Source organism: Aricia agestis, chromosome 2 (genome assembly GCF_905147365.1).
Source record: "Aricia agestis chromosome 2, ilAriAges1.1, whole genome shotgun sequence".
NCBI lineage: Eukaryota > Metazoa > Arthropoda > Insecta > Lepidoptera > Lycaenidae > Aricia > Aricia agestis.
Window position 1 is genome coordinate 17,922,504 of NC_056407.1, and position 68,799 is coordinate 17,991,302.

The 68,799-nt window shown below is 39.4% G+C and overlaps 2 protein-coding genes across 6 annotated transcripts; both read right to left on the reverse strand.

The window, feature by feature from the left end:
- Positions 1-4,601: 4,601 nt before the first annotated feature.
- Positions 4,602-5,342, reverse strand: LOC121739691 (histidine-rich glycoprotein-like). Its single transcript, XM_042132226.1, has one exon. The coding sequence runs from the start codon at positions 5,340-5,342 to the stop codon at positions 4,602-4,604; it is 741 nt and encodes a 246-aa protein (XP_041988160.1).
- Positions 5,343-9,748: 4,406 nt separating this feature from the next.
- LOC121740047 (E3 ubiquitin-protein ligase Ufd4) lies at positions 9,749-60,289 on the reverse strand. Of its 5 annotated transcripts, none has more exons than XM_042132757.1 (46): positions 60,064-60,289; positions 57,909-57,934; positions 57,583-57,722; positions 56,556-56,671; positions 55,499-55,617; positions 53,971-54,110; positions 53,310-53,485; positions 46,474-46,604; positions 45,850-45,983; positions 45,371-45,612; positions 44,656-44,820; positions 43,951-44,086; positions 43,145-43,328; positions 42,804-42,863; positions 41,861-42,026; positions 40,955-41,203; positions 40,660-40,792; positions 40,049-40,179; positions 39,765-39,874; positions 39,463-39,592; positions 39,160-39,300; positions 38,669-39,060; positions 37,089-37,388; positions 36,621-36,818; positions 36,142-36,362; positions 35,584-35,734; positions 28,177-28,312; positions 25,234-25,397; positions 24,506-24,661; positions 23,925-24,029; positions 23,380-23,498; positions 22,957-23,092; positions 22,301-22,423; positions 21,643-21,847; positions 21,164-21,377; positions 20,920-20,999; positions 20,609-20,798; positions 19,992-20,132; positions 19,580-19,703; positions 16,336-16,534; positions 15,651-15,775; positions 15,447-15,562; positions 14,950-15,136; positions 13,980-14,221; positions 13,461-13,605; positions 9,749-11,813 (listed from the first exon to the last, which is right to left on the reverse strand). In XM_042132757.1, the coding sequence occupies exons 3-46, from the start codon at positions 57,720-57,722 to the stop codon at positions 11,676-11,678; spliced, it is 7,110 nt and encodes a 2,369-aa protein (XP_041988691.1). In that variant the 5' UTR covers positions 57,909-57,934; positions 60,064-60,289; the 3' UTR covers positions 9,749-11,675. The 5 variants fall into 5 exon arrangements, with proteins under 5 accessions (XP_041988691.1, XP_041988690.1, XP_041988694.1 ...); XM_042132756.1 differs by having other exon boundaries at positions 22,298-22,423; XM_042132760.1 differs by lacking the exon at positions 42,804-42,863.
- Between the last annotated feature and the right edge of the window lie 8,510 nt (positions 60,290-68,799).

A 68,799-nucleotide genomic window follows, 5' to 3' on the forward strand; every position in this document is an offset into this window, starting at 1 on the left:
TTATATTCACAAAAGTAGTGAACTGATGAAGGGATCCATAAGTAATCGAAAGAACTCCTCAAAAATTATATGGAAACATGTGGTGACTTCGGGTTCTTGAGAAGTATTCTAAGCATATATTATGCTACCAACAAGTAAGATTTTGCACCGAGGTATACCATGGTTCGAAGGAAAGGTACTGAGAGAACTCCTGATTCTTAGATAAATTAGATTAGAAGATAATAGATTAGAAGATAGATTTATTCATGTTTGGGAGTTTCGGCGTTGTTTTAAGAACAGAAAGTATATGCTACTATGCAAATTACATTCATCATCATCATCATCACTACCATATCATTCCATGCGTCGTCCCATGATTATGAGCCTATTATGACCATAATATTATTGGTACATTTTATTTTTATAAACTAGATAATATGTTATTGGGCACCGGGTGAAGGGCAGGAGGTTTTGGTTTAAATTCTTATCTCATATAGCACGGAAAATCCCGAGATACTTCTCCAAACTAAAACGTAACACGTGGAAAGGATCAGAATAATATGGTCTCGACACACTTAATATTGTTTAATTACAACTTTGGTTTTAAAGTTAAAACACTAACGACCGTACTCAGAGAAATTTGAATACTGACTACGATTTAATGAAGATATTGACATAAACTCCATGCATTTTAAATTAAACACTTCATTAAATTACAGCTAAAGTAGTCATTAGATGTTGCATGCGGTCGGTAGACTTAAAATGTAAAAAAAAATAATATAAGTTATCAAGTGTAACGTTTCGTAGCGCCTACGACGTAGACCACAAAGGCGTAGACCCTTTAAGACGCTCTACGGCGCTCGACCGGATAGCACGGGCTCGCAGAGACTTGCAGTTCCCACACTATCTACACAACTATTCTGTACACCTTAGATAATAGTACACAGTAATCATAACTCGGTGACCCGGCATATATTGTTTTGCCATACACGTTCGGGTATGAAAATTGTATTTTGGCAAATTCTCGGAGGTACACGAAATTTTATCTTAACTAGTCCAGCTATTCGGAAAAGTTTGGCAACTTTTCGACACGAGAATTTTATACAAGGTGTAATAAAATACTAATCTATACTAATATTATAATTCTGCAGAGTTTGTTAGTTTGTTTGTTTGTTTGTTTGAACGCGCTAATCTCAGGAACTACTGGTCCGATTTGAAAAATTCTTTCATTGTTAGATAGCCCATTTATCGAGGAAGGTTATAGGCTATATTTTATCACGCTAAGACTAATAGAAACGAAGAAATAGAGGAAAATGTGGAAAAAACGGGGGGAAATTATTTGAAAGGGCTTATTTGAACGCGCTAATCTCAGGAACTACTGGTTCGATTTGAAAAATTCTTTCAGTGTTAGATAGCCCATTGATTGAGAAAGGCTATAGAATATATTTTATCACGCTAAGACTAATAAGAGCGAAGAAATAGAGGAAAGTGTGGAAAAAACGGCGGAAATTATTTGTAAGGGCTTATTTGAACGCACTAATCTCAGGAACTACTTGTCTGATTTGAAAAATTCTTTCAGTGTTAGATAACCTATTTATTGAGGAAGGCCGTAGGCTATATTTTATTATTCTACGACTAATAGGAGCGAAGAAATAGAGGAAAATGTGGAAAAAACGGGGGAAATTATATGAAATTGCTTATTATCTTAAGATTCTTAAGAACTACTGGAGCAATTTTTTATGTTATTTGGCAAACATGAAGAATAGACCACGCTAAGGGACATAGGCTATTTTTTTGCGGAAAAATGTACGGTCGCGATAAATTCCTAAATTACGCAAGCGAAGCCGCGCGGAACATCTATATATAATAAAATCGTAGGAAAGTCAATGCTGTACATTGAATATTTTTGTACAATAAATAATACTTGGGACGTGATCTACTATACTAACGCGGACGAAGTCGCGGGCAACAGCTAGTAATATTATAAAGCGGAAGAGTTTGTTTGTTTGAACGCGCTAATCTCAGGAACTACTGATCCGATATAAAAATTCTTTCAGTGTCAGATAGCCCATTTATCGAGGAAGGCTATAGGCTATATTCTATCACGCTAAGACTAATAGGAGCGAAGAAATAGAGGAAAATGTGGAAAAAACGAGGGAAATTATTTGAAAGGGCTTATCTCACGAACGACTGGAGCAATTTTTCTGTTATTTGGCACAGATAAGAAGTAGACCACGTGAAGGATCATAGGCTATTTTTGTGGACTTTGTCTGTGAAATATCTAATTTACGCGGGCGAAGCCGCGCGGAACGTTTAGTAATGTGATAATTCTTTAGAGTGTGTATGAGTCCCTGGTACAGACTTCACTGTGAAAGTAGCACCGCTTGTATGGGAAAACTCCTGACGCAGGGGCGCTTGTCAATATAAATCACAAAAGAAATTTGCTCTTTATACACTGCTACTTAACAGTGAACTCTATACAAGAGACACAAACATCCTAAATTCAAAGTAATTATCACTTAGTAGTTTTGTTACACCCTGTCACATAATATACGCTCCACTTAGGCTGCCTTCACATTAAGTCGAGAGTAGTGCGGCAGCCGCGCGACTAAACCCGGCCGCACATTGTCCGAATTCTGATCAGAAACAGTGGAATTTCGCCGGACATTCACCCCGCACACTATCCGAAATAGCCTTCCGGCGAGTTCGAGCTCACTCGGCTCAGTACAAAATGTAAGAGACAGCGCGGACGTTCAACTGTTTCTGATCAGAAATTTCGGACAATGTGCGGCCGGGCTTAATGACGTGAAGATTGAAGGCAGCCTTAGAGTGGGTGGCAACTTACACAGAGGCGTGGTTATAGTTAATATAATAATAATAATAATAATAATAATTAATTATGGTCAAATTTATGGTTATAGTTAAGGCTAACTTAACCTTAACTTTGACCATAAATTTTGACAGAATATGTCTGTTGCGTTTATTTTTTTATTAAAGCTCCCGTTAATGGGATTGAGAGTATAAAAAATTGAATTATCCGTAAAAATGGTCAGGAAAAAATATTTGTTATCACACTTTGAGCCATAGTAAATTTTCACGAAAAAAAATCGATATAAGTATTAGCGGTTATGCTTATCGTTAAATATGGCGTCCTTAACCGAAGATTTGACATTTTGCGCTGTAGTTATAGTTATAGTTAAAGTTACAGTTATACTTCAAGTAAGTTGGTGCAACCCATCCTTAGTCAATTCAACGGCAAGTGGCAACGCGACGCGTAGATGCATTTCTAAAGAATGGATTTGACAGACTTTATTTGCATGAGACATCTTGCAAGTCTGTGAATTCAATTCATAGAAATGCATCTACGCATCGCGTTGAGGTCTCAATTGACCCTTACATAACCAATTGATAGTAACTGTAAACCGTTTTCCAGGTGTAGCCTTATCTATAACAAAACCCGAACAGAAAGTACGGGCGCGGGTTTAGTTTGCCGGCTACAATCGTATCGCCAAAGCCCCGAGTTTTTATTCCAACGCCAGATCACTCTCGGCCAAACTAAACTAAAATATTTACATTCAAGTGCTATCTATAAAACACCTATCACAAACGAACAACAAAAATAAACAAAAACAAAAATAAAGGCACACTGTAACACTTTGTTGTGTCTGTATTGTATAATTTTTTTCTGACCTGTACAGTTTGAAAATTTGGTTTTAACGAGATTTAGCAAGTAGCAAGTATTTTTTTAAACGTCATAAATGGTAAACCATAATTAAACTTTCATTAAATCAACTGAAATTTAAAAATATATCAAAACCTTTTATTTTCATAAAAATAAACCTTATTGCTGTTGCTAACCCTTTAGGGCGAGTTCAACTCGCACTGAGCCGATTTTTTTCTACCATCAATTAACTAGTCAATTTTTGTTATGCGATCGGCAATCATCGTTATTCTTAACTTCTATCATTTTGATAAAGAAGGTATTATCACTCTTAACAAAACAAACTTAAATATAACAAACTAGATGAGAAAAGTATTGACTTTCTATCGGTCGTTATCAGCGGCCTTGACCGCCGGCGCTCCGCATCAGTGGGCATTGTTGACACCGCTTGAGTAACCTCACCACGGGCAGATCTGTTCTGTTGACCGCTTATTTCGTAGTCCAATTCGACGTACTTTCCCAACACCACCACACCGGTGGACCACAGCGGTGTTGCAGCTGTTGAAACTAGACGTGCTGAAATTCATTGCAACTCATTGCACTATTATTTTTTGTTTATTCGAGGTGTTGTTATTATCAGAACGTTACGTTTCTACTGAAATTAATAATCTTTTGAGCAAGAAACAATTTCTTTGAACTCTTTGTTTGAAGGATATCGTGTGGTAAAACTATCCAACAATACATTTTTGAGATAGACTATGCCCAGTTTGTTCATAACTGGTAAGTAGGTATTTAAGTTCTAACAAGTACAAAAAAGTTGATAGTAAGACAGAAAAACGGAAAATAGAAAACAACATTATAATTGAACAAACATCACAGCTCTGTAACAACAAATGTAACAACTAATAAACCTAGTCGAAACTTAACAGATCTATCTAAGTCGAAGCAGTCTTGCGGGAGATTATTTGTGTCCCTTCTTGTATCCCCAGTGCTTGTGGTCCTCGTGGCCGCCCTTTTTGCCGTGGTCGTGGTGGTGGTGGTGGTGCTCGTGGTGACCGCCCTCGTCGTGGTGGTCCTTGTGGTGGTGGTGGTGTCCTCCCTTCTCGTGGTGACCCTTCTTGCCGTGCTCGTGGTGGTGGTGGCCACCATGCTTGTGGCCCTTGTGGAACTCACCGCCCTTCTTGTGGCCGTGCTCCTCGTGGTGGCCGCCGTGGTGCTCGTGGTGGCCCTTGTCCCCGTGGTGGTCGTGGAAGTGCTTCTCCTTCTTGAACTCGTCGTGCTTGTGGACGCCGTGGTGACCCTTGGTCGAGTGGCCTTTGTGGTAGTGGCCCTCCTCGTGGTGGCCGTGGCCCTTGTGGCCCTTCTCGCCGTGGTGGTGCTCGTGGTGGTGGCCATCGTCGTGGTGGTGGTGCTTCTTGTGACCGCCGTGCTCGTCGTGGTGACCCTTGTGGCCCTCGTGGTGGTGGTGGCCCTTCTTGCCGTGCTCGTGGTGGTGGTGGCCCTTGTAGCCCTTGTGGCCCTTCTCGCCGTGGTCGTGGTGGTGGTGGGCGTGATGCTCGTGGCCGCCGCCCTTGTCCCACTTGCCGCCGTGGTGGGAGGCGGCGGCGGCGAGGTCGGCGTCGCGCCGCTCCCGGCCGAGCTCCCGGCCGCCGACGCAGGCGACCGCCGCTAGAGCCAGGCAACACAACACTAGGCCCCTCATGCTGCCGAGGGGGTGAGCGAACTGATGCCCTGGTCTGCGGCGGCGGACGTTTTATAGCGGTCCCGCTGGGGCTTGTGCAACCCGGGAGACCAAGGCTGCAGCGAGATGCATTGCGTAGCGGAAACTGTCAGCTGGAGATATCCATTGTAGTGGTTTACGACACAAATCAATAACGTAATATCCAGTCTCAGGTGAACAAAACACTCGAAGTATCGACAGCCGCTGTTGAGGTATGTTAACTTCACTTAAAACAATAACAATAATATAATTAATTAATCAGTTATTAATTATTATACAGTTTCTGAAACCTACTTGCATACCTACACATAACCTGCAGAAAAGTGTTCGATTCATCCTAAAGACGATACTAAGCAGGTTCATTCTCATTATAATATTCAACAATAAACATAGGTAACTACTCCCTCTGGATCGTATCCAACGAAAGGCCGCTCGAGTTGTTGACTGCCATAGTGTTTCAAACAGGCTGGACCCCTTGGAATTACGACGAATTACGACGAGATGTGGCTGAGCTCTGCCTCCTCTATCGGTTGTATCACGGGAAGTGTTATGAGGAATTGTTCGGAGTCATACCTCCTGCAACTTTTCGCCATCGCTCCACGCGAAAAATATACTTACCATCTTCATCACCTTGATGAGTGGCAGTCTTCCACCGTGCGTTTTTCGCGTAACTTTCTGCCGCGCACTGTAAAACTCTGGAGACTGGAACGAACTGTCTCCTGCCTGCCTAGCATACGCCAACGAGATATCTCACTCTACATGTTTTCTCGATGTTTGATGGTTTGTCTCTTCATCTCTATTGACCCTTGCATGACAAACATTTTTTCTCGCGCAGATCTATAATCGAAATAACACATTTTTATAGAGTTTTTAATTTGCTACATTTGGTGTCCACAATAAATTAGTTTCTGAGGGATTCGTTCCTATCCCACTCCAAAAGAACATGATATAAATCCTCATAACGATCACATACTACACAATTTGGGCTGGAATTTTTGCCAATCAAGAAAAGAAAATTATTGAGAGGAATGTGATTGGATCGAATTCTAAAACAAACTGAGAGATCTCTCTTATTAAGCTTGACATTAGAAAACCAGGGTTTTTTGGGAGGTTTACTAACTATGGTTCTATACCAAATGCCAGAAGTTAATGACTTTTGTTGAAAGTGCTGATTCCATTCATTATAACAATTATCTTTAATTAACTTAACATAATACTTAAAGTATGAGATGACATTGCACAAAGAACCCTCGGTACGTGGCAATGAGACAGTTGACGCTAAAGAGTCAACTGTCTCATTGCCACTAATTCCAACATGAGATGGTACCCACTGCAATCGGACATTAACCCCATTACGTATTAAACGATAAATACATTCAACAATGAGGAAAGCCTCTTTTCTGGCTAAGTTACCCCTACCGCAAGAGATCAGATGGTGAAGACCTCTTTGAGAGTCTGTTACGATGACAACGTTTTGATAGTCGGTTCCCTCAATATAAGTTAGTGCTTTTAATATTGCTATTAACTCAATGCTCATGATAGGAATATCCGGGTTATCAAAGGGGGCGACGGTGTTTATTTTATAAAAAAAAGGGCAACTTTAATTTTACTAAAATCCGATCAAGTGAGAGTCGAACTCTCGCACGGCTGGTTTTGTACACCGCTGACTTTAATAAATAATTATGTACCATCGAGGAAGTTGATTCCTATGCAATTGACAGACCAACGTTATTTGGTCGAATATGTCAATTCAATGTTAATTGTGACCTGTCAGCTGGGTTTGACGTAACGCAACCAAACTACTTAGGTCCCCGATTTGCATAGGAATCAACTTCTCTGATAGTAATATCATACTATATTTAATACTGTTTCAGACTTCAATATTGTTTTAGATTGTTTTATTATTTCAGTGACAGTAAAATGCAGCAAAAGTGTACTATTAGGACCATAAGTTAATATACCTAGCAGAAGATATATTCCGCTAGGTATACTTATTAACTTTATGATTAGGACTATGTACTCTGTCAAAATAGCAATTATTATTTAGTATGAGTAAAGCTGTAGGTACACTCAATGTATCCGGTTTAATAATATGTTTATTTTTCTCTATGGCTCAATGACTCATACGACACAAAGCACAGAATCTACAAAGAATTCTATCATCAGTTTAAATAGAAGTCTTTGAGAATTCATAGCACGTTTTTATATTATACTAGATGTCCCGCGCGGCTTCACCCGCGTAAATTAGGAATTTTACGGAAACCGTACATTTTCCCATAAAAATAGCTCTTATGTCCCTACTCCCTTCACTTGGTCTACTCTATATCTGTGCCAAATATTGCCATAAAAATTGCTCCAGTAGTTCGTAATTTCTAATATTTCCCACATATGGGAAATACATTTTCCTGAGTTTCTTCGGTCGCATTAGTCTTAACGTGATAATATAATATAGCCTATAGTCTTACTCGATAAATTAGCGCTCTATCTAACACTGAAATAAGTTTCTAAATCGGACCAGTAGTTCCTGAGATAAGTGCGTTCAAGCAAACATACTCTAAACTCTTCAGGTTTATAATATTAAGTATAGATTTTTTTTCAATTATCGCTTGACAAACTCGAGTCTTGATCTAAAAGACTATGAAAAGTACCAATGACAGGGTCCTTATAGGCTCATAAGTCATAACCATGGGACGATGTATGGTATAATAATATGGTAGTGATGATGATGATGATGATGATGAATGTAATTTGCACAGTAGCATATGCTTTCCGTTCTTAAAACAACGCCGAAACTCCCAAACTTGTATCTATAAAGAATCAGGAGTTCTCTCAGCACCTTCCGAACCACGGTATACCAGGTATACCTCGGTGCAAAATCTTACTTGTTGGTAGCATATGCTTAGAATACTTCTCACGAAACCGATGTCACCACATGTTTCCATATAAATTTTGAGGAGTTCCCTCGATTACTTATGGATCCTTCATCAGATCACCACTTTTGTGCAAATAATACCAAATTGGGATGATACCCTATATACCAAATGAAAAATTTTGAAAATCGGTTAACAAACGGCGGAGTAATCGTTGAACATAAGAAAACGAACATAACACCTCCCCCATTTTGAAAGTCGGTTAAAATTGTAGCCTGTGTGTTATTCTGATGTATAAGCTATATTATTGTAAAGTTTCATTAAAATCCGTTCAGTAGTTTTTGCGTGAAAGAGTAACAAACATCCATACATCCACACACCCATACATCCATACATCCAAACAAACTTTCGCCTTTATAATATTAGTAGGATTTTTCTCGCTCAGATTATTCTTTCAAGCTAAACCGAAACTTTTAAATTTTTCAACAGTAGTCAAGTTGACCAATATAATAATGCCTGAATATTATTAATAATACCAGAATATTTAAATATTATAAACTTTAAATAAATAAAGACCGGAGTAAAATAAAAGAAGTTCTATATTTTTTCTTAATTTATTTGATATAATCCTCAACAAATGAATTATATTACACTACTAGATTCAAATTATGAATATTATCTACTTAAATCCAACTAAACATTATAATATATACTTTACTTCCATATATCCGTATAATAAAATCACAATACCAACTTTGAGTTGAAAATATTATTTGACTAACGGCTGTTCCCAATATTAGATCTATCTCTGGTTTTGCCCTACTAGAGATAGAAATAGCTCACAATTGACATAAAATATATGTCTCTAATGTGAGCTATTCCTATCTCTAGTAGGGCAAAACCAGAGATAGATCAAATATTGGGAACGGCCGTAAAGGAACATACGCTAATATACCGGCCGATCGTGTTAGACACCGCGAGGGATCTCTGATAATAATCATTGATAAACCAATAATAATAATTTATAATTTGCCAATAAATCAAATGCATGAAGTCGGGAAGACAACACGAAGACAAGCGACATACTTTATAGGTTCAAAATTATGTGCACGCAAATTTTCCAAAGAAAACATATTATAATATACACATTGCGTGCTATATAATAATAATATAATATTATTATTATGTTTATATAAGGGAAACACTTGGTTGTATATTTGTATCGACAGGTAAGATTTCTTTGGAAATTTAGAACGTTTACATTGCGCGTACGTCGTTGCATCTCAACTGATTATATACATGCCGTTTTTGGTATACTTTTAATATTTTTCGTATCTTTATAAATTTTTACAACCAATTCTACCTTTGATACCCTGTAAAACAAGTTGAATATTTTTGTCTTCAGTCGGTAAGTAACAAAGATGCTAGTAATTCTTGTATTGCTTAGCTTGTATACAAAAACTACACAAAATTAATGAGAAATTTTACTTATATTCGAAACAGGATATTCTTTTTTTCCAAAATATTTAACTTTACTTTATTGGTTACTAGAAAACAAAGCTTTGTGTAGAAAGTATCGTTAATTCAAAAAAATATGTGATACTGTGCCATATTAGTAAAAATATGTCATAAACTGCAACTATTAGCAATGCTAAGATATTCAAAAATATCATCAAATCATTCTATCTCACAATTTAAAACCATAGACATCCTTTTAATTTAAATTTATCTCATCAATCAATGTATTTTGAATATGCACGTTTCCTAAAGCGTATACATCGCATTCTACAGCATTACTTTATGAGAAAAATTTGCGTCTAACGATTTTGAACATGCGGGCACTTCATTAGTAAAGTAAAAAGAGGCCTATGGTTTCACATTTCATAATAAAATTGATTACTCTTACATATATAGCATATTGTATCACGGGCTTCAAGCCAGAAGGGCGTAAAAAAAGTAGTTTATTTTAAGTAGAAAAGAGGTTTCTACAACTGAAAATTTGCGTGTGTCTATGAAAGTACTACGTACTATGATCTTTTGTATTTTAACTATTCCAAAACTCCCAATATTGCACTTACATCTATTATCTTGGTAAAAAAACGACTTTTTTATTATTATACGCCCTTCTGGCTTAAAGCCCGCCATATAATATATCAAACATTGTAAATAAAGTCTCCCCACCGAACCTCCGTTAGGTTAAAAGAAAAGTAAGCAACCACAATTCCTTAAGTTATATAATCCATAGAACATCACGAAAACTAAATATAGAAAACAAAAATTTTATGTTTAACTCACTTTTATTAAGTCTTAAACGACAAGCCTCGTTGATAGTAATACATTATTATTGCATATATCTACGAATATTCAGTTTCTATATCGTCAATCAAAGTGTAGACCGATACCTATTCAATAGTAGTAGTAACCAGTGAGAGTATACTAAGAGGTTAGGAGTTAGGACGTATTGAGAACAGACCAATATATTTTGCAAAGCGTTCGTATACCAATTTTTAGCAACAGTTGGATCTAGCGGACTCCTTTTAGAGCAAAACATCTTTCATAAAATTTATGTATACGGAAAATAGTTTAATATATCAACTAGCGCTCCACATTTTTATTATAATTATACTCGAAAAGATCAATATACTTATTCTTATTGCTTCATTATAGGCTACATTGCTTAAGTGTATAAAATGTAGCTATGTATTGAAAAATATTAGGTAATATATAGACAATTATATTAGCTATATAATATGTGATTAACTGTTCAGCCCGTAAGAGTTATTTCACCTGAAGTTTTATGTCAAGCACATAAGGCTAACTTTCGTTTATTCCAAGGGGACACAACTCTAAATAGGCTATAATCAAGCCGTATGCATATCGCTAGGCGACGCATGGAGTATGCTGTATGAATTGTCTAGTTGCGTGAAATATTAATATCAACTAAGCCTTACATACTTATCATAAGTCGACATAGCAATACTCTGTAGGCATGCTACTGATATTTATGTTTGGAATGAAGAGTAACTGCATTTTCAATGGTTTTAGTTTGATTTCATACATCAATGCCAGACTTCGACTTCTATTTATGTTATATAGAAAACTTACAGCCAAGTAATGTAATTTGATCAATAAGTTACATTCATCATTCCTATTGCTATATCGGACTTATAAACTGGTCTGCAATGGCCCTAGTTTCAAGAGTCTATCAAAACAGAAAGCGGTTAATAGTTTTACTTTCATTCTGTAATTCTAACGCGATAATAACAATTGATTGTAAGAGAGAATTTCTTCTCTCTATTTAAATGTTTTAGAATATCGGGCCGACTATGTTGTAGCTACCAATTAGATAGATCTAGAGCTTATATCTCTGCGATACGGCGCGCATGGGCATATGAACTAGCACTGTAGAAGGAAAGAGAGGTATCTCTCCATCTCTTTCTCTGGTTCAGTTGAGATGGAAGCCACGCTCGTGGGTGGCGGCTAGCAGGCGCTCGCGCAGCACCTCCTTACACGAGTACTCCGGCAGCTTGAGGTAGTGCACGCACGTGTTCACGGACGGGTACGAACCGTCGCCAGCGTCCACCTGATAAACGAGAAATTTGAATATCAAAGAAAAGCGGTTCGAGGCAAGTTATGGTGCAAGCCACATTATTACTCCAATAGGATATTGACAACGTGAGTGTCTAGCCTACAGTCCATGCACAACCGCCTGTGAAGGCGGACCGACGCGACTTAAGTTTTAGGGGCTGTTTCACCACTTCCTGATAAGTGCCGGATAGGCTATCCACTACTTAACTTGATAGCTGAGAAAGTATGGAGTATCTGTCAAATAAGTTGTGGATAGCGTATCCGGCAATTTATAAGGAAGCAGTGAAACAGGCCTTAGACCCAGTCCACGCAAATATTTTGACGCGATAGCCGGCCACACGGGCACTGCGCCATTGCAGCGTTATGACGACGCAGTCTCAACGTCGTCAATCGCAAAGCAAATTTATACGCAGAGCGTGGCTCCTTGTGACAATCGGGACTTCTTAAGGCGCCTATCCATTAGAGTAGCCGCAGGCCGAGCAGCCTCGACTTGAAGCCAGCCGAGGCAGCGGAGAGAGCAGCTTTATGGTAAGCTTTAGTCAAAAGTCAAAACTCGGTACAGGCCCGTATAAATAGTCTGCTTTTAAGACATAAGAGCAAAGAGAATATAAGCTACGTAACAAGTGGGACTTAGAAGACAAAAATACAATTCGATTTGATTAGATTCAAGATCGACTGTGATTGGCTCATTTTTAAGCAAGAGCGACTGTGATAGGCTAATTTTAAAGCAAGATCGACAGTGATTGGCTGTTAAAAACGGACGAATTAAAGTTTAATCTGTGGTTTTTAAATTAAACTTCAATAACCGACGTAATTTTATTTCTAAGTCCGACCTCTTTAAATTCTCTTTGCTCTTATGTGTCAAGAGCAGACTATATAGTTGGGGAGGGGAAGAGGGGATTTCGGGACAAGCTCGAGCGTGTCAGATTAAGCTTGTATAGGCTTCCGACATGTGTCTAGTTATCATGGTATAGAAATCAGATTTCTCACGTGGTGGGTTAATTTTTTTTTTTTTTAATATTGAAATGTCATCGGATTTGTCAAATTAAGATAGGGGATGTTTAGTATACCCCAAAGAAGCTTCCATATAAAGCACTGACGATTCAAAGGTTAGGTAAGCCTGTAGGGACATTTAAAATATAAAAAATAAAGCTTCATATTTTCCTAACTAAGCTTCGCAGATATTTTATTTTGCACTAAACTAAATGATTTAGTCCTTGTTGTCTAAAATATATTTATAATATACCTAAATAAGCAATTTTCTGAATATATTTTCCCTTTCAAAACTTTTAAAATGGCTGCAGTTTCTGAACCCACCGCTACCGCGGTTTTACCTAATGTAAAAAACCTACTAGGTCTCCATGACGCTCTAGTGACTACACAAATACCACCTTCCCCTCCCCTACTATTATACGGGCCTCTTCACAATTACACATAAATACGCACGCTCTCATTAGACACGAGTCACGAAAGACTAGTAAAGTCTGACTTTTGCAATGTAAAATATTTGTTTGCGTGTGTGCATCTTCATGAGCTTACATATTATAGCAATAGGCTAGAAAAGTGAGCGAGCATCCTGCATATCCAGCTCTGTGTTAATATCTTACTATGATTTACTCGATGATTTTGAACAAAACAGTACCTTGCGCACGACAGTGAGTCGGGGATGGAGGTTGGCGAGCCCGCCGGGCGGCAGGCTGCTGCAGCCGGTCGCGAACTGCAGGAACGCCTTGCGCTCGCGAGCGCTCATCTCCACTAGCACCTCCACTAGCCGCAGGAAACCGGGGCTGAGGGCAAAAGAGTCTTATTACATAGGCAGATTACAGAGTATCTTTTAATAATACTAATTATTATCATAATAAATAAATATGACAATAAAGAGCGGACTAAGGATTTCAACAATATTCGATATGTTGACAAATTTTGACCATGAAGTAGTGGATATTATTGTGACAAGCGGGGACTTTGATAGCTGGAAGCCCCATTCCAGAGTGGATTACTTCGATTGCCACAATGATTGCTTGCTATTTATAATATGCACAGTCGTCATCAATCATGGTCAATCATATACGAATATATCCCTCTGCACGTTCTTCATCATATTGGTCCATCATTAACCAACCGAGAGACCACAGATGCTTAAGGACCAACAAGGACTTGCCTCTCGCGCGTGTAACCCAGTTTGGGCTCAGTGTACTGCAGCAGATGGTCGCGCGTCCACTGCGGGCCGCGTTCGCCGCACAGCAGCAGGCGGAGCTCGTGCGGCGCGAACGCCCGCAGGCGGCGTGCGGGGAACACCGCGCCGAAGCCGCGCGCGAACGCCGCCGTCTGCCGCCGTATACCCGCACGCACCGCCCACGCCGCGCTCGCGGACGCGTACGCGCGCGCGTTGTGCGGGCCCACCTGGAAGTAAATAATGTTATTAAAAATATCACCAAAATTTTAAATTTTACTGCGCAATGCGAATAATCCTTGAGTTTAATACAGTCACAAAAAACAACTGCTAACATTACCGATAAATTACCATCAAAATAAACCTTTCGTTTTTTTAAATGATATCCTCCTTTGTTATGAAAAATATTTACAGAGCTTATATCTCTACAAGGTCTGCTTGCCAGTTTGCTACGTTGGAAAAGTCAAATGACAGACAAATACAAACTTCAATAGATATATATATATCTGTTATTAAATCTTTAATTCGTATTTAATTTTTAATTCAGTTTCATATTACAGAGTGAGTTTGTATTTGCGGTGGCATATTATTTAATATTACTTTCTACTTTATGACTAAATTAAAATTTTTAACATCTAATATTTTTGGTGTTGTTATAATAATTATAGAAATAGGTAGGTATATGGTATTATTGTAATTGCTGTTTCACATCTAGCTTCTTTAAATTACTATTCATAAGTGGAAACTTGTAATTGGCATTCGAAATTCTTATTTAAATAATTAATGTTATTGTTAGTATGCTGTAAGTTTTCCGAATAAAATAAAATAAAATAAATAAAATACACCACATAAATATCAGTTTAAGAGGGTAAAAGTTACGCGAACCAGTTGTAACTACTTATTACGCCTTCTTTACATCTTTTTGGTACACTTTATAGAATAAATCAGCAGCAGTCACCTCGATGTCCTCGCCGCCGGGACACAGCGCGTACGCGCCGTGCGTCATGGTGAGCGCGAGGTCGCTGAATGTCGCGCCGTCGACACGCAGGTCGCGCGCGCGCCGCCGCCGCTCGTCCGCCGCCAGCGCGCCGTCGTTCATTAACGTGTCGTACGTGTCCGCCGCGTTTAGCACGCTCTGTAGGAACCTGTGCACGGACAATATTTGTTGTTATACGCTATTGGTAAGGTTGGTTAGCCGTTAGTTTAGTTTTAAGTCCTTGTATAATATTAAGTACACGTAAAAGTAACACCAAGACAAAAAAACAAATTCAACATTGCTTTAAAATGTATACGTTAATCTAATGTCCTATCGTGGTGACATACATTCACATGAGCACAAAATAAGGCATAATTTTAACAATAGCCATTTCTAGAATACCATATAACATAAAGTATAATAATAGCAGTAAGACATGTATTTTTAAGCCTTGTGATGTTAATAAATTAAAAGCTTACCTATATCTAATTGGATCGACATCCTTCAAATGTTCATCACTCAATTCTTCACCACACATAATACGCAAGAAGGGCTCAGATAAGGGTAAATCGACTAGTCGCCCGTCTTGCAAAACCTGCAAAATACCAATACATTTATATTATAATCATACAATCTAGTGTGACCGGTTTTATCACTAGTATGTATAAAAATATAACATTTACCTTAGCTAAAAATACTCCTAGGAACCAGAAATATTTGCAAACTTTATCACAGATAGGAGAGTCTTGTGGCAGTGGCGCGGGGAAGAGGCCGCCGGCGCGCATCACGTAGTAGCCCGGGGGCTTCTCTGAAATTATGACATAACAGAGTATATATTACACAACACCACAATTTAGAACGTAACTCCGTGTTCCTCAACTATGGCCAAGAATGCTCAGCAGCCGTCGTTTTACCTGTTATATCGTTTGTTGTGTTGTAAAACCAATATTCGGCTGACGTGGGTGAGCCATGCTTCGGCACGAATGGGCCGGCTCGACTGGAGAAATACCACGGGCTCACAGGAAACCGGCGTGAAACAGCGCTTGCGCTGTGTTTCGCCAAGTGAGTGAGTTTACCGAAGGACCAATCCCCTACCCTTTTCCCTTCCCTACCCTCCACTATTACCCTATTCCCTCTTAAAAGGCCGGCAACGTACCTGCAGTTCTTCTGATGCTGCGAGTGTCCATGGGCGACGGAAGTTGCTTTCCATCAGGTGACTTGTTTGCTCGTTTGCCCCCTTATTTCATTAAAAAATCGTCTTACAACATAACTATCTATCGGCTGGGTTTAATGTAACGCGACGCGATACGTAGGTCCGACATCTGGCTGTGAATCAACTTGTCTGATAGTACAATCGCAAGTACTGACCGTCAGCGAGCGTGAGATGGTTGGGGGCGTCGTCGGTGTGCGCGGGGTCGGCGTCGTGCAGCCACATGGCGAGGTCGGCGCGCTGCAGCTCCGCCGCCACCAGCGCGTAGAACTCCAGCGTGGGCCCCAGCCCGGTGCCCTCTTCGCCCGCAAACTCCACTTCCAGGACCGACTTGCGAGACGCGTGTACGCGCATCACCTGTTCACATTTTTTGTATTAAAAATAAGTAGCCTTCATCTAGGGCTAAAATATGGCTAAAAACGGTGGGCATATTATGTATTAATCTCATTTTTAACCCCCGACAAATAAGAGGGGTGTTATAAGTTTGACGTGTCTGTCTGTCGGTCCGTCCGTCTGTCCGTCCATCTGTCTGTCTGTGGCATCATCCAAACGGGTGGACCGATTTTGATCTATAGTTTTTTTTTGTTTGAAAGCTGACTTAATCGAGAGTGTTCTTAGCTATAGTTCATCATCATCAGCCTGCTCCGAAAATCGCGGTTCATCTGGTTCGTGATAGGCCGATTAGCAACTTGCTAAGACTAAGACAAAGACATCACTTTACACTCAGGAATTATTTAAACTTAAAGTCAGTAAAATATAATATTACTAGCTGTTGCCCGCGACTTCGTCCGCGTAGACTTTAGTTTATAGTTGTTCCCGTACATCGATTGAGTCGTTTACGCGCAAATCAGAAAAGTATATTGTGTGGGAACCGCACATTTTTACGGGACAAAAAACATTCCTTGTCCCAGATTCAAATTAGTATCAGCCCTAATCTCCATGCCAAATTTCATCACAATAGATTAAATAGTTTAGGCGAGAATCATAAAAGTTTATTGTGCGGGAACCGTATATTTTCCGGGATAAAAAGTATTCCTTGTCCTTTCCCGAGACTGAAAGTATTGCCATACCAAATTTCATCAAAACAGATTGAATAGTTTGTGCGATAATCATAAAAGTTTATTGTGCGGGAACCGTACATTTTTTGGGACAAAAATTAGTATTCCTTGTCGTTTCCCGAGACTCAAAGTATCTCCATACCAAATTCCATCAATATAGATTGAATGGTTTACGCGCAAGTCATAAAAGTATATCGTGCAGTAACCGTACATTTTTCCGGAACAAAATGTATCCTATGTTCTTTTTCGGGACTCAAAGTATCTTTATACCAAATTTAAGCAAAATGGTTCCAGCCGTTTACGCGTGATGTCGTGACTCGTGACTCGTGACCACGCGGAATATAACGATCCGCGCAGCTTCGCCCGCGTAAAATAGAAATAGCTTATGATCCTTCACGTGGTCTATACAGAAAAATTGCTCCAGTAGTTTGTGAGATAAGCCCTTTCAAATAATTTCCCCCGTTTTTTCCACATTTTCCTCTATTTCTTCGCTTTTATTAGTCTTACCGTGATAAAATATAGCCTATAGCCTTTTTTGATAAATGAACTATCTAACACTGAAAGAATTTTTCAAATCGGACCAGTAGTTCCTGAGATTAGCGCGTTCAAATAAGCCCTTTCAAATATTTTCCCCCATTTTTTCCACATTTTCCTCTATTTCTTCGCTCTCATTAGTCTTAGCGTGATTAAACATAGCCTTCCTCAATCATTGGGCTATCTAACACTGAAAGAATTTTTCAAATCGGACCAGTAGTTCCTGAGATTAGCGCGTTTAAATAAGCCATTTCAAATAATTTCTCCCGTTTTTTCCACACTTTCCTCTATTTCTTAGCTCCTATTAGTCTTAGCGTAATAAAATATAGCCTATAGCCTTCCTCGATAAATGGGCTATCTAACACTGAAAGATTTTTTCAAATCTGACCAGTAGTTCCTGAGATTAGCGCGTTCAAACAAACAAACAAACAAACTCTTCCCAATTATAATATTAAGTATAGATACATGTTCCGCGCGGCTTTGCTTGCGTAATTTAGGATATTCACGCAACCGTACATTTTTCCGCAAAAAATAGCCTTTGTTCCTTCACGTGGTCTATTGTTTGCCAAATAACATAAAAATTGCTCCAGTAGTTCTATATAAGTACTTAATAATCAATTTCAAATAATTCCTCCGTTTTTTCCACATTTTCCGCTATTTCTTTGCTCCTATTAGTCTTAGCGTGATAAAATATAGCCTATAGCCTTTCTCGATAAATGGGCTATTTAACACTGAAAGAATTTTTCAAATCGGATTAGTCGTTCCTGAGATTAGCGCGTTCAAATAAGCCCTTTCATATAATTTCCCCGTTTTTTCCACATTTTCCTCTATTTCTTCGCTCCTATTAATCTTAGCGTGATAAAATATAGCCTATAGCCTTCCTCAATCAATGGGGTATCTAACACTGAAAGAATTTTTCAAATCGGACCAGTAGTTCCTGAGATTAGCGCGTTCAAATAAGTCCTTTCATATAATTTCCCCCGTTTTTTCCACATTTTCCTCTATTTCTCCGCTCCTATTAGTCTTAGCGTGATAAAATATAGCCTATAGCCTTCCTCGATAAATAGGCTATCTAACAGTAAAAGAATTATTCAAATCGGACCAGTATTCCTGAGATTAGCGCGTTCAAACAAACAAACAAACTCTGCAGAATTATAATATTAGTATAGATTTCATTACATTTTAAAGTTGTTTGGCGGGGTTTTTTTTTTTAAATTTCTTAATTTAATTTTATGTAGTATTATATTACCAACTTTATTAAAACACAATAAAGTTCTTGCGTAAATAATTTATAAACATACAGATGCATTTTGTTACAAACTTTCGCCTTTTAATTTATAGGATGATCTGATATTACGTAATACAAACTAAGGCAAAATAGATTTTGTACTTAACTTTATATGAATCGTAATAAAAGTCCAAAATATTTTTTTAGACGTGGGAGAGCCATGCTTCAGCACGAATGGGCCGGCTCGACCGGAGAAATACCACGTTCTCACAGAAAACCGGCGTGAAACAGCGCTTGCGCTGTGTTTCGCCGAGTGAGTGAGTTTACCGGAGGCCCAATCCCCTACCCTATTCCCTTCCCTACCCTCCCCTTTTCCGTTCCCTTCCCTACCCTCCCCTATTCCCTTTTAAAAGGCCGGCAACGCACCAGCTCTTCTGATGCTGCGAGTGTCCATGGGCGACGGAAGTTGCTTCCCATCAGGTGACCCGTTTCCTCGTTTGCCCCGTTATTTCATTAAAAAAAATTAAAACACTTTTTTTTACCTTACAATAAGGTACTATTTTGAGTGCACGAGACACGTACCTGCATAGCGGAGCGCAGCAGGTTGGGTTCGCGCGGTATCCGCACGCGCTCGTGTCGCAGCCGCCCGATGCGGAACTCTGTGGCCTCCAGGTCCGCGCGCCGCGGGGACACGGTGTTGCCCGTTCTACGAACAAACAACCAATTTCATTTTAGTCTTAATCACTTACGAATTTTGCAGCGAAGCACTTTTCTTATGCCGAAGTTTCGGCTACTTTTTAGAAGCCGTGGTATATTATGGTGGACTGAGGTGTCAGATGGCTTGAAGTTGTTAACTGAACTTCATTAATTATTTGGGATAAAAACTATGAATGGTACTCCCTTAAAGGTAAAAATACAAAAAACTCGACTACGAGTTCGATCTTCGTACGAAACTTTGATTATTTTTCTTAAGATATAACAAATGTTTGGCCACCTCTGTCTGTCCAGCACCCTATCCCGCTGCGCCTGCAGCCACACGATGGTGCGGGAAGTGCCGAACGCCGTACACGCGAAGAACATCTGCCGCGTCTCCAGCGGGAACAGGAACGGACACCAGTCGTTCAGCTGCTGGCACCTGGAATGGACATTGTTTTTTTAGGGTCTTATATTTCCTTTGAACAATGTGCAAAATGCAAGTGCATTGTTTGGGGCTTTCTTACGTTTCATAGATTTGGGTGTTTTCGTGATTACTACAATTAGCAAAGATATGCACGCGCATTATTAATTTGGGAGTACTGTACCAATAAAAAAAACATAGGCGAATAGCCTAATGCTTAGTTAAGAAGTGTTTTGTATATTTTTGTTTGTTCTTCATGCAATTATTAAGAAAGTGCTTAATTGTATGAAGCTTTGCTGTATTTAAAACATTCAACGTTGAGCATTATGTCCCATAATGAGCTCTAGTCCTACAATTGGGAAACACTTAACTTTCTTGCTCTAATTTATTTGAATCTATTCGCCAGCCAATTGATTTATGGGACTTGGGAGCGATTACAAATCGTGTGAAACCATTTATCCTACTTTACGCATCAACAAAAATATTATTCTTACCACTTAGGCGTGGCTGCGGCGGCAAGGGTGAGTGGCTCCTGCAACTGCTGGTGCAGCTTGTTGGTGAGCTTTGTGGACACGAACGCTGACGCTGGTAACTCCGGCGCCGCCGCTCGCAGCCGCCGTAGAGCGCGCACGCACGCACACACGTGCGCGCCGCCCGCACCCTCCGCGCCGCACACGCCACCCTCTAAAACGTAACACGAATATAATATAACGTAAATTAGTTTATATAAATACTGCCTACAATATTAAAATAATTAGTAGCTTTCATAATAAATAACAACACTGTTTATGGAAAAAATTGATACCTGGATCGCCTGGTTCATCGTCTTCACTATCACTCGACTGGGCAAAAGTATCCGCTCCATCTATTTCTTTGTATGTTAATCTGTAAAAAAAGTTAGCAACATTACCTTTATAAATGATGTAATCAGAACCCTAAATTTCAGTTGAGAAATATAAAAAGGAGTTGTATTATGCACTTTAAAAAAGTCACATAATACAGAAGCATATAGGTACTTATTACAAAGATGTAAGCTCGTTTTTACTCACGTGTACGTGGTGTCTACCGCTGGGGTACGGGAGGCCAGCGCTAGCACGGCGCGGTAGAGCGTCCAGCGCGGGCGGTCAAGCGGGAGAGACGCGCCGCCTGCGCTCAGCACTAGTCGCAGGGCCGGCAGCGCTGCATTGCTGTTGCTGGTATCCGCAGCGGTCGCGCCCGCCTCCTCCTCCGCGTCAGAGTCGTCATTCAATGGCACGTCCAGATCTGTTCATACATTAGTTTGGCATCAATTGCCTATTTTCTTTTAGCCATACCGACAAAGATAGTTTATTTGAGCCAAGTGGAACAGATAAATGTCAATGTAATAAGAAACTTTCATTAGCCGACATGATGAGATAGATAAGAAATAATCGTATAGACTAAAGACTATCGACAAACTTACTGCAGTGAAAACTATATAAGTAAATTAGAGATCGATCACACATTAATTATTTATTATCTATCGCGCTACACAGATACAGCAACTAACCGATAGTCTGGTTGAGGTTGGTGCGCCCGGGACGCGGATCAAATGCGGGTATGAGTGCGGAGAACTGGCGTTTGAGCACGAAGTCGTCGTCCCAGGGCTTGCGTGCGCGGCCGCCCGCACTGGCCCCGCCCCCGCCCGCCCCCGCCGCGCCGCACACCGCCTCCAGCGCCTCCTCCTCCATCAGTGACAGAAGGTTGCGCGATACCTGGATAGATTGATAGAACATTCCATATAGTGGCTAAAGACAGACAAGAAAACAAAGAACTAAGGCCAAACTGCATCAATACGTTTTAAAGTTTTCCAACGTCAACTATCGCGTCTTTTCTTTGACATACGAGGAACAACAAAACCATAAAATTAACGCAGGCTTAAATCCACACTAGAATGGCGCAAGAAGTCAATAATGTAATGAATGTCACCAAAAAAGTTTGCAAACCACTTACTATAGTCTCACTAGTAATGTATTCGATGTGGTACCATCAAGGAAATTAATTCCTAGGCAGTTGACAAACCTACATCATTTAGTCGGCTTATGTCAATTCAATGGTCGGGTGGGTTTGACGTAACGCGATCAAACTACGTAGGTCCCCCATGTGCCTAGGAATAAACTTCTGTGATAGTACAATGTCGTCAATGTAAAAGCGTGTGTACTTACTACCTCGTGGTAGGTGGGCTCGTTCTCCTTGTCGCTGTCGAGCGCGTCCTCGCCCTCTTCATCGTCTTCTAGCTCCGTCAGCAGCGTCGGCGCGCGGCACGACTCCAGGAAATCCTCTAGGGACACCTACATACAAACGTGATAATTCATACTGTTACGGACACAGTGTACGATTACAATATGCGCGAATTTTCTAGAAACATTCCACACTTGTTCGCGAATTGGGTACGATCTAGAATGGAACTTTCCAGAATTCGTCTCGGCCGTATAAATAGCCGCAGATAGACGAGCCAATCATTCAGTTCATTTCGAACGATCTTCAAGGCGACTTCGGAGTGAAAACAAGTGATCAATAGTGAGTGAACCAGTGAAACCAACGACTTGGCTACGACCTAGGACAGTGATAGTGCTTAGTGTTTGGACCTAGTGCTAAGTGTTGGACTTAGTGCTAGTGAATAAAGTCTTTATCCTTAAACGGACATGAAACATTTTTTTTAAAAGGAAGAAAATGATATTAGATATAAGGCAGATTTGAAAGTGGTACTTACATAATAGTTTATTTATTGCATATTATATTTTTTAATTACTACTAACTTGCTGTAAACATTGATTTTAAAAACAGGTAATTATCTTTTCGAAATAGAAGGCATATCACGCACCTGCTCGCTCTCACTGGACGTAGACGTGAGCGAGAGCGTAAGCGCGTTTTGTGCGTTGGGCGCCAGCGACGGATAACTCTGCGCCGCCGACAGCAGTCCGCCTGGGAAGTTGCTCGACAGCGCCAGTCGCACCAGACTATCAATAAAAATAAGTGTTTTACATTAAACAGATATCTGATGCTGTAGGCCTACTACCAAACCGTTTTGAATCAAACAATCGGACGAGAATGCCGCGTCCTGCTCTAACAACGTCATTTCACGTTTGTTAGAGTAGAACGCAACATTCTCGTACGATTGTTTGAGTCTCAAAACCGTTTCGTGGTACGGGCCCTGGGTCGGATTGAAACATGTTTACATTGTAGTATAGGGCTACAATAATATACTCGCTATAACCTTAGCAAATATATCAAAGTTTCGCCATACCTTGGGAAGAGCCCTGCCGAGTGGTTAGGCCGCGGGCGCTGTGCCCCTGCCAGCCCTGCCCCCCGCGCCGTGCCGCTGCCGCGACCCACGCCCAGCGTCTCCAACAGCCGTGCAGCACCCTAGGGTTTATACATAATGAATAGTTTGAATAGATTGATTGAACCAGAGTACAAGGGCTCGTATGTATATTTTTATGATCTTGATGCCCGAAATAAAGATGATTTGATTCGATTTTATAATAACGGTATGTAAGAAGTAAAGCCGGTAATAAACAAGGCGCTATTACTACTTTTTAGTATACTGTGGAACCAAACACTATTATTGACACAAGCTAGATAGTAACGACAACTAACCCGTCGATCGTGGGAAACGAGACACTAGATATTCTATTGTGTCTCGTTCACCGGTGAGCGTATGGGATTTGAGGAATTAATTTCGCAAATGTTATAACATGTTTAAATACAGAGAAAAGGGGAAAAAATCGCATAACATTTAGACGTCATAAAGATTTATTTGGTAGCTTTAGTCTATGTTTTCTTTTTTACCTGCTGCGTGAGATCGGGTTCGCTGGCACTCATAGTACCGGTACCACCCGCCTGTGCGTCCTTCTTATGCTCGAACTGACTGTCGCCTGCCTCGTTTTCTTCGCACTGAAAAAGTCAACAATAAAATGCGTAAGTTCTCAAAGTTCTATTGGAGTTGAAAATGGAGTAGTGTAAAATTGTGTAATTTAAATAAATGTTATAATGCCCAACTTGCTATACAATATTAAAAACATTTGTAGGAGTAAATATTTGAGAGAAAATGGGGCCTAAATAAAAGTTAAACGACTTACGAACGTATTTCATAACTTGTACGCATGGGTGTGAGTATACGCACACTGGTATACGTGCACAGCGTACGTGCATATGCATACAGGACCCTTTTCATGTCGAGGGTAATTTCGCCCGCGCTCGGATCTGGTCCGCATGCCGACAATACCACGCTCCTAGCCACGCTCGTGTTGTCCACATGATAGGAAACTCCTATGAAATGAGAGGATGATCACAACTCGCACGCGGACCAGATACGTTCGCAGGCGATAATACGCATGACAGGAGAAGGGCCCACAGTGTACGTGTTGTACCTGTATGTGCAGGCGGTTGGCGTTGTTGCGCAGCGTATGCAGCAGCTCGGCGGGTAAATGAAGCAGCTCGCTGGACAGCAGCGCGTTGGCGCTGTTGCGCGCCGCCTCGCCTGACCCCGCTCCACCCGCACCGCCCGCGCCGCCCGCGCCGCCCGCCTGACACACACGGGTGTGACACAGTTGAGTGTAGCTCCACACTCAACTGCTGACTGCTTACCTACTACTACACCTAGCCGTGTGCTCCCTCTACTTAATGGTCCGCAGTTTTCTAACCTTGAGGCCTACTACGAAACCGTTTTGAGACTACTGCTCTAACAGCGTCATTTCACGTTTGTTAGAGCAGGACGCGGCATTCTCGTTTTGTCTCGATTGTTGAGTCTCAAAACGGTTTCGTAGTAGGCCTCCTTACCCGTGTTCTCCTGCTGCTTAAACTTGGTGATTGGTTACAACTTGCAAGTAGGCAAGTTGAGATTTACCTTTGCTTTACATTGTAAAAACTCACACAAATAAATCGACTGCGTGCCGTGCGATTATTAGACTTGAGTCGACATGGGTTAAAAGCAAAATTATGTTTTTAAATGTACCCATATGGCATCCTTTTGGACACCTAAACGACTTCCAGTTGTTAATCGGTAATTTTAAATAGAAAATGTGCAAATAAGCTCACGCAAAACTAAAAAAAAAATAACATTAGCAAAACCTTTTAAAGCTAGAATAATTATGAATACCTCAAGTGTCGATTCCGGCAGCGGTTCCTTCGCAGGATACGGTTTGGTAATGTCGGTGATGCTCGTCGGCCCAAGCTCCATATTAGTGTAGGACGAGTTGCCCAAGTCCATACAGTTATTGGTTTCCGCTCCGAGGGTAAGAGATTCTACGATTGTAGCAAGGTCTGAAATAACAAAGGGCATGAAAACGATGCGCTAAGTGAGCGAACACACATAATATTATTAAAGGGACCCAAAAAAGTGAAAGGCGTACGTGTTATGACTTGTGATATAAGGGAGACGTCTCTACTTAAAAAGGAATAGTTACTTTTTTTATTTCTTATAGGCAAATTCATGACGTTTGGGCGTTTCTTATAGAAATAGAAATAGACTTCAAAAGCATGAAGATTGAGTACAGAAATAGTTGAGGTTTAGGCGAAGTCTGAAGAATAATAATTATTTGATTCTTTTTAGATTATTTTTAAGAATATTACTTTTGTTTTTACCTTGGAAGGCGGTTTTAATTTTTTGTTAAAAAATTATAATTTTACCCTTTTTAGTTACCTATGAGAACACAAGGCTATATTACTTATAGCTTGTTGTCTAAGAGTTGTACATATTATCACTAGCGGTCGCCCGCGGCTCCGCCCGCGTGGATGTCGGTTACGGATGCAAAAAGCCTACCCAGGAAAGACTCTGTTAGCAAAATGATTCCCAGGTCAATTCACAGACTCCAACACTGACATCGACGACGCGGACGCAGTCTTTATCCGAAGAGATGGATATAGTGCACACTACACATATTGTATTCCTCCCGCACGCGCATCCCCGCTTGGTGACGCCCACTATCGTTATAATATTTTAATTTCGCCATAATTTCAAAACTAAACGTCCAATTTTAATCATTCAAAGACCAAATGTTATCTACATAAATTGTGAGGCACAATAACCATTTTGTATTTAAAATCTTGAATTTTTTTGGACTACATTTAAACGCGTTTATTTTACTTATGCTATTAATCCTTATGAAAATAAATTATTCAATCACTAAGTCATAGATAAGTTTAGTGTGTCGCGGACTTTTTTGTAGATATTTATAAGATCATTTTATGGTTTTTAGAGAACATTTTATGGTTCTATCTTTTATAGTTTCGGCAGCGTACGCAAAATAAGTAACTTTTCTGGTTGATTTTACACCTGGCGTCCGAAAAACCCAAATATCTTACGAAACCAAATTTTTTCCAAAATAAAATTTTGCCTATGTTCAGCAGAAATAATGTAGAAGTCATTGGCTTTTGCTTGGAGTAGTTTAAATAAAGCCAAAATCCTCGAACTTGTATCTATAAGGATTCAAAAGTTCTGTTGGGTACCTTCGGAACCAGGGTACATCCTGGTGCAAAATCTTACTTTTTGGTAGTATATGCCTGAAATACTTCAGAAAAAATCGAAATCATTGTATGTTTCCATATAAATTTTGAGGAGTTCCCTTGATTATTCATGGATCCCATCATCAGGTCACCACTTTTATGAACATGGTACCAAATTCGAGTTAAACCCTATACAACACAAAAAGAATTTTGTAAATCGGACCACAAACGGCTGAGTAATCGTTGAACATACATTTAAAAAAAAGATACATACAGCCGAACGTATTACTTCCTCCTTTTTGGAAGTCGGTCAAAAAGGAACTCTTTCAGTGTTGCTACTTTAACAGTCAACTCTATAATAACGATAATATATACATTACACACACGGAGCTAATACAAAGAGAAGCTGGCCTAAGCAACTGTGCACTGTGATTTTCAACTAGGTCCTGACGTCATCATTGTGGGCGGGGCTTAAGTCAGTACACTTTCAGCGTTTGTCAGGTGCACATGTAACGAGACTCCCAATAAATTGGTGTTTTTTGCGTTTTTAACAAGGAAAGGATGAAGTATTGTGTTTTACAATGTCAAAAACACTCAGACAGACGTTCTGATAATATAAATAACATCACATTTCATTTGGAAATAATTTTAAATATAATTTAAATATAAAAGTTCTAGAACATTTCAGCTTTCAGCGTTAATTATACTACTTGACACTAGATGGCCAAACCTTTGAAAGATAATACAGACGTAAATGCGTATAATTTTGTATAAGTTTATTACAATAATTATTTATTAAAATACTTGAATACTGAAAACCGTTATACACTTAGTCTTAAACACATTTAAATAGCTAAAACCGTGATTATATAGCTTTTATTATGATATTACTTTTAAACCGCCATCTGTCGTCATCTATGATAACTATTTGAATCGTAACAAAATATCCAGGGCAGTAGTACGTCTCATAATAATTCGTGATAATGTGTAGTTGTTAGGTTTATATAATTTTTATGTATGTTAGTCATTAAGGTATATATTGTGTGGGCCTACGTAACCTGATTTAAATAAATAAATAAAATAAAATAATATTCAAGACAAAATTACATCTTGTGTAAGATAGTTGAACTACGTAGTAACATCAACATTGACCTTAGCTAGTAGTTTTGCTTTTAGCCGATAGATGAAATATCGAGAAGTGGGCGGAGCTTGACACCCCCTCACCCCGCAAATTGTCACGCGTCGTTTCATAAGGAAACTTGATTACAACACCTCCTCTTAGTATTAGCTCCGTGATTACACATCGTAAAGCAGTGTTTCTCAAACTTTTTCAGCTTACGGACCCCTAGGAAGTCAAGCAGTTTTCAAGGAGGGGGTCCTTGAAAACTGCTTAATAAAAAAAACAGCAAAATATCGTATAATGTATGGTCCAGACTCCAGAGATGACACATCGAATCCATGGGGGTCCGGTGGACCACAGGTTGGAAAACACTGCCCTAAAGTATTATCACTTTGTTTTGTAACAACTTGCTCCCATTTTCCGTGGCGTACTACTAATAAAAAATACTAGTGGCGTAATAGTATTATGCAAACTCACCGGTGTTAATGTGGTGGGTGGAGTTATTGATGGCGGAGAGGTCTGCGGGGTACGCGCGCGGCCGGCCCATGTTGCCGCCCACCTCCTCCGATATGTTGTCCGCCGATGACGCTTGTTCTGTCGATGCCACTGACACCTGCGTTAAAACACATTATAAGCATTATCCAATTGATATTCGCCGCATCTCCTGAAGCAGGGTAACTGCACCAATTACGGTCTTTTTAACTGTCAAGAGAGAGTAGACATTGAACATTTTTTTTAACGTAATTACTATCAAATAGTAGTTTCGTCGTGTATTTCTACAACAACACCTTTATTATTATCATTTATCGTCCTGACACGTTTCTATTTGTTTTAATAATACTAGAGATCGCCCAATGGTCGAATTTCGACCTTAGTTTCAACGACATTAGGAATACTACCTATATTTGGTAAAAAATATTGACTATCATTTTTTTTCAACTCTTGTCTCTGGGACTTAGCTGATCTCAGACTGGCCGTGTAAGCATTGTCTAATAGTATCTAAGATTCAATAAAAAAACTATAATCCATTTTCAATTTGTCAACTTGTTGTCAACAGACTTCAACCATAAATAAAAGAGTATAATTCGTATGTATAGGCTTGTCACTCAAAAATCTGTCATTCCTCATGTGTGTGTGTGTTGTAGTGTGTGTAATGTTTTATTTGTTAAAAAATGTATGATAAAAGCATAATTTCAAAATAATATTAGTTCGATGCACTCCTTCACCATATAAACTATAACAGCTGTGCAAAATTTCATGCACCTATGTTTTCCCATTTTTCGTAAAAAGGGTTACAAAGTTTTTCGTTCGCGTATTAATATTATGATTTTTATACTTTCAGAGTGATTTAAATGTTCTACTCTTTTTTTAACATCTAATATATAAAATTGTTTGTGCGCGAACTGCTCCAAAACAGCTCAACCGATTTTAATGAGTATGTATGTATTCGTTAGGCCTGAGAATAGGTTTTTATCTACTTTTTATATTGATACTAGAAATAATTTATGTGACAAAACGTTTGCCATGTCAGCTTGTAATATATAATATTGTTACGGTACATGGTATACGGACACGTGGTGCGCAAGTACATACTCGAACCTTCTAGAAAGGTCTAATGTTTGTTTACGTGTTTACCCTTTATTTGTTAGCGTGTTTGAATTTAGACCTTATGACTGAGTCCATAAGGTCTAAATTAAATTCAACTTACTGCACTTATCGCAAGGACGGCAGTTTTATTGTGGTACATTCCCGAGCCTCCTAGAAATTTCCCACGGTTGTTTACTTGTTTACGTGAATCGGGAAATTTCTGGAATTCGTCTCGCCATATAAAAAGAGCCGCAGGCAGGCCCGGCAAGTCAGTTCCTTTCGAGCTATCATCGAGGCGATTTCGGAGTGATCAATAGTGAGTGAACCAGTGAAACCTGCGACTTGGCTACGACCTAGGACAGTGATAGTGCTTAGTGATTGGACCTAGTGATTTGTGTTTGGACTTAGTGCTAAGTGTGTGACCTAGTGTTTAGTGCAGTGTTAATAAAGTCTTCAAGAGAGTCACCAGGTCTTTCTCTCCAAATCCTCGAACCCTAGCACGTAACAACTGGTGTCAGAAGTGCGATTTGGAGATGCCATTGACTCCGAGAGAGGACTTCAAGGGGAGTGTCAGGACAAGGGCGCAGCGAGCTGCTGCCATTGACTCCGAGAGAGGAGTTGCGGAGGCCACACCCACTGGGGACCAAGCTCCGCCCACTGAGGGACAGGCCCCACCCACTGGCCCCGCCCACATGGCTCCGCCCACTGGCCACGCCCACCAGGCTCCGCCCACTTTGGCTGAAGCCACGCCCACTGGCCACGCCCCTCAGGCTCCGCCCACTTTGGGCATGGCCACGCCCACTGGCTCCGCCCACCAGGCCACGCCCACTCAGGCCACGCCCACTAGCTCCGCCCACCGAGCTCCGTCTGCTCAACCTCTGCCTACTGGCTCCAGCCACCATGCATCGCCCGTAGCTTCTGCGGCCCCTCAAGTGGCTCCCCAATTACAAAGCCTAATTGAGTTAATTCAGGCTCTGCAAGAATCACAAGACCGCAAGTTCGGCGCTTTACAAGAGTCACAAGACCGCAAGCTCGGCGCTTTACAAGAGTCACAAGACCGCAAGCTCGGCGCTTTACAAGAGTCACAAGACCGCAAGCTCGGCGCTTTGCAAGAATTTCAGAAGGCTGAAATCAGAGCGATTCGAGAATCGCTAGAGCAGCAAAAAGACCTCCAAGAAAAAGCGCTTGGAGCTATAAAGGATGTTAGTGACACGGTGACTAAGCTTCGTAAAGATGTCGACGTAATGGACGAACGCGTTACTGGGTTGGGAGTGGATGTGGAAAATGTGAAAACCGGCCTCACTGAACTACAGAAAAAAGTAGTGCGCCTGGAAACCACAGGAGTCGCGACGTGTAGTGGAAATTCTGGAGTGGCACATGGGCCAAGAGTAAAAGTGCCACCATACGACGGCACTACTTCTTGGAATGCTTATCGTCAGCAATTCCAGACTGTTGCTTCTGCCAATGGATGGAATGATGAACAACGCCTGACCGCTCTCACTGTTGCGCTCAGAGGGCAAGCTTTGTCGGTCCTAGAAGCGCATACAGGAAATGGGTTTCAAGACCTAATGGAGGCACTTGAATCCAGATACGGGGAGCGACACCTGGAGCACGTGTTCCGTGCCCAACTGCGTGACAGAGTCCAACGCCCAGGAGAAGGACTACAACAATGGGCGTTGGAAATTGAAAAACTCGTCAAGAAGGCACACCCAGGAGCTGACGCCAAGATGGTCGACACGAATATTGTGCAAGCATTTGTCGACGGAATCAGGGACCTGGAGGTCAGAGCTGCAGTGAGGCTACGTCACCACACCTCGCTTAAGGAAGCATTGGCGCATGCTTTAGAGGTCGAGGCTGTTCGGCGTGACATACGGCAGACATATAAGATCCGCGAGGTCTCTGAGGAAGTCAAGGAGGTTAAGGCTCCTACGAAGAGAAGTTCTGGAGCCATGTGCTACAAGTGCGGCGAGAGGGGCCATCTTCAGCTTAACTGCCCGCAGAAAGAGACCCAAATGGCAAGGATGAAAATGCTCGAGGAACGTCTGGAACAAATGGAGGAGCTGCAAAAGCAAGGGGCCTCGTTCCCTGCCCGGGATCAGGGAAACGAATAAAAGCCAGGACTAAGGGGCGAGTGCTGGCTGACACGGAGGAAGCCCCGATAACTGTTATCTCCCAAGCATGCAGCGGGAACAGTCTTGTGATTCAGGGGACTATTAACAGGACGGATTGCAAAATGACTCTAGATACAGGAGCCTCTAGAACGATAGTGAACCCAAATCTGGTAAAAGCCGCAAGAAGACACAAGAGGAGAATTAACTGTCGGCTCCTTACTGCCTCCGGTCAGCCAATACCCGTCCTGGGAGAAATGTCAGTTACGATTAATGTAGGGGGATCCTCATACCCTCATGACGTTATCGTGGCTGAGATTATGGATGATTGCATCTTGGGTTTGGATTTCATGAAGAAGCACAACTGCAGAATTAATGTCGCCGACGGAGTGTTCAAGTGTGGCGAAGAAGAAATTTTCATCCTTGGAGGTGCTTGCGGGAAAGTTGAATGTGTAAAGAAAGTCATAATACCTGGACGAGCGGAAGCTAGAGTGCTGGTGAAACTACCGCCAGCTGGAAAGAAGAAGTTAAATAGATGCGTGTTGATCGAAGACTTACCTACTAAGACATCAGCGCAAAAACTGATGACGGCGAGAACCCTTGTTAGTGGTAGCAGTAACGCTGTGGTCAGGGTTTTGAACCTTGGTGATCGCGAGATCTGCTTGAACAAAGGTGACGTCATTGGAAAGTGCGAGGAAGTTGTCTGGATGAGACAGTGTAGTTCGATCACAGGCTCAGACTCAGCAAACACCAGCAACTATGGAATAGTGACTGAGCTACTCGATGACTGCAAGAGTAATCTGACTTATTCGCAGAGCATGAAAGCTAAGAAGTTTTTACAACGCCACGCGAATATCTTCTCCAGTCAGGAAGGCGACCTAGGAAGAACGTCGATGGTTCAGCACAGGATAGATACCGGAAACGAGAACCCAATTCGTCAACGAGCAAGACGGATACCTATAGCAAAAGAGAAAGAAGTTGAAGGCCTTTTGGAGGACATGAGAAGGCATAAGATTATTGAACCGTCTGCAAGTCCATGGTGCTCACCTGTTGTATTAGTAAAGAAGAAAGATGGCAGCACAAGATTTTGTGTGGACTACAGACGTCTCAATGATGTCACCAAGGACAGTTATCCATTACCTCGAATCGACGACACTCTGGATACCTTGAGTGGCATGAAATGGTTCTCGACCCTGGACCTGAAATCTGGATACTGGCAGGTGGAAATTCATCCAAAAGACAAAGAGAAGACAGCTTTTTCCACCGGTAAAGGTTTATGGCAGTTTAACGTCATGCCCTTTGGTTTGTGCAACGCACCTGCCACATTTGAGCGACTCATGGAGTGTGTACTGGCAGGCTTAGTTGGAGAGGCTTGCTTAGTCTACTTGGACGACGTCATCATTGTTGGCCGCGACTTCGAGGACCATTTGCGAAACTTAGAACGAGTTTTCGCCAAAATAGAGGGGGCCAAGTTAAAGTTGAATCCGAAAAAGTGTCGTTTATTCAGGAGTAAGGTGAACTATCTCGGCCATGTTATCTCCAGTGATGGAATTCAGACGGACCCGGAGAAACTAGAAGCAGTCCAAAATTGGCCAACCCCTAAGAACAAAACCGAAGTGCGGGCATTTCTCGGCCTATGCTCCTACTACAGGCGTTTTGTTAAGGGATTCTCAGAGATAGCCAAGCCATTACATCGGCTGACAGAAGATAAACGACAGTTTATTTGGGACGAGACTTCCGAAGATTCTTTTCAGAAACTAAAGAAACATCTGTGTGAAACACCAATCCTGGGGTATCCACAACCTGAAGGTCAGTTTATAGTCGACACGGACGCAAGCAACACGGCCATTGGAGGGGTGTTATCTCAAAAACAGGGTGAAAGAGAAGTTGTAATTGCATATTTCAGCAAATCTTTATCTAAGCCAGAGAGAAACTACTGTGTGACAAGAAGAGAACTCTTGGCTGTCGTAAAGACGCTACAACATTTCAGCAAGTACCTCATCGGCAGACACTTTTTACTGCGAACTGATCACGCAGCCTTGAAGTGGCTACTACAATTCAAGAACCCAGAAGGCCAAGTAGCTCGATGGATTGAACAACTCCAGGAGTATGACTTCAAGACGGAACACCGCAGCGGAAAGGCACATGGGAATGCCGACGCACTTTCGCGAAGGCCGTGTTCGGAAGACTGCAAACATTGTGTTAAGCAGGAATCTAATGAAGTAACATTAAAGTTAACGAAAACAAGTCCTTTGGGCCCATGGGAGAATGATGCTATGAGGGAGGCTCAAGAAACAGATGACGACCTTCGGCACATCCTCACATGGAAGAAACGGGGTGATGAAAAACCAATCTGGAGTGAGGTTGCACCCACTGGCGCTGTCACTAAGGCGTACTGGGCGCAATGGGACAGCCTGATACTTCAAAACGGAATACTCTACCGGAAATGGGAGAAGACCAACGGCAGAGAGTTCCATCTTCAGATAGTTGTCCCAAGAACGAGAGTACCGGATGTTCTCCGTGAAATGCATGATGGCGTATCAGGAGGTCATCTAGGAGTAAAGAGGACGTTAACAAAAGTGCGAGAACGATTCTACTGGTTGCATTGTCGAGACGATGTACAGGATTGGTGCCGCAAATGCACTACTTGCGCTGCAGTGAAGGGACCACAGACAAGGAGCCGTGGGGGCCTGCGCTTGTATAACGTTGGCGCACCGTGGGAACGAATCGCAGTTGACGTAGCTGGGCCATTTCCTGTAACGGAATCAGGAAACAAGTATTTTATGGTTGTCATGGATTACTTCACCAAATGGCCCGAAGTGTTCGCCATACCAAACCAGGAAGCTACAACAGTTGCTTCTAAATTAGTCGAAGAAGTGATATCTCGGTTTGGTGTGCCTCTGGAAATCCATTCTGATCAGGGCAGGAATTTCGAATCGCAGGTCTTCCAGGAAGTGTGCAGAATTTTGGGAATTCATAAAACGAGGACCACCACGTACCATCCACAGTCTGATGGAATGGTTGAGAGATTTAACCAGACCCTTGAGAGGCATTTGGCGAAATTGGTAGATGACAAACAAAAGGACTGGGACAAGTATATACCACTCTTCCTTCTGTCGTACCGTACCGCCGAGCATGAGAGCATAAAAGCTACCCCGGCGTATGTCAATTACGGTAGAGAACTACGAGTACCAGTAGACCTTTTGACAGGAGGATCACGGGAAGAACCAAAGACCGTACCAGATTATGTCTGCGATTTAAGTGAAAAGATGCGCTATATACACGCCATGGTTCGGGAAAGTGGGTTACAGTCAAGTGAGAACATGAAGACCAGATACGACCGGAAATCGAATACAAGCGGCTTCGAAGAAGGGTCACTGGTGTGGCTGCATAACCCAACTCGCCGAAAAGGCAAATCTCCAAAGTTGCAGACCAAGTGGGACGGCCCATACAAAGTGGTTACCCGATTGAATGATGTGACTTACAGGATTCAAAAGCAACCAAGAGGGACATTCAAAGTGGTACACATAGACCGTCTGGCGCGTTACCATGGCAGTAACAATGATGCTCGGGACGAGCATCTCTAAGAGGGGAGTAGTGTTACGGTACATGGTATACGGACACGTGGTGCGCAAGTACATACTCGAACCTTCTAGAAAGGTCTAATGTTTGTTTACGTGTTTACCCTTTATTTGTTAGCGTGTTTGAATTTAGACCTTATGACTGAGTCCATAAGGTCTAAATTAAATTCAACTTACTGCACTTATCGCAAGGACGGCAGTTTTATTGTGGTACATTCCCGAGCCTCCTAGAAATTTCCCACGGTTGTTTACTTGTTTACGTGAATCGGGAAATTTCTGGAATTCGTCTCGCCATATAAAAAGAGCCGCAGGCAGGCCCGGCAAGTCAGTTCCTTTCGAGCTATCATCGAGGCGATTTCGGAGTGATCAATAGTGAGTGAACCAGTGAAACCTGCGACTTGGCTACGACCTAGGACAGTGATAGTGCTTAGTGATTGGACCTAGTGATTTGTGTTTGGACTTAGTGCTAAGTGTGTGACCTAGTGTTTAGTGCAGTGTTAATAAAGTCTTCAAGAGAGTCACCAGGTCTTTCTCTCCAAATCCTCGAACCCTAGCACGTAACAATATGTAATACATTATAGACAAAAAAACGTCCATGATTATAATACCTGGTGTTCAGGGCCTGTGGCGTCTGGCAGACTGGGTGTGGAGTGGCTCTTGCGTCCGCCGCGCGCGCACTCCGTGCCGCCGCTCACCACCTTCAGGTCGAACTTGCCCTCTGCGCCCATGCGGTACGAATTTCGACCACCGTGATCCCACCTAAGGTATAATAAAGCTTATAAAGTTTAAGTAAAATTTAATTAATAACTTCCTGTACTGTCAACAGTTTGTCGACAGAACTGTACATCTTGTTTTGCACTATCAGCGTGTACGTCGCCACGCGTTATTATAATTAACACTATGTCAAGCTGCCAATCGGTTCTTTCTAAAAAATTTCACAATTTTTACCATTTTATGATTAGACATTTTAGCATCTAAGATATTCAATAAACCCATTGAACTTTAGTTTTCTTTTATCTACGATTGAAAATTTGTTGAAGCCTCGTGATGTAAACAACATGATATACATACATACTTTTACTACATTCCAGACAAAAAACATACAATATTTTCTAATTGGCAAGCTATTATAGTGACTACACAGTAAAAGCGTAGTGTGTATTTACCTGACATCGACCCATCCGTTATGCAAGTCCGACGTGACGGTGCCGGTGGCGGTGGCGCCGTCCTGGTCGCGCCACTTCCAGTCCGGGCCACGTGTGACGCGGGCGCCGGCGCACACGCCTCTAGCGCCGCGCGACCAGCGACGCGCGCGCGCACCGCCGCATGCCGCTCCCGCGCCGCCGCCGCCCACTTGCCGAGGGGGCGTTTCCACAACTCCCACTACCTACATTACCAAGCAGCAAACTTTAGCAACTTACTAATAACGATATTTAGGCAGGATAAATAACTATTTGAAGTCTGTCTGTTACTTGATGACGAAGACAAAGAAATACAGAGCTAGTAGAGCTATTTTTTATGTAAATACTTTCATTTGTAAGGGGACCATTATTTAACATTTTCTTGTCTACCTTTTACAATATAAAATCTATTTACTCATATGCAAGTGACAGCTACTTCTTTATTACAAAAAAAAAATAAAGACCTTGCCGTAAACCTCTAGACCGGAGAGCGACAGGTAGTGGCTCTGTCCGCTGGCGTTCTTGCCGTTCTGCTGTATGCGCAGGTAGCGGTACGGCGCATCGGCGCGCACGCGCCACGTGGCCGTGCTGCCCGGCTCCTGCAGCGCCTGCTCGTCGCTGTGCGCCAGCAGCGTCGTCCACGTCACGCCATCGGCGGACATCTGTAAGCACACAATACAATTATAAAAACATAGAGCCAATTATAAAGTTACTTAATAATCTCCATATTAATAATATTATGAGCAGTTCAAAATGGGAACTCGCGGAAATAAAATTATTTACTTTGTGGTAGAATTATATAACTATATTATAATATTATAACTTAGAATAACCGCCAGATTATCCGTATAACAAAATAGTATATAAGTCTTAGAAGGACTTAACTGTGTTATTTTGGACTATGATATATTTAAACGAAACAATATTTTAACCTGGAAGAGCCAGTTGCGCAGCGCGGAGCGGCCGTATCCGCGCGCGTGTCGCAGCGTGTAGGCGGAGGGAACTAGCTGCAGGCCGAGGTCGAGCGCGACGAACGCGCGTCTGTCATCATTCGTGTGCACGTTGAGCGGCTCGCGAGCACGGGACAGCACGTCCTCGGCGCGGCCGTACGGCAGAGCACGTCCGTCCGACGACCACACTGAGACTAATGCGTGCGCGCCCGGGTTCACCCACTCGCACGTTCCTCCGTTGCTGCCGATGAAGTACAGCACGCCGTTCTCGTCGAAGTCGTGCTGCAGAACAAACTCAATATCAATATCGATACAAGTTTTAGCAGTATCAGTTAGCTTCATTTCATTTGCTTTGCATTGTTCTTGGGAAATACTAATCTTGTCGATCCAGTAATAAAACACACACACACTGTACGATGGAAGCATCGCACATTCCTAGGTCAGCATAATAATTAGTTTATCAATTTAGTAAATATCTCAATATTTGAACGATTTCGTAATGTTTTCATTTTTGCTATACTCATCATTATCTTTGTGTATATAAAATGCGTCTGCTATAATCACGGAGCTAATACAAAGAGGAGCTGGAATAAGCAACTGTGCACTGTGATTTTCAACTAGGTCCTGACGTCATCATTGTGGGCGGGGCTTAAGTCAGTACACTTTCAGCGTTTGTCAGGTGCACACGTAACGAGACTCCCAATAAATTGGTGTTTTTTGCGTTTTTAACAAGGAAAGGATGAAGTATTGTGTTTTACAATGTCGAAAACACTCAGACAGACGTTCTGATAATATAAATACCATCACATTTTATTTGGAAATAATTTTAAATGTAATTTAAATATAAAAGTTCTACAACATTTCAGCTTTCAGCGTTAATTATACTACTTGACACTAGATGGATAAACCTTTGAAAGATAAAACAGACGTAAATGCGTATAATTTTGCATAAGTTTATTACAATAATCATCCTTGAATACTGAAAACCGTTATATACTTAGTCTTGAAACACATTTAAATAGCTAAAACCGTGATTATATAGCTTTTATTATGATATTACTTTTAAACCGCCATCTGTCGTCATATATGATAGCTATTTGAATCGTAACAAAATATCCAGGGCAGTAGTACGTCCCATATTCAAGACAAAATGACATCTTGTGTAAGATAGTTGAACTACGTAGTAACATCAACATCGACCTAAGCTAGTAGTTTTGCTTTTAGCCGATAGATGTAATATTGCGAAGTGGGCGGAGCTTGACACCCCCTCACCCCGCAAATTGTCACGCGTCGTTTCATAAGGAAACTTGATTACAACACCTCCTCTTAGTATGAGCTCCGTGGCTATAATATTACGCTATCACTTATTCTTATATAATTTCTCTAATATCAATTCTCTTATATCACTGTACCTTTGTTAATCTGTGTATCAACTATCAATAAACAGTTAACATTTTCAGGCTGTTTCTATAATCAATCATCATTATCAGCGTGTAAGGTGTACAGACCCGTACACACACTTTCTAACACTTATGTTACTTACATACTTATTTAGTACTTACATCGTATGTGAAGGTGAGCGGCGCCTCAGCTTTGATCCGCTGCACGAAATTGAAGGTGGCCCGGTCCATGTCGTACCACTGGCGGGCCACGGACTTAGCTAGGAAGCGTTCGAGTTGGCGCACGGTGGTGAGCGCTTCCACCTTGAGGTTGCGGCCGGCGTTGTTGTTGGCCTCGTCTGCTGCGTCGTCGTGGGCTCGCTCAACGCGCAGGCGCAGGCGGCGCGTGAGGTGGTGTAGCGCTTGCGGCGCGTGCGGCGCGTCCGCTGCGGGCGCGACCACAGGCAGACGCTCGGCGCTCTCCAGCACACCCACTAGTCGGGCCGCCAGCGCCGTGCCCACGCGTCCCTCGTCCGCGCTCAGCCATTCTCCGACTAATTGGCCCAAGGCACTCTCTATGCAAATTCAAGAAAAACCCATACAAGTTACAACCGTTAATATATTAATTCTTGTACATAATTATTTCAAAAGAGTTTATAAAAATAAATACTAACCGTAAGGTTGCGGGGCAAGGATTTGTAGTAGTGCCGGTGCCAAACCAGAGGATTGTAGTTCGTAAGCGGACAGAAGCTCTTCGCCGCAAATGAGTTCTGCGAGTTGGTCTAATGACTCTTTAAACTCTTTTTGCCAATTACCTAAAACAATAATAATTAATCTATAAAATATAAATTAAGTTCTTAAGGTATGTCGCTTATTTCATTTCATGTTGGGTTACGTGATTGGATATTGGCTCACTTTTAACAAATATTTAAAGATGGCCACAACAATCGTTTAGTAAATAAACATAATATACTAACCCTCCGGTTGTGTAGCTAACCGTTGTAGCGTCGCGAGCACTGCACGAAGGCGGGCAACGGGCACACGCGGCGCAAGCCCGGCCGCGCCCGCCAAATGCCGAGCGTACAGACCGCGCGCGCGCTCGCACACCTGCACGCAATATATGACGTCAATCTACATTAACTTGCAACGTTACCTCTGAAACTCGAGGGCGAATTTACACTATAAAATTATAATAAGTTACGAACAAAATAAAATCCACAAAATTACGTTTGTTGTAACATTGTGTGGGTGAAAGTTGATGTTACAAAGCAATACGGACCTGCGCCTTTTGTGCCTCCGTCTTGGCCGAGAGTCGTCCTCGGCTCTGAGGCGCAGCGCTATTAGAGACCTGCGGCCGGCGATCCGCCCAGCCACTGGCCAACTCTGGACCTGTATAATAAGTAATCATAATTATTTTTCTTAGAGTCAAAATTTACTATAGATACCTACACGAAAAAATTAAAAGTAAATCTTTAAAGCTGATAAAAAGTTACCTGCTTTTAACACATACAAAAATCATGTTATATTTAGAAAAAACTTGAGTAACTAGTGTTATATAATTACCTAAAAATGTTTCTGCCGTAAACGAGTGTTTGGTTCCCCTATTTGACTCGAAGATAAAACCTGGCAGGTCTTCTCTCAATATCGTAGTTTGCTGCTGGCCATCTGTGTTGTGAATATGCAGCTCTTTTTCTCTGAAATAGTAATTAAAATATCAAAAATGTGTCATGTGCATAACAAATTCGAAAAATATAAAGTTAAAAAAAAATCCACCTGCCTCTGTATAGAGACGATAAGCTGCCCAATGTTTTGTTTATATCTGTCATGTGTCTTTACTAAGGTATTAGACAAGGGAAAAACATTGTATAACAATAATGTCTATAAACACAGTGTAAGGGGGCCACCTATGAGGTAAACTTTCGTCGCCCATAGACACTCGCAGCATCAGAAGAGCTGCAGGTGCGTTGCCGACCTTTTAGGAGGGAATAGGGTAATAGGGGAGGGTAGGGAAGGGAAAAGGGTAGGGGATTGGGCCTCCGGTAAACTCACTCAGTCGGCGAAACACAGCGCAAGCGCTGTTTCACGCCGGTTTTCTGTGAGCCCGTGGTATTTCTCCGGTTGAGCCGGCCCATTCATGCCAAAACATGCTTTCCCACGTACGTATGAATACTTACTTTTTACAAGACAGCACCCAGTTCCCGAGTATGAGTCTCGTGTTACTAGGCTTCGACAATATAGGTTGGGGAACAGCATTTTTGACGGATGCCCTCGCTCTCTGTAGTTTATCTATAAATTCTCCACGATTCTCTGGAAATAAATAAAGTTACATAAAGTTATTGTAACTTCGAGCGGGTATGGGAGTCTAAAACTGTCTCACACTTAAAAAACTCGGTGTCTGACGTCATTTAAATTTAAAAATTTGTGTCTGTTCCTCGTTCTTTTGACAAGGTTAAAGATGACAAGATGTACCTGTGTTATCAGTCTGATGCTCGGGGCTGCCGCTACTATACATGGTGGCGAGCTTATGGTCTAGCAGAAAGCGGAACCAGCCGTTGGAGCCGGTGCTCAGCTCGATAGCGGCCGCGTCGCTCCACACGTAGAGCGCGTCGCGGCCGCGGCATAACGACCACTCCCCCCATACGTATGCCCCGCCCGCTACTAGCGCGGTTGCGTCGCCCGTTGTACCCACACCGCTTGCAAGAGCGCTCGGCGACCATCCTGCAATATACGAAATTCAGAAAGGACGTGTGCAAAAAAAGGAGTTTAGATTTATAGATGTCACGACATTTTTGGGCCCCAAAGGGACTTGCATCCCAGCTTGAACTACCTGTCCCCCTTGTAGTTGACATTATATACAAGGTGATGCTATTTTTATGCGACTGCGTGGACGTTAAATACAATTAAGGTAGGCGCACGTTTTCCCACGACAATAAGCAGCTTATATGACCTTCTTCGTGGTCTACTTCTATTTCGATTTTGTACGATCCATATCGTACATCAAGCAGTTTTAGGGTTTTTAAGGAGTCAGCGTTTAGGACGCGCTCGCGTAATTATTTAATTATTTTATTAAAATCAGTTCGCATCGATCAATCAAGGCGATCGCGCGTGCTCGCACACCCGGGTCATTTGATCATCAAGTATCAATCAATAAATCAAGTAACGGTATATCAAGTCTATCGTTTCATTTATCAAGTAAAAGGAGTAGTAGTTAATCAAGGACACTACAGATTTATTGTCATCAAAACCGATCCAGTGGTTTCGATGCCTATTCGATGCATGTAAAAACGCATGTTTGTTACTTATTATGGTATGGAAATAAGCAATCAATAACTTAATATGTTGGTATGAAATAAACTAAGTAATGATAGTCTGTACCTGACTGGCCGGCGGTGTCGTCCGCCGGGCTAGCCTGCGCGGCGGCCAGCGCCTCCACTTTGCTGAAGACGCCGAGACGCGCGAACTGCTCCAGATATATGTCCGAAGCCTTCACCATCAGCTCCTCCGCTATGCCCAGGACCGTCAGATGACCGTCATCGTCGTCCTGACAAAGGTCATTATGGTAAAACAATTTGCTAAATGGCCTCGACAATTTTCCTGTTTCTATAGAAATAGCATTGATCCTTTCTTTTTATTTCTATAAACGAAAATCAAAACTCAAACATATTTGTAGCACATAGCATAAATGTTAATCAAGATCTCGCTTTGTTTATTGAGAAAATGTACAGTTCGTGATAATGCAAGTACCACAAGTCTTCAATAAACAAAGCTTCTCTATAATGTTCTTTTCAGACAGTTTAAACTCGCAAAATCCCGGATCATTTACAAGGTACAAACAATAGGATAGTCTGATGCGGGTAATTTCGATGGTGTGATGTTTTCACAGTAACAGAATGCTTTAAAATATTACGATGATTTAAAAACTCACTTGAACATACAATTAGTTGTTAATGTGGTATGACAAAAACCATCTCATAGTTTATTAGTTCCGTCGTTGGGCGGTGAACTACATGAGTATATACAGATAATGTCACAAGTACTAGAGACGAGGTAAACTAATATAGCGACGTACGACCAGTCCATAGTGCGTAGTGCGGCTACTACAAAACCAAACGCTCTAAACACTGGATGCACACGGATTCCGACTGACGTACTGGCATAAAACATGTTTTAAGAATATATTACTAGAGTACTGAGCGAAAGAAAGAAACAGATATAGCTCAAATCGGGGCAATCAACGGTTCCGTATATCCAGCGCTTGGGAGGTGTCGCGAGATGCAATAAGAGCCACAACAGAACGATCACACCATCGGAACATTACCGCGGGCGGCCGGATATAGCGGCTGCGCAGGTACCGCTGCCCGCGCCGGCACCACTCATCCTGAGTCACATACACGCGTCAGTGCGTACTACACGCATGTACGTACACGTACAACTTACGTGCGTGTTTATTTAAACACATTAATTCAATGTCTTAAATATCTATCACAAGTTTTAAAAATCTAACATTATAGAATATATTACAAATGCTATGGTCCAAACTAGGAAATGTGTCACAAAATTTCAAACACAATTTTTGATCTCTATGATGTTTAAATGTGAACCATAGTCGCCTCTCCTAGCCTACTCTAGTTAGCGAATCTGCAGAACAAGTTTAATTACCTGTGTGTCAAGAACCTGCGCGATGAGTCGCGTGAGCAGCGCGGCGGTACGCGGGGTGGAGAGCGCACGCAGACGCGGCGCGGGCGCGTAGTGCACCATCTTGCGTACGAGCGACAGGCACGCGCGCCGCACGCCCGCACCGCCCGCACCTACGTACCGCGCGCAGAACACTGGCACCAGACGCCTGACAGAAACAGACAATTAACGGTAAATTAAGTTTGCCTCTTACGTCAGTAATAATTATTATAGATGAGCGGGTCAAACTTAAAATTTTATGGTTGGATAATCCATCCAACAAAAAACCAAATAATAGTAACACAAAAACCTTTTTAGATTACTCACTAGAGAAAAAGAGAACACACCGATTGCAACAGTACAAAGCAAAAATTCTATCAGAAACAAAACAAAATCTCGATCATGCCTAATTATTATCGGTCTTACAAAAACGTCTGACGTTGGCAGCTGTAACCGCGCAGTAATAATAACATTGTCAATTTACAAACTTATCTAATTATTTAATTTAACTGACTCAAAATCGATCGGAACAGAATATAGATAGCAGTACCATCGAAAAAATTTATTCATAGGCAGTTAACGGACCTACGCGCTGTACTCGGCGAAACAATGTGGCGGTAGCGGTCATTGACTCCCTGTCAAAAACTTGTCATTTTCTACACAAAGCCGCGATTGACAACATCTGACACTTCATTGTCAATCGCGGTTTGTATGTACCGCTACCGCCATGTTTCGCCGAGTAGAGTATAGGAATCATCTTCTCTGATAGTACATCAAGTATCAAAACTCACTCCAAGTAAACGGCGGCCATCTCCTTATCACCCGTGTCGGGGAAGTCGTCCTCGTTGGAGGACGCCGGCGACTCCTGATTGCTCACCACCAGCCACTCGCCCGGGCACTGCAGTATGGCCGCCACTTCTCTGTGACCTGAGAACATTTATTAATTTACTTACCCTCTCAATAATAATAAAAAAATACAATGAAGAAACAATGTTATGTCTTTCCAGCGACTTTTCCACGGTATAAGACAACAAAATCATTTTCAAAGCATTTCATTGTATACTTACATTATATGTTTATAAATAAGGGGATGAACATTCCTAGTATCTTCGCCTCCTACTATTTCATTTTTTTTACTAGTAAAATCTTCGTCCAATATACATTATACATACATAATATTATGATAATCTAGCCTTTAGCCAAATTGCTATCGCTAATTATGATTAAAGGTGCGCGTCCACCCGGATCGGAATCGGAGCGTACGCAGCGAACTTTTTGCTTTGTATTGATTTCTATGGTATAGTGTCTGCATGCACTATTACACATATTTCAATTATTATCATACTACAAACTTTGATATTAATTGTTTTTGCCTCCAGTAAAGAAAATACACATTGAGTAAACTAATGCAATGTTTTGTGATCATTTGCCAAGTGACTTCTCTAGAGAATCCATTGTGTAAAAATTTTTAGCAGTAAAGGCGAGATTGTACTCACCCTGATCGTGTCTCTCTCTAGCTTTATCGAGAGGGGTCTTGCCGTCCTCGTCTCGCAGGTCGGCATTGGCGCCATACCGTAGCAGCACCTTGGCGATAGCCGGCCGCCCGAAACACGCCGCGTAGTGCAGAGAAGAGCTTCTCTGACCGCGGTTTACGTCAGCGCCTGTACAATTTATAATAAAAAGATACAATGTTTGAGAACTACATCAGATAATTTCTAAATATAAAGGCCCATTTTGAATTATTGCTAATTAGTATGTGCATTTGTGTTGTCTGTCCGAATATGGTCTTAATTAAATTGTGGTGTGCATATTCTAATGAAGTCACGAATCATAAAGGCCAAATAATAATAATTAATTATTGAGAGACAAGTTACTTTAGTTGTTGTAATATCAGAGAAATTAATTCATAGGCAGATAGAGGTTCAATGTTATTTGGTCGGGTACGTTGAGCCCACTTGAAAGATAGCGACAAACAGTTATAACTTGTTTAAATATGAATACTAGCACTAAATGACCCGGTGAACTTGTGCCATTTTCCACTTTTTCCATTTAATATAAATCTTCCCTGGAATTGCATGAATATTTCAAGACTAAAATTAGCCAAATCGGTTCAGCCATTCTCGAGTTTTAGCGAGACTGACAAATTTAAAAATATTTTTTCTTTATATAGAAGATAGTAGATAATTAAATTACTAGATTATCAAGACCTACCTTTCTCGCACAGAAACTCCACCATCTCCTTCGTGCCGAAAGCAGCCGCCCAGTTGAGCAGCGTCTGGCCGACGTCATCAGTGAAGTTGACGTCGACGGCGCCGCAGTTGACGGCGGCGACGAGCGCATCCGTGTCCTTGCCGCGGATGCAGTCGATGAGTTGTCGGTGCGACTTGTCGCCGCGACTCGAACCCTCACCGCCGCCCGTCGCCGCGACCGGACCGAGACCGCGACTTGTGTTACTGAGATAAAAAAAATTACATGTTTGACCTCGCACAGCTTAAGATAATTTGACCAACTTTTTTTCTTTGACCAACCCGTCACCCCTATATGATTTCTGTTCATATATATCGTGTCCCCACTCCCCGTGCGCATTCACTCGCTTACACCTCACTCCAAAAAAGAGACCTCAAAAGGGGACACTTCCATTATTGTTTCATTTTAAAGTTATATTTGGCTTGTATTAAATGGGCACTCACGTCTGTATAGCGTGGCGGCCCTCACACAGCAGCACTAGCAGCAGGTCGACGAGGCGCATGCACTCCAGACACCAGCGCTCGTCCGCCTGCACCGCCGCCTCGATCGCGCCGCACAGCTCCAGGCGCACCAGGTCCTGACAGAAACATTGATATACTGACGATGAATCATGAACTAGTGCCCCAAGAATCAGAGTCGACTGTTACAAAATGACGTATGGGCAACAAATAGTATGACCTTAAAATGTAAAGCCCTGATTAGGTTTGTTAAAGTTATCTCATAACAACTTGGTGCACATCCATAATAATATTACTAATGCGAAAGTTTGTCGAATGGTTGCTGGCCCGGTGTCACCATACTCCGAGCCCGAGAATGGACGTTCTGCGATATAAATTATACTCGTAATTATTATAAATTTATTTCAATGTTAAGGGCGACATCTTGTTTGTAAAAGAGTTAAGGCCGGATATTTTTTCTGCCAAGTATTTTCGTTTAACCTACCCTCTTATACCAGGTCATGGTTCAGTCTTTCTCCACCTTCAACTTTTATCTTACACTGTTTATAATGTAGAAAATTGATGAAGCTTAAGATAATAAGCAATATAATAAATTATGTAGGTACTTACATGCGTAATCTGCGCCGATCCCCTACACAGTGTGGACAGCAGGCTGACAGTGGTCGACACAGAGGTCACTAATCCCTTGTCTTCTGTGCTCTCTGTGGCGCCGAGACGACGGACCAACTCTTCGATCAAACCTTTAATAGATTTTAAATTTATATTTCATGCAAATGCTCTCGATGTTGTAACGGAAATCAGCAATCAGTCACAAAACCTTCCTTTAATTTTTTTCACTAAACCCAATTCATTAATCTGACGAAGAGGATTTTAGTTTTGATAAATTATTACCAGTACTAGAAATCGCCCAATGGTCGAAATTAGACCTTAGTTTTAACGACATTAGGACAGTAACCTATATTTTGTAAAAAAATATTGATTTTATCATATTTTTTCAACTCTTGTCTCTGGGACTCAGCTGATCTCTTATAATATACTGTCGTATCTAATAGTATCTCAGATTCGATAAAAAAAACTATAAGTAATCCATTTTCAATTTGTCACCTTGTTGTCAATAGACTTCAACCATAAACGAAAGAGTATAATTAAATAATTCATATGTATATTGTATAGGTTTGTCACTCAAAAATCTGTCATTATTCCTAGTGTGTGTGTTGTAGTGTGTGTTATGTTTTATTTGTTAAAAAAATGTATGATTAAGGTGAGGTGAGCTTCACTTTGTACGTGAAACAGGAATTTTTTCGTCGCAAAGTTGGCCCTAACCAATAGCAGTACACAGCAGAAAAAAATTAGTACATGCAGTGAAGGGTACGAAGTAAAGGAATATATAAATATAATTTTTACAAGACTTCTACACTTCTGAAAAATAAATCCCCAAAAAACTGAACAAATTATTTTTTTTGTCGCGAAATACTCTGTATTTTGTGCGACAACTACCATATTTATTTCCTCTATTACATGTCAAATCTATTGAACTAAAGTGATATCTAAAAATTATGCCAATTATTTATTTATTTCGAAAGATATTAAAAAAAAACACATGAAAAATGTTATAGAGAAGACCGCCCTGAGAAATTTCAATTTTATGCTAAGCTAAAATGAATCTTATTGCGATGCGTACACGCTTGGCACTCGCGTCGCAATGCATTTCAGTTGGCCGATGGCCTGCGTACAGCGAGGTTGTCTCCGGACGCTCGTCACAAAATCACTCCCGAGTCCCGACACGATAATAATTATTAAAAAATCGTAGTGCAAGTAAAAATATTAAGATAATGACTCTGGTGTATGGCGTAATAAATTTATTATTTTTTACATTTTAAAAATTAAAATTATTTAAATATAAAATATGTGAAAAAATCGTAAAAATAGTTCAGATAAACTACACATAATATTATGTAGAACCATTCTATTTATTCCATCCTGGACTCGCCATAGTTATTAGTTTCATAAACTTGCATCTTGATTATTATTTACAAGCACTATTTAAATTATTTGTTGTAAAAATATTCTTATTTGTATGGGAATAAGGTTCGTTTTAATGTAACAACGTTTCGGGAGCATACTTGCCATGCCATTTCTTGAAGTTGCTAAGAACTCGATGATAAAAAAATCGGGAGTTCGGGACGTATAATGAAGTACAGAGACTGAATAGACATATATTATGTATGTATGTCATTGTACACTTAGTCATGACTAGGGAATGCAATACCGGGATACCGGGATCCCGCATGCATTTTGCGGGACTAATCCCGGTCGAAAATTTAGCGGGATCCCGCGGGACTGGCGGGATTACAAAGAAGCGTGATTCATACGTGTAACTCTGCGCGCGGGGGTGCGTGAACTGGCTACAGGCAGCCCACTAAACAATTTACCTTCAATTCACCTATAATTCAATGACAATAATGTACCTGCAACCAGCGTTGAAGCTGCGCCAACTTTTTCAGCTGCTGGCTATCTTGTGTCGAATATCAGGAGTCGTTTGGCAGACACAACTTTTTTAACTTATTTTTATAAGCTTGGGCTGTATGTATGTAACGGAGTCTTTTAGCACAATTTTCCCTATATTTTAAAAAGATGAATAATTTTTATAAAAGCTGAAAATAAATAAGCTTATTATTTTTTTTGTAACTATTATTATAACGTAGCCATTTCCAAACAAAAAGTTTATTTTTTATTTTTATAATATATTCTAAAGAATGGAGTATTAATAAACCCTTGTAAAAAAGGTGTCTGACAAAGTTTCTTTTATTTGAGTTTCTAAGAATAAAACGGGTTCTATCAAGTAAAGTCATTAGAACGATTTATTTTACAAGTTTATGTCCACCCTGCGGGATCCCGTAAATACCGGGATCCAGTGGGATTGTGATGCTTCAGTCCCGCAAATACCGGGATTGAAATTATCTTGCGGGATTGCATTCCCTAGTCATGACTAAAGATATTTTTTTAGACTGCATTATAGCTATTATTATAAATAATAGTGCATTGCTGCACTACTTCTACACTATCAGGTGTAATAAGTAGTACTCCACATCACTACAATACTATAATAATTATTATTATAATTACCTTAAGCTTCTTGTAATTACCTAAAGGTAGACTTAACAAAATTCCGGATAATCCAGATAATCCGGATTTTGGTACAAAAAATCCAAAATCCGGATTTTTAAAAAAAACCGTTTTTTGTAACCCCTATCTTTACATCTCGTATTATATTGGAAAATGTAAACACATTATCAAAGTAAATAATAATAGCTCCCCACACCTAGAGATAGCAAAAAACGGATTTAAAAAAAACCGGATTTTCGGATTTTTCCATCCTCAAATCCGGATTATCCGTATAATCCGGATATTCGAATAATTCCAATATTTTACAAAAATGTTCGAATAATTGGAATATATTCGAATAATTCGAAAATTTTGAAAAATGTTGAAAACTCTGAATAAAAGTAACATGAAGCTTCGGACAACCTTTTTTGTTAATGGTATGAAGTAAATAATTTATTTTTACTTTTATATCAACATAACTCTTCGTAAATGACATAGTTCATGTTCATTGTTAAACACTTTAAAAATTTATACAGTGTGTAACAAAAATAAGTGATAATATTTTAGGGTGTGTACGTGTTCCTTGTAGAGAGTTCACTGTGAAAGTAGCAGCTCTGAAAGACGAAATTTTTTTTTCACTTTTGTATGGGCAAGGGCCCGAGCGTCACGAGTTTTCCCATACAAAAGTGAAAAAATGTTTTGGTCTTTCAGCGCTGCTACTTTCACAGTGAACTCTCTGCAAGGAACACATACACACCCTAAAGTATTATCACTTATTTTTGTTACACCCTGTATAAGGTTACAGCTGGGCAATAAGGCAAGGCTGTAAAGCACGTAGCACGATCGAAAACGATTTTACTTTTCTTTTTTTTAAACCTTTTACTTTCCTCATGTTATTATGCATAGTATTACTAGGCAGCAGTATAAGATAGACTAGATATTAAATAATATTATTATATTCGCCGTTATGATAATATATGTTCCTTATTACTAAGCCAGCTCACCCGTCTTTTTATATTTTCGAGCCACGTTCATGTAGGTGGCTTTGCCTGTATCAACGTGGCTCGAAACTATAAAAAAACGCACTAGAAAACAAACACCACAAAAAGAAAAAAATTTCAGCGAAGCTCTGGGGGTGGGGGAAACAATCTTGGAGCTGGTGACTTGAAGTTTGCTAATGCCAATAACATGATTTAGATTCCAAAATTAAGTTTGCTTAGACACGATATAATTAATGGCGATAATGAGTATGGTTTTTAGTGAGTCTATTTATTATTTAACCTATATGCACCGATTTTCTACACCTCAGGAAAACTATCTTTGTATTGATTCCCTGTACATACATTTTGATGATTCGCTAGTAGGGAATCAATATATTTTACATTTACTTATTTATCTAATTGGTACATAATATTATCTTTTTATTTTTATTAAAATATAAATAACATTCTCTTCATATTCTGATACAAATAAATAATACTAATAAGTAAAATATGTACTAATTTTTTTTTCTTAGTCAAAATATTTCAAATAAATGCATTTTTAATTAATTGTATTTGGTTTTAACGAACAAGTTTGGTTTGTACTCAATTTTATACATGTTAATAAAATTTAAATTGAACATGTTTATTTAGCTGAAAAACCGTTTTTCTATTAGCTTTGTTGATTCCCTAGTTTAGAAAAATTTAAATCAAAATATCTTCTAAAATTGTGAAGTGAAAAAGGGCCCAAATAGATAATTATGTTCGTAATTCATTTATTTATTTATTTTCTTTATTGGAACAAAAAACAGTTACATCTTAAAATAAGTACAATTACATAAATAAAAGTGATAAACACATAACCCACACCATTGTTCGCGGCGTAACAAAAAAAAAATACAAAATATTCCTAACAAAGAGAAATAATTTTAAAAACATTAGTGCATAGCGTTAAGTGGTTTGTAACAGATGAAAAACATTTATGTTTTCTAATATTATCCTTAAATATGCAAATAATTAAAATACAAAAGAAGAAAAACAATATAACAGCTACGGACGATTTTCTAATTATTACAATTTTTTTAAATAGTCATGGACATGTTTTTTGAATTGATTATAGGATAGTGCAAAAATATCAATATCAATAAAGTAATTGTTGTATGTATCCACTAGGCGACGAAGGGGAATGCGAAGATCAGCGTTAGTCTTGCAGGATGTAGTGTGAAATAAATTATATTGGCGAACTCTACGTCGATTGACTGTTCTAGGAACGGTGTAGCATATTTTATTAGTTAGGGATGAGCAGTCAAATTTATGATTGCACAGACCGTGCAGCATCATGGCATCCAGGAGCCGACGTCGGGATTCAAAGCTCAATAGTTTAAAGTGATTAAGCAAATCAGTGTATGGTAGAGTAGATCGCTTATATTTAAAATAAGTAGTGCGTAAGAATTTTTTCTGTACCAGTTCCAAACTATTTGAATATTTGTTATAGAGAGGGTTCCATACAGGTATGGCATATTCTAACTGGGACCTTATTAGCGTTTTGTAAAGTAACAAAAGTGTGGAGGGTCGAACGAAATCTCTGGTAGACCTAATTACAAACCCATACATGCGATAAGCTTTATTAATAATGTTATCAATATGCTGATTGAGATGTAGAGATGTATCCAATAGGACCCCCAAATCACGAACTAAACTGACCTTATTTAAAGGTGTGTTGTTAATAGTGTACGTGAAATTTAGTTTATTTATTTTTTTTGTGAATGAAATAGTGTGACACTTAGGAAGACTTAGAAATAACTTATTACGAATACAATAGTTATGTAATCTACACAAATCTTGCTGTAAAAGTAAACAGTCTGCAATATTTCTTATCGATTTGAATATTTTAATATCGTCAGCATACATTAGAAATTGCGAATTTTGAAACATTGTTGTATGTCGTTTATGAAAATGACAAAAAGAAGTGGACCGAGTATAGATCCCTGGGGAACACCTGAACTAGCAAATATGGACTCAGAACGATGGCCGTTTATCACTACCCTTTGCGATCTATTAAAAATGTAGGACATAAACCAGCGAAGCAAATTTCCTCGTATCCCGTTGAAGGCTATTTTATCTAACAACAGAGAATGATCAACCTTGTCAAACGCTTTTTGGAAATCTGTATAAACCGCATCAACTTGCCCTTGTTTATCCATATTAGAGAATAATATGGATAAACAAGGGCTAAACAATAATATTTAAAAATAATATGTGATTACTGATTTTAAAAAATATGCAGAAATAAAAATGTGCTAGGGAATCAACTGAAGAATTCAAATATGGAGAAATGCCCATATTCGAATAATAAAATCGTCGAATAGTCGAATAAAACGAATATTCGAATAACATACCCTTAACCCTAGTTACGTAAAAGCTTATTTTTCATAATTTTATCTACTATTCGAAAAAACCGAAAATCCGGATTTTTTTTATTTTATTTTATTGTTGTTACTTTTATTATTTTGTTGTTAGTAAGCGGCGGCGTCTTAGTAATAGGGTTCCTGTTTAACCCTTTGGGTACCGAACCCCAAAAACAATATCTAAGTAAGTAATAAAATAAATTAGGTAGGTTAACCGGCTTAACCTACAAAGCTTATATTATTTTTTTTGTACTTATATATTATTTTATAAACCTCACTTATAAAATAACTAGTAAAAATAAAAAATACAAATGTAATGATAATATTTAATTGTACCTATTCCTTTGCTAAAGTTTCGCGTAGATACTTTCATAATCTCTCTGCATTATTAATTATTCTGTGTTAGTAGAATACAACTCTTGCGATGTAACAAAAAGAGCGCGAACCAATGCAATCAGAATAGGTACGTAACCAGAATAAGGATGCGTGAGAAGCGTAACACTGCGCGGCGCGCGGGACGCTCCGCGCGCCGTTTCTATCGCGCCCCCACCTCACCCCCTCAAAAGCGGCGTTATGCTGAACACACAGCGCCTTAAATCATAATTTCAAAATAATATTAGCTCGTTGCACTCCTTCACCATATAAACTATAACTGTGCAAAATTTCATTCGCCTACGTTTCCGCATTTTTCGTCAAAAGGGATACAAAGTTTTTGGCTTACGTATTAATATATAGATATTTTAATTCCAGTGTGGAATATAAGCCAATAACAATTATAACGTTTGGTTACTTTTTATAACAGTGTGTATTTATTGAAACGGAACTGTATATTTATATAGTTCGCGTCTCTAATATGTTGTGCAGCTTTCCAGCAAGAATGGATAAATAAAGTGCTGAATAAATTCTATGTTCATACTAGCGAGGTATATAACAGTTCGCAATATGATCGTACCGTGTTCGGCGAGCGGCGCGGGGTCGGCGTGCGCGCGCGCGAACCTGTCCGCGAGCGAGGCGAAACAGCGTAACGCCGCGTCCGCAACACGCGCGTCGCTGTGTCGCAGCAGCGACGATAGTGATGATACAGCATCGCCCACGCGCGCGTCTCCCGGCTCCATTTTACCACACACCCTGCATGAAAATTACATCTTCCGTCGTAACATCAATGTCGCTTACACATCTTCTCCTTTCAACATACATCTCGCTCGCATTTCACACGTCATATCTCTCAATATTATCTCTTGTACCGATTGGGGACTTGAAACTAACAGACTCCACACAAAAAATTTCACGTACGGCACAGTGTACAGTTAAGCTTATCGCACATTTGTCAGCACAGTACGTGCCGTACGCGTCGAACGCACCGCATAGTACCTACACGAAATGCGGCGCGTTCGGTGCGAACGAATACGCGAGGTTTCACATCATTTCATACAACTAATTCTAAAATGCGGCGCGTTCGGCGCGTGCGATCACTTTTAACAAGCGGTTGACTGAAAACATCAAATAAATAATTATATTATGTTCTTATGTCAAATGTTGAAAATACCCTTTACTGAGCAAAAGTCATGAACAGTAGTCGTAAGCATTTGAAAAAAGCTATTATAATAAATCACCTGGACACAACCGCCATAGCAGAATGCAGGGTGTCCTTGTGCACGGAGGTACCGTGGTGCGTTATGAAGTGTAGCACGGACGGCAGCCCGCCCCCCTCCCAAACCGCGCCCGCCTCGCGCGTGCACACTAGCTCCAGTACCTTAAACGTTTAATCATAAGTCAATAAAAACTATAATTTATATTTTATATCTATAGCCTCGCGCGTGCGTACCGGCTCCAAAACCGTAGCACCTCCATCGTGGGTCACTGCAGACACAATAGATTTTCAATAGGCTACTTGACGTACTTTTTTTATTTATGCTAATCGCTTCTTAATCATTCATTTTCACCAAAAAAACTAATATTTTAATATTTTAAACAGTAGAAACCAATAAAAATGTTGATTGAAAAATATGCCTTTTAAATGGCGTCGAATACACTGTCCGCCATGGTGTGACGTCATATTTTTTGTATTTTAATGCTTTCTTTATTGAAAGCGTTTTCTTCAGTACAAATTAAAAAAATATTAAAAAAATATAAAATCATATTTTCAAATCGACGACGATGATAAGGGTGAAATATGGTTTCCTAGGCCAAGTTCTACTAGAAATATGGATTTATTCAATGAAATTGAATATAGGTCAAGTAGCCTATTGTTATGACTTATGCGGCAGCCGGATGCCGCTTGGGGATCGATGGGTTAAAAATGTTTACTCATAACTCACAAGTCAATAAAAAACTATAATCCATACTTCATCTATATTAATAAGTCTGTAGTATAAATAAAAATGAATTTTTAATTTCTTGTCTCGCTAACTGGAGAACGGCTGCATCGATTTAGCAAATTTTTACCTTGAAATATTCGTGGAGGTCCAGGGAAGGTTTTTAAATGTAAGGTGGAAAGTTATACAAAGTTCACAGGGTTATCGAGTATGTAATGTAGTCCAAACCACGAGGCCAATTTCTTACAAATTTTGAATAATCTATATAGCGGTTAAGACGTAGTTCAATACAATGCAGACACGACAACTTTAATATGCAGACAATAAATTTACCTGCCTTTGAAAACTGTCTGCATATCACAGGCACTTTACAAATTCGAGACATACGGAAATTGGGAAACAATACAAAGGGAAACAATTTATACGTGGGAGAGCCATGCTTCGGCACGAATGGGCCGGCTCGGCCGGATAAATACCACGTTCTCACAGAAAACCGGCGTGAAACAGCGCTTGCGCTGTGTTTCACCGAGTGAGTGAGTTTACCGGAGGCCCAATCCCCTAACCCCTACCCTATTCCCTTCCCTACCCTCAACTATTCCCTTCCCTTCCCTACCCTCCCCTATTACCCTATTCCCTCTTAAAAGGCCGGCAACGCACTTGCAGCTCTTCTGATGCTGCGAGTGTCCATGGGCGACGGAAGTTGCTTTCCATCAGGTGACCCGTTTGCTCGTTTGCCCCCTTATTTCATAAAATAAAAAATAAAAAAGGTAGGAAAAGTAATTATAATATAAAATTAATCAATGAACTTCACAATAGCAAAGCTTACCTTGATGCATTGTTCAGCAAGGTCCTTGCTGGTTCTGTTGTTGGGATCCACTGTAAGTAAGCGGCTGCAGATGGCTTTCACAGCTCCATCTATTGCTACAATCCTCCTGGTGCATTCAGCTACAACAATTGAATAATTTTCATATGATAAAATATGTATCTATAAAATACTAGTAAATGCCCGCAACTAAAATGCGCACAAATTCGTTTTTCGTAAGAGTACCACCATAATTTTTTTTGGAATTTTGAAATATATCTTCCTTTCTCGGGACTCCATGTATTTCTTTTATTAGCCTATCTATATTGTCCCACTGCTGGGCCTCCCCCAGGATCTTCCACTGTTCTCTCTCCTGCGCCACCGATAGCCAGCCTGGCTGGTATGCCTCCAGCTCGTCACGCCGCCTTTTTCTAGGCCGGCCACGGCAGCGGCGTCCATCTTCGGGTGCCCACTCTGTTGAGACACTTGCCCAGCGGCCGGGATGCATGCGGCTAACGTGACCCGCCACCCCCACTTCAACTAGACCGCCTTGACACTTACGTCCTTGGACTCGGAATTTAAGGCCGGTACTGTTGAGTTTTATGTCAGCAGTGCTATTTTCATAAATTATTCAAAGTAGGATCTATATCTTGGTTATAAAGGGATGTAAATATAGCAGTGTTTAATACTGTCAAAGGCATTTGCATAATCGACAAAGGCTAGGTAAAAAGGTTACCTAAATTCCGAGTACTTCTCAAGGATTTGGTTAACTGTCTGGAGGTGATCTGTTGTGAAAAAACTGAGTCGGAATCCGGCTTGCTCTGGTGGCTGTTGTTAGTAAGATTTATGGTTGATACGGTTTAGTATAACTTTGATTAATATCTTGTAAAGGTGCGAAGTTAGGCTAATAGGACGGTAGTTTGTATTACAATAATAAATTTCATCAAAGTCGGTTCAGCGGTTTAAACATGAAGAGTTAAAAGATACTCGGTCAAACAGACACACTTTCACATTTAAAATATCAGTACAGTTGAAAAATGGGTTTAGTATGGAATCACTTACCAATTGAAAAAGTACTTACCAGAAACATCTAAGTAGTATGTGATAGCTCTGGCAGTAACTTCTAGGACGTTGTCAGGTGCACACTCGTCTAGAAAGATCTTGCACAGAGCAGGTAGAAATGTGCGTGGAGGGCAACTGAAAAAAAAATGAAGTTGTATGTTAGTGTATTGGCCGTAAGGAGTAATTGAAAACCACTAGTTCATTAAAGGGGGAACCTTACTCTCCGATCCATAATCATTGTAGTAAGTACAAAAATTTTAAAAATAATGATCCATTCATTTTCCATACTTGGGCCTCAGATTTATTGCTATTCATAAAAAAAATGTTAATGACCGCAGAGTGCAGACATAAATGGCAATAAGTAAGCAGCTTGTATAATATGGGTTTAAATTCACTTCCTGCTTGTACCTGTCATGTTGACTTTATAGTATTTATAATACACTTTTATAGTAGGTATTTACATGTTCTTTGTGAATGGTCAGATATTTCTGGGAGTTAACAGAATGATTGTTTTTTATACAATGCTGTCTGCAAGAGAAAAGACTCAGGGAGTTTGCTTATAAATTGTGCAATGTTATAAAATGATAATTAGAATAGAACCTAAGTACATGAACATACTTTATTAGATTAATATTATTCAAACAAAAATATAATATTAATAATTATGGAGTGAGAAAAGAATGTCTTGAATTGGCCGACTAACTTAACAAGATGATTGTGCTATGGTAATACTACTGACAAAAAAATCGTAAAGAATAAGTACCGCCGAGGAAATAATTGATTCCTAGGCAGTTGACAGGCCAATAAAATTTGGTCGGATCATGTCAATTAAATGTTAATTGTGATCTGTCGGCTGGGTTTGATGTAACACGGCTTAACTATGTAGGACCCCTATCTGCCTAGGAATCAACTTCTCTAATAGTTCATGACATAGCCTACTAATGCATAAATAGTTTTCTTACTTTGAACAATATTTTTTTAGTTTTGTATTTTTGTCCAGAGAAAATTTTTTTTATTATTAATATATTAATAAAACACAGACATACCTTTCGAAGCATCTGTCCACATTATCGGACATGAGGAGCAGCATACATAGCTGCTCCAGAGCAATGAGCTGCATGTCCCGCTCATCCCCCTGCCCCGTTAGCAACCACTCCAGCAGCGTCTCCGGATCCACTTCCGCCATCTATAGCAACAACATGTAATATATAAACATCCACAACTGAACAATGCTTTTAAGCTCAGGCTCTCCGGATATTTTTACGACTCAAATTGTCAAATTCCAATTGTTTTGATGTTAAAATAGCAATGACATGTTAACTTTTTTCCGTAACCTTAATTTAAAAATGAACTAAAAATTATATAAACGTACCTTCAAAGGCTAGATATCTGTTCCACCTGTAAATAAAATGTTGTATTATTTTTTTTTTTAATATAACACCACAGCTGTGCACCTCAGTGCAGATTTATTTTTAACCAATATTTAGGCTTAAAAAAGTTATTGAAAAGTCAGTAGTAGTGTTGTATTGTTCTGTTAAAATATATATCAGTATGCATCCTTTAAATTATTAAAAATTTTTGATTTCAAAATCAAATTCATAAGCATTGTTCCTGAACTTTGCCCGACAAACTACCTAATGCCATTTTAATCAACACTAAAAATATTTAAGACACAAGAAACACAATAGAATTTATATTGTGTCTCGGTCACCGGTGACCATATGGGGCTTGATGAATTAAAAACGGTATGTATTTAAATCAATATCTGTATATTCCCTTTTCTCCATCAAAATATTTGAAAGTTTCACCAAAAATACTGACTTGCAAACTAATTATGCACCCTAAATAATGCGAATTAAGCATACTATTTAAAGTTATTTGCAAAACTGTTTTACTGAACGAATAACTATTATTAAAAAAATATATCTAACAATTCCTTAGTTCAACAAACATAATAACTTTTTAAAGGAAAACCATCACCAAAATTACTTTTAGGAACATCATTTATTCTAAATAAAACCCAATTTAATGTGTTATGTTCATATAATTAAGAACACATAAAAATCATCAAGTGCTAACTTAACATGGACTAAACTTTGGCACACTGAATGGTAACTCATAAACAATAATAATAAACAATCGGCAATGAGCGAGTCGGATTAGCGCACAAAGGGTTCCTTACCGATATATTGCAAAATAATTAAGCCTCCAGCTTAGGAATTGCACTCTAGGGGTTGACAAGCTACTAAAGAAAAAAGAACTGGCTTCAATTATGAGTTGACTTCTGGGTGGTTCACAAAAAATAACCATGATGGCTTAGCCAATATTGCTATTATCTAAGAATCATTAATAAATTATTATTAACCCATACAATTACAATACAGTAGTGAATTTTGATAATTTTTATCAAGAAACCTTGAATTATATAGTTTTGGAATGATAAAATCTTTCACCATATCTCATCATAATTACCAAAAATATTTGTCCCTAACACAGAAATAGGTCAAGATGTTCTGTGGTCGCTAAAGAGTAAAGAGCGAGCGCTAAGGAGTGAGTGCGGCGTTAGATGAGGAGGCCCCAACATGTTTTTCAGTAAAACAGAGAAACAAAAAGAAAATAAAGTTAGGTTAAAAATATTTTAGTTGCACGATTTGTCAATTTGTAGACTTCTTTTGATAATAGAAATTGATTTTATTGTAGTGCACCTTTCGATATCGTTTTTAGAAATTCCGTTGTAAGATTGTCCAATTTAGAGTGCAAGTTAGTATTTTTGATAAACAATTTAAATATTTGTTTTACAAATAATATATCTGATGTATGAACCATATTTTTGGTGTGAATTCGGTTATAAAGGTTGTCTCATTTTGTATGACGTTTAAGTTTTTTTGAAGGACATGTTCAGTTAATCAATTGTTTTTTTTTTTTTATCAGCATTAGTTTTTCTGGTATGCATTCAGTTAATTAGCGGAGTTACCTAGTGTGCTGAAAAAGTATTCTGTTCTGATGTGCATTTAATAATATCCCATTAAAAACCCTTTCTTTTTTGTTATTTTATCAAGAACATTACACAACAACCATGTTTATATTATAATTTCTTGAAAATGTTTAGTGTAGAAAGAATGTTACATTGTTGTTATAACTTATAGCTGTCAAATTTTTTTCCAACAAGAGAGCAAAACTAAAACTACTTAGGTATAACTGTGTAAGATCGATACTGCAAAAACTACTATTACTAGAAAAATATTGAAAAAAAATGGTAATAAAGTAGAGAAATACTAAATAAGGGTTCATTAATCGTAATAACGTATCTAAGTAGGTTAAAGACTGTTCATACGGAGCACGGTCTGCACGGATGATGCGCCTTTCTCTTTTGTGCTGTTAGAACAATGGTGTCCCAAATATCAATAGTTTTATACACAATAAACTTTATAACTGAGCTTAAAATATAAGGTCCAAGGACCTAAGCGAATACTTTGCTAAATTAGTCATGAATCGTGATGAAAAATGCAGAAATGTCTTCCACTTACAGTCAGTAGGCCATAACGTTGATTTGTTGGAATCGAGTCACAAAACAAACAAATTATGCTAGCAATAGCAAATTGCTAGAATTTCGTCAAAATGCGTCTCAGAAACATAAATAGCCAGTTCAATGATCTAGAGAAATTCCTCAAAAAACACACGACATAGGTACGACAATCGACAATAGAACGAAAACCAAGAAAGTAGAAACAGAAAAAACAGCAAACTGCAAAGAGCAAGTGATTGAACAATTTTGACTAAATTTTGACATATGTCATTTAGTGATTTGCTGTGTGGTGCCGCTGTGGTACAAAGCCTGAATCGATATTAATTAACGAAGTGTCTAGTCGTCCGATTACCGGATGAATAAAATAAATCTTAGTCGTCCGATTATCGGACGAATAGATTATCTTTTAAGGCTGTTGCTAGTCGTCCGGTAAGTGGATGAATTGTCCGTATCGTTAAAAAAAATATATATTTGCATGTTCCACACACAGAATCAGCTGTTATAAGAAAAAAAAGGATCAAAATGTTTTATTCCAATTACCTCGGTATACCGCAATAAAGTTAATATAGCTAGCGGAATAGAGCAACAATTCCGAGCTGTCAAACGTAACCAAAATTGAACTATATCTGTGTATGTTTACGTGTGAGTGTAAATGATGTTCCTACATACATTTTTCTTAGAGCTCAAATTGTCAACGTGCCGATAAGTGCTGACTGACTGTCAAAACAGATGAAAAAAAGGGATCTGCCACTTCAAATCACGCATCCCTTCCTACCACGAAGTGTTAGTGATGTTACTGATAGATGATAGTGACTTCTCGCTTGCTCAGCTCATTGTTTGGTATGTATCGCTTCTTATCTTTAATTAGAAAAGAAATGTATCAGTAATTTGGCTGTAGCGATATCGATTTTTCTCTGCAAAGACTAAAGCTAAGAAATTAAAGTTCACTGTCGGTATTCATCATGTCAGTGTTCCTCACTCCTCATGTCAAATTTTGGCCGTGTTCGTCGGCGTAATTTTTAGCGCATTCGCTGCAAAACCTAGTTATTGCGCATGTCCAAATCATGTCATGCCATTGCAACGACAACTGTTTACGACTTGACATTTAACCCAATTGCAATTTTTTGGTGGCGTTGCAATGAACAAACCAGTGGGAGAGCCATGCTTCGGCACGAATGGGCCGGCTCGACCGGAGAAATACCACGCTCTCACAGAAAACCGGCGTGAAACAGCACTTGCGCTGTGTTTCACCGAGTGAGTGAGTTTACCGGAGGCCCAATGCCCCCCTACCCTATTCTTTTTTTTTTTTTTTTTTGTCGGGAAATGCTGCATTCCTTCTGATGCTATGAGTGTCCATGGGTGACAAAAGTTGCTTTCCATCAGGTGACCCGTTTGCTCGTTTGCCTTCTTATTTCATAAAAAAAACAATTAAATTTTTAAATTTTTCCAAGTGATCCATATCCATATTTTCCAAAATAAAATAATCAAACACTATCATAGTGTTAAATAAATTATTTGTGCGGCTGTTAGACAATTTAGGCTTATGTATTTATGTTTAGCTTTTATTATTTTAATCATGTATATAAACAATTAAGACGTTGTTTACGACTTGACCAGCAACTTGTTATGGCATTGCCATGACATCTTTTGAACATGCGCAATAAAAGGTTTGTCCAAAAATACGCCGACGAACACGGCCATTTGTTATATTTTAAGAGATAAAATCACGCGACAGAACACTATGCCACAGATTAAGTTATATTATAAACATAAACTTAAAATATACTGTGCATTATAAGTTTATGATTATAAATATATATGTAGACAGATAGGCGCACAGATTAAGTTATAATATATATGTAGCACTATGCCACCACGAGTTTTCATACAAAAACGTCATTTTTGATCGGACGATTAGATTATCTTTTACCTGCACAAATTTAGCACCCCATCAAAGGATTTTTGAAATCAAAATGACTTTAATCGATAGGTCTACGTTAGGTCCGTATAGGTCCACCATAATTTTCGTTAGGTCCCCTATAGTTTTTTAATAAATAATAATTGTTTAAATTTTGCAAAAAAATAATGGTATCTTAGCACCTCATCTCAACCGAAACTGATAAATTTTTATATTTTAGCATTCTTTATCGTTAGGTCTGTATAGGTCCACAATAATTTTTGTTAGGTCCCCTATAGTTTTTTAATAAATAATTTTTTAAATTTTATAATAAAAAATAATTGCATCTTAGCATCTCATCTAAACCGAAACTGAATAATTTTTATATTTTTGCATTATTTATCGTTAGGTCTGTATAGGTCCACAATAATTTTTGTTAGGTCACCTATAGTTTTTTAAATATTTTTTTAAATTTTGCAAAAAAAATATTAACAGAATAATATGGTGCCAAGAAAAAAAACAATAGATTTATGTTGTTGAAAGTAGTCAAAAAGGTCATTTTTCCGAAAACATTTTCACTTTTTATTTACCTAAAGCGCTTATTCCACTTGTCCTATTTAGGAAGTCCTAGCTAGGATCCTAAATAATTTAGTCAAGTGGAATAACATTTGAAAGCAAGGATCCTTGCTAGGATCCTAAATCGGAAAAAAATGTGGCTCCCGTATGACTAAATCAGTGTTGCCAGATGGTTTCAACCTTTTATCTGTAGTGGGAACTGCTAAATCTGTATTAAAGTCAATTTATATTATGTTATAAGATCTGGAATCTATTCGTAGGTAATTTCTTTAGTCTGCTGGTTCCAAGTAGTTCAGAAAGCTCATAATTCATAATTTTACGTGGAGCAAAAATTATTTCAACCAATACAATTTTTTTTTTCAAAATTAAAAAAAATATTTATTAAAAAACTATAGGGGACCTAACGAAAATTATGGTGGACCTATACGGACCTAACGTAGACCTATCGATTAAGGTCATTTTGATTTCAAAAATCCTTCGATGGGGTGCTAAATTTGTGCAGGTTTATCTTGCCTGTTGCTAGTCGTCCGGTAATCGGGTGAATTATTTTTTTTTATTCATCCGGTAATCGGACGACTAAGATTTATTTTATTCATCCGATTACCGGACGACTAGCAACAGCCATTAATTAATGCCGATTCTAGATACGAGATATATATTCGAAAAAAAGGTATTTTGCATGAAAGAGTATTTTTTTATACCTATTTGCACAACGCAAATTACCTCAATGCCTAGCCTATCTACTAGTAAGCTGCAAGTCATTGAGGTACTATAGACTGGAGAGAGTCATATCGGTGTATAAGCGTCAAAAGCGTGTAATGTTATGTCCTACTTACTAGGACATAACAAAGGAGTCGGTCTGCATATTTCATGTAATAAAAGTGTTAATAAAGGTTTTTAGTAAACATTTAATGCTAAGTATCGTTGATTTTTGTGGTTCCGCTAAATAATAAACCATAAAAATGGTCAAAGAATGCCTCAAACACGTGGATTTAACATTAAATACGTATGTTTTGAACAACGTTTTTTGGGCTTTTCAATCGGTATTTTTGTAAGCTAAAAAGATATTTTATAAGTTTATTAATCCCTTATTCGTGCTATATGAGGCATTAGTGCTAAAAATGTCACATCAATTAATAATTTAGCTATAAAAATTGCATAGCTTTTTACGTGTGTTTACGGATTCTCATCACTTGAACTGTAATTAATCGGTATCATGAACTAATTGAATTTCTTTCCTGTACCATAATGTGCTTCGAAATAATCGACAATTTATAGAAATATTCAAGAAAATAAACGCACACTACTTGTATGAAAATAAGCACAAAATGCCCACGCGATGACGAGCTAAAACTACATCTATACCTACTATAATACTTTATCTATGCAAGTAGTCTGGTTGTTGCAAGTTTAACTGCCGATCCACACTCGCGCGCGAAAGCGCGCCGCGGATCGCGCATTCTGCCAAATTTACTGATCCACACTCGCAAAGATGTCACTTTTTAATTTCTTCACTTTCTTGACGCACTATAGTTTGCGCTCTTGAGCCGTATTTATCTTATGGCGGCTCTCGACATAGGCGAACGCGTTGGCCAACGCGTCTGCAGACGCGTTGGCAGTGCGCTTGCAACGGCGTTTGTGAGTAATCCACACATAGGAAGGTCGTTCAGTATGCTTTGGATCGCGCCAATGTGCGGACGGATTCAAAATGGATGTTTAGTCGCTAACAGCTGCAGCTGTTTATTTATTCACAGCTTATAATTACTTTGTAAATGTGGACAAGAAAAAGTTTTTAAAGAGTATTCTCGAAATAAATAAATAAAAGGCGAGAAAACGTAACAAACAAAGAAATAAACTCACTTTTACATAATATTTTATAATATTAAAATAATATAAGTAATTATTTTATTACCTACTTATTATTTATTAAATTATTACATACAAAAATTATTACATATTATAATAATTATCATAATTATAACTCCGGGCAAACTGATCGCGCGGCCTATGTGTGGATGGAGCGCGAAGCTTGCGACAAATGTCCTTTGATCTTTTGCCGACATTTCCGACCCGCGCGGCAAGCTCGCAGACGCGTCGGCCAACGTCTAAATACCTACGGCCAACGCGCGAACGCCCGTTCTACACATTGGGCCAACGCGTCTGCAGACGCGTTGGCCAACGCGTTCGCCTATGTCGAGAGCCGCCAATACGTTATATTATAAACTAGATGTCCCGCGCGGCTTCGCTCGCGTAAATTATTAGGAATTTTACGGAAATCGTATATTTTTTCGCAACAAAATAGCTTATCTCTCTTCACGTAGTCTACTCTATATCTGTGCCAAATAACATACAAAATTGCTTTAGTAGTTCGTAAGATAAGCCCTTGCTAATAATTTTCCTTTTTAACCACATTTCCTCTGTTTCTTCGGTCCTATTAGTTTGCGTGATAAAATAGCCTATAGCCTTCTTTGATAAATGAGCTATCTAACACTAAAATATTTTTTATCGGACCGATAATTCCTGTGAGTAACGTGTTCAATCAAACAATTTTTTTTTTAAATCGCTTGACAAAATCGAATCTTGATCTAAATGACTATTAAAAGTACCGATGGGTCATAATAGGCTCAAAATCATGGGATACATATAACTTTATAAGGTATAATATGGTAGTGATGATGAATGTAATTTGCATAGTAGCATATGCTTTCCGTTCTTAAAGCAATGCAAAGGAGTTCTCTCAGCACCTTCCCAATCTAATCATGGTATACCTTGGTGCAAAATCTTACTTGTTGATTGCATATGCTTAGACTACTTCCCACGAAACCGAAGTCACCACATGTTTCCATATAAATTTTAAGGAGTTCCCTCGATTAGTCATGGCTCCCTGCATCAGATCACCACTTTTGTGAGTATAGTACCAAATTGGGATGACACTCTGTACGCCAAAAGAAAAATTTTGAAAATTGGTTCACAAACGGCGGAGTAATCGTTGAATATAAAAAAACGAACATAACACCTCCCCCATTTTGAAAGTCAGTTAAAATTGTAGCCTATGTGTTATTCTGATGTATAAGCTATATTATTGTAAAGTTTCATTAAGATACATTCAGTAGTTTTTGCGTGAAAGAGTAACAAACATCTATACATCCATACAAACTTTCGCCTTTATAATTAGTGATGCAACGGATCTCTGTTTCTGTTTCCGCAAGTGCGGAAGTTCCGCGCTTTTTTCAACATCCGTTTCTGCTTCTGTTTCGCAACTTTCATAACGGAGATTTAAACGGAAGTTTACAACCGACGGCTATATTTTATCACGCTAAGTATAATAGGAGCGAAGAAATAGAGGAAAATGTGGAAAAAACGGGGGAAAATTATTTGAAAGGGCTAATAAGCCCTTTCTAATAATTGAGATTAGCGCGTTCAAATATGAACGCGCTAATCTCAGAAACTACTGGTCCGATTTGAAAAATTTATTTTACTGTTGGATAGCCCATTTATCGAGAAAGGCTTTTAGGCTATATTTTATCACGCTAAGTATAATAAGAGTGAATATAGTTATAATAGAGGAAAATGTGAAAAAACGGGGGAAACTATATGAAAGGGCCTATTTGAACGCGCTAATCTCAGGAACTGCTTATCCGATTTAAAAATTCTTTGAATGTTAGATAGCCCATTCATCGAGGTAGGCTTATAAGCTATATTTTATCACGCTAAAACTAATAAGAGCGAAGAAATAGATGAAAATGTGGAAAAAACGGGGGAAATTATATGGAATTGCTTATTATATTATGAACTACTGGAGCAATTTTTATGTTATTTGGCAAACATGAAGAATAGACCACGTGAAGGGAAATAGGCAATTTTTTGCTGCAAAATGTACGGTTGCGTGAAATTCCTAAATTACGCAAGCGAAGCCGCGCGAAACATCTATATATAATAAAATCGTAGGAAAGTCAATTCTGTATATTGAATATTTTTGTACAATAAATAATACTTGGGGTGTGATCTACTATGCTAACGCGGACGAAGTCGCGGGCAACAGCTAGTAAAGAATATATATTTTGTACATTTTTTTTTTCATATTATTTACACTCCCGTTTCTGCATCCGTTTCCGTTTCTGCAAAAATTTACTTTTGACATCTGTTTCCGTTTCTGGTTCCGCTAAGGCACTTCCGTTGCATCGCTATTTATAATATTATAAATTAAATAAAGTAATAAAGTATAAAGTAGGATTAATTATATATTCTGTTCACTAAACAATGCTGGCATGTCTTGTATGGCAAAAGCCCTTATTAAAATAAAGATTTAAAAAAATCTCTTTGTCGCGGGACAGAAAACCGACAACAATCGGGGAACGGGCCGCGAAGTGCAAAACATATGCGAATCGGATCTCTCACTCATGCTTCGCAGGAATTTCGCGCGCCGCGGCGTCGCGCACGGTTCGCGCGCGAGTGGGGATGCGGTCGGGGAACCAGCCGCGAAGTGCGAAAAATATGCGAACCGGATCCACACTCACGTTTCGCGGAAATTCCGCGGCGTGGGGGCATGTGGCCTAAGGCAAAGAGAATGTCAGATACTACGTAACAAGAGGTCGGACTTAGAAGAAAAAAAATTAACATTTATTATTATTTTAAATTGAAACTAAAATTAAAATTTTTAAGTGCAAAACCTTCCACTCTAAACATACCAAAAAAAAAAAAAGAAATGAGCTCAAATAAATGTTTTATTTCAATAAAAATTATTGTACATAGCTAAATAAACACAAAACAATAAAACAGATTTAATCCACAAGGTTTAGGCAACAAATCCGTCCGCTGCTTACGCTCCGATTCCGATCCAGTGGACGCGCATCTTTATACATACACACATAAGTATTATTACTTTGTTTTGTTACACCTGGGCTCAGGCCAGCTGTATACCACCTCACTTGATCAGAGGATTTTCCCTTGGTGGCCGCACCTCTCATAATCCCATACCTTCCGTCTCCTCCTCCTTAAATCTCCTTAACAACCATTGCCTGCAGACTAAAATGTTGCAAACTAGTACAGGGACCTAAAAATCTGAAATTAATGAAAAGTTTTTCCTTTACTACATTTCCATACATAAATTATTATAGTTAATGACCTTAACGTGCAATTAATTACTACAATAAATCAATAGACACATTTCAACATTTTCGAAATAAAGATAATTATAATAATAAGTAATAATTGCTATAAATAATGCTAAAATATAAAACAAAGACTATATATAAAAAACTAAATCTAAGTCAGAGGCTGCGGGCAATGTACCCAAGAGGCTGGCAGCATTACCTCGCTGTATCGCAAGGCTGATACGTTGGCCGAGGTAAGCGCCAGCTCTGGGATCGTTAGTTTTCTCAACCAGTCTTTGGGATAACTCTCTGAACATTTGTTTGGCACCAGGGCTCCACGGACCCAGAGTTTCAACCCCGAAAGGTACAAAAAAGTAATCATTTTCGAAATTAACTGCATACATATTGATACATTATAATATTTTCCATGAAATAATAATCTATTTTTTTCATATTATTATAGTTTAAGTTGTAAATTATTATACAAATATGCCAATAATCACTATGACATACTTTGTATTAGAACACGGTATGACATAGTTATGTTTTGCTTCAATTTATCAATTTACGGTTATATTTACATTTCACAATGGCTTACCTTTTGTTTTTCAACAATTAATCCACTTATTTACAATTTTTGAAAGAGTTGCTACAAAATAATTTTCACTAACTGAAAATCGAACTTTGAGTTTTAAACTTCTTCTTCGTCTTTTTTATCAACCAATCACAGTCGATCTTGCTTAAAAATTGCACAGATTATCCAACTTATTTTAGTTGCTACGTTTAAATTTGGAACCCAATTTTTTTTTGTTCGAAAGTTTCACCCACCTGGCCTAATGTCGGCTGTACACTCTCGCCGAGACACAGCGAGGCGGCCCGAGTGCGAGAGTGTAAATGGGTGCGCTCGCCTCGTCTCGCCTGTCTCGGACCCTCTCGGTCCGGTGTCAGTATTTTGCGCCCGAGACAAAGGGTCTCGCGAGGAAAGCGAGCGCATTACTGTACACTCGCGTTTTTCACTACTAGTCGCGCCGCTAGACAGTGCAGAACAGAAAAATAACAATAATAAACGTCATTATCAGTAATTATCTGTGAAAAATAAAATTAAATATGATTATAGATCTTTAGATTACAATGATATCTTTCGATGCATAGAGAAAAATAATGGTCCATC

Bases quoted from the DNA above. Each gene is read 5' to 3' on its own strand.
- LOC121739691 (XM_042132226.1), bottom strand. From the start codon at position 5,342: ATGAGGGGCCTAGTGTTGTGTTGCCTGGCTCTAGCGGCGGTCGCCTGC.
- LOC121740047 (XM_042132756.1), bottom strand. From the start codon at position 57,722: ATGGCGGAAGTGGATCCGGAGACGCTGCTGGAGTGGTTGCTAACGGGG. The intron at 39,875-40,048 runs GTAATTATATAA...CTTATTATACAG, and splicing joins TACGGCAGAAACATTTTTAG to GTCCAGAGTTGGCCAGTGGC. The intron at 15,137-15,446 runs GTAAGCTTTTAA...GTCCGTGCACAG, and splicing joins GTCGATCCAATTAGATATAG to GTTCCTACAGAGCGTGCTAA.